The sequence below is a fragment of the Siphateles boraxobius genome, unplaced genomic scaffold (genome assembly GCF_051911475.1).
Source record: "Siphateles boraxobius isolate OS27281-9 unplaced genomic scaffold, OSU_SipBor_1 92, whole genome shotgun sequence".
Taxonomy (NCBI): Eukaryota; Metazoa; Chordata; class Actinopteri; order Cypriniformes; family Leuciscidae; genus Siphateles; species Siphateles boraxobius.
This window is the reverse complement of record NW_027509222.1, coordinates 2034293-2097500: the sequence shown is the minus strand read 5'-3', so window position 1 is coordinate 2097500 and position 63208 is coordinate 2034293. Positions and strand designations below refer to the sequence as shown.

Below are 63208 nucleotides of genomic sequence, written 5' to 3'. Positions count from 1 at the left end.
GTCCCCTTTAGTAATGGCATGGCGTGGTCGAGTCCTATCCACAGTAAATGTGTCTGATAGTGCAGTTTATTTCTGGTTTTGAAGTGTTCGTTGAGTGTTAATATCAGTCTGGATCCCTCTTTTGAATTGTTGCGCTCTTCTGTGAGAGCGAGGAATACAGAGAGAGATGAATGGATTGTGTGTGTGCCGATAAACCAGCCTGACGATTTTTAAGTTCAACATGGACCAGGTTCCCAGTCTCATTCTGTTTTGCTAATTATTATTTGTCGTTGTTATTTTAGGGATTTTATCGAGCAGCATTATGTGCCGTTAAAGAAGGCAAACCCTGAGTTTCCCATCCTGATCCGAGAGTGCTCTGGAGTTCAGCCCATGCTTTGGGGTCGATATGGTAAGAAAACACCCTAGAAAACATAACTAAAGCATATTCATACAGATGAGCATATATGCATAATGATGCATCATCTCTCTCTGCCTTAGGTTTTGGTAAAGAACACAGTGTTTCACTGGACAACATGAGCGTCGACCAAGTGGCCAAAGCACTTGAAACCGTAGTAAATGCAAAATCCTAAGTAAGCCTCATAATGTAAAATGTTGTAAATGTTAAGCGTGTCACAAATGGAAAATAAATGTATATTCTAAAATCCTTGGATTTTTTTTGTTCTTCTGATACCTTTGCCATGTGACTCTGCAGATAAAAGTGTGTGGATTTCGCATTGACCCAAAATAGATATTTCCAGTAATCATAAATGAGAATCCATTGTTCATGCTAGCGTGGTAACAATACAACTATATGCATAATGATATTTTAGAATCAAACTAGTAGCAAACTTTCATAGTCCTGTTCTCCAAACGATTGAATGTGACTACAGTCCCAAATACAGTGTAAGAAAGTAGTACCTATACGCCACCTGACATAAGTTATCATTAGTAGGTTTCATCCGAAAACATTTTTAAGGAGTGTGTTTCCCCTTTGTTTCTTTTGCATATTTCCTGTTAATCTGTCAACTCTGTCATATAGGCCCTGTTTACACGGTTTAGGTCGATCGGGTCACGAGTGGAGGGCATTCCCGTTCACACCTGGTGTTTTAATCCGTCTCTTTTGTCCACTGTCACCCACTTCTGTCCTGATTTCTTCGAGGGGAGAGTCTATGGGTGGGTAAATGTGTGGTGTTGTTGTTGTTTTTTCAGATCATTCGATCTAATGGACGAAATACGTTTGCGCAATTTGCATATGAACCGGCGATGATGGAAGAACACACGGAGAGCTTCAGCTTTAGTTTCTGCTCTGACAGACACAAGATCAGCCGAACGCTGTGAGTGTGTGTTAGAAATCAGGAATGCTGAGAGAACGTTGTGCTTGGTACATTTTCTCTTCAAACCAAACTTGTGTCTTCAGCCGGTAAAGTTTAAACCCGTCTGGCTCGATCTCTTCTCATAATGTTCACTCATCAGGTCAGTAGACGGAGAGAAGACGGTCTTTTAGTGGCTGTTTGAACATTCGATCACATGAGCGTTTACACTACGAAAGCAATCCGGTCGAATGTGTTTTCAACTCCCTCTGGAAGTGGTGGAAAGGGGACGAGCTCAAAACGTTTTAGACCCGTTTACACCTGTGTTTAGAGTCGTCCACTTGTGAGCCGATCCACCAAAACACATCTTAGCTGTAAACTGTTTTACATTTCCAGAATGAGCTCCACAGAGAATTAGTCATTGTGTGGGACAATCTATGATGAAGCGGCATTTTAAAAAAAACTCAATATTTGAAAGTGTACCATCCTCAAATAAACTGTCAACTGAACTCTATTTTCAATTAACAGTATTTGTGATATTACAATACTTCAACGGGAGTAGGAACACACAACTTTTTTTAATTTGTTGTCTGCCCAATTTTCATATTGTGCTATTTTAGCCACTGCATAAGCTAAAATTGTCATTTTACGGTCAGATAAAACATAATTTCTCTTTGGTGGGTCATGATTTGATTTAATTTTACTTAAGCCTTTTCCCATCTGAAAGGATTTTTTTTTAATTATATTGTCACTCAATTTTTTTGAGAGATTGTGGTTTATGTGTATTGACAGTTTAATTTGAGGGGCTACTGCCATTTTTATAATACTGGTTAAACTTTTTTATCATCTTTCACTTTTTAGATAAGTTTTATTACTTTAAGAGGTGACTGAATGATAAAATGTTGACGATGACTGTTTGTATAAGACAAATAGAAGTTTTATATGAGGCACAATCATAAAAGAACAGTTACATGACAATGACTAACAATATATTTTAATGCATTGCTTGGAGCAAATGTAAGGTGGCCTTGCAACATTTGTGTGAAGCAGGTTTTAATCATTTTATTATCAACAACAATGAACTATCACTGAACTTACTTAAGCTGGACTAAGATGTTATTTTCTTCTAGAAAGAAAATTTGTTGCATTATTTTCCTGTTATCTCTGTAAAGCTCCTTTGAAGAAAATCTGTATTGTAAAAAGCGCTATATAAATAAAGGTGACTTTACAGATTAATGCATGCAATGGAAAGAATTTAACATTATTTAGCTGTTACAAACATTACATCAGTTCGTCTCCTAATAACGTGATAGCCTAGTTTGAAATGTTAGGTATTAATCGTGGTCCAGGTTCACGAGCATCGTCTTTTTTGAGGACACACAATAAAAAGTTTACTTAAATGACTGTGTGACTGTGGCCTTTATTTCTGTTAAGCTGCTTTGAAACAATCTGTATTGTGAAAAGCGCTATAAATAAAGGTGACTTGAATTGACTTTATAAAGGCTTAAAAAAACATAGGCTAACCCCCCAAAAATGAAATCTGAACACACTTTCATAACCCCCTCTAGACAATCGACTATTTAGTCCTTACCGCCTTCGTCATGTTGGGGTTGGACTGAGAGAGGAAAAGGAGGGGTTGATATTAATGTCACAGAAAACTACTTTTCTTTGTCAGTCTAAGACGCTTTAAATCTCCCCGAGCGTGTAATGGCACGCAGTAAACAACTCTGGATTGAATATAAAAAACGTCGCGTTTAGCGATATTTTTGTGTCGGTAAATCGCACATTATGACCTATTTGGCGTTCCGTGGTCGATTGGACGGTCGGTGTGTTTGCTGTTGGTCAGTCGCTCGGCTGGTTTTTGGCTCTTGCTTTATGGAGGAACCCACGATATGTAACGCCACGTTGCACTGACATCAGCCAAACTCAAAGCAAAGCCCGGAGATTTTCTCTTCTTCTCTCTGACTCGATGAGTGCGCAGTTCGGGTTGCAACTCTTTTCGAAGTGGATGGCATTATGTTTGCTCTTCGGACTTTTCCTCGATCTCCAAACTTTTGCGTCTTGCAGTGGCTTGAGATCGAGCCGAGAAGACATCACTACAGCTTTCAGACCCAAACAACCTCCACACATCATCTTCATCCTGACAGATGACCAGGGTTTCAATGACATCGGGTATCACAGTCGGGACGTCCGAAGCCCGACGCTGGATAAACTGGCGTCCGAGGGAGTGCGACTGGAGAACTATTATGTGCAACCGCTGTGCACCCCGTCCCGCAGCCAGCTCATCACAGGCAGGTCATTCACACAATACTTTAATAATAACACACAGAAATTAAATGAAAGAGATTCAACTGAAATCAGAATCTAAAATCGGATTATAAAAACAAATAATTTTGTAAATATCCAAGTAAACGTTACAGATCTTTATTGGAAAGGGTTTGAGCAATGTTTTTCATGTTTGTTTAATGAACCATAAACAATTATTGCACATGCACCTGGACCAGTCCTGGCTACACACTGACAGTTAACAGGCTACGGTCGGTTACAATAACTTTAAAATCTAAAGAGACCTTTCTACTGACTGAAAAACTGCAAAAGATGCACCGGCAGCTCATTCACCTCATCACCTCTTTCACACAATACTTTCAGTAACACTTTACAATAAGGTTCATAAATTAACATTAGTTAACTATTAACATGAACTAAGAATTACCAATATTTCTTCAGCATTTATTAATCATAGTTCATATTAATTTCAATATTTAGCCTACTAATATGTTATTAAAATCAATGTATTTGTAAACATTAATGTGAACTACAGTTACATGAACAAACAATGACATGTTTAGAAGTTAGTTTTTATTATTTAATAATACATTATTATAAATTGATATTTTTGTAGACAAAGGTCTCAGCTAATGAACCATGTGATGTGAGGTTTGTTCTGAAAATGTTTTTTTCTAAAAAAGTACATTTATTCACTTCATAACGTAATTTGTGTCAACTCCGTCAGACAATTAAAAAGCATGCTATTGTAATTAAATACATCCAAGTCTTCAATTATGTAATAATGGTGTTCAGTAAAGGAGCTAAGTGGAAAAAATACATTCTCTAAAAAGTTAGAGTTATTATGAACAATCCAGTTCGTATAAACTCCTTAATTCTCTGCCCTATTTTTAATATTAAACATAAATAACCAATGTTCTTAGGTAAATCAGACATAATATCATGTAGTTCGGTTGATGTTTTAATATTTTAACACAATAAATGGAAAAAAGAATACAAAATATTTCTTTCAAAATTAACAGAAACCTTCATCTGACGGTCTTAAAAAATGTTTGACAGTTGACCATAATTGACGGAGTTGACAAAGGCCCATCTTTGGTTACAACAACGGACAAACTAAGACAGCAAACTAATTTTTAAGCTAATATTTAATTTAATACCACAATTCTCCACTGGTTTTAGCGGTACGGTACGTCTTATTCTGCAGTCTCCGGTCTCCAGTAGCTAACAGAATACAAGAATCATATGTTAGGTTCAGTTTAATGGTAATTGTGCCCGGTAGGCTAGAAGCAACAGAAATGTTCCAAATGTGAATCCAAAGATCTGTAGCCTCTCTTAAAACTGCATCAATTAGGTACATTTTATTTGTGCCTGACCTGTAATAAACTAAAATCATCTGAAATTACCATAACAGATTGTTTAGGCTTTACCACAGCTCTAGGATAAAGTTATTGCCCAGCTAAAGTCATTTTTGATTGATTCACTTCTGTTGCAAAGATCATTAGTTATTAACTTAGGGGCCGCTAACACGACACCGTTCTAACAGAAAAACCCTTAACGAGCTCTGGCCACCCATCCGCACAAAACAGTGCCTGGTGTCTCGAGAAACGAACTCCCTGAAATAGGTTTGAAGGTGCAAACGATTAATCGTTATCTCTGCGCAAACCTCAAAAACGCGAACTGGAATTATCCCGACAACTTTGATCAGTACAGAGGTAAAAGTAAGGAGGCCTTCACAGGGGAGAGACTAGTTGACACTTCAGGACTGCGTTGTCGTCGTGTCCAGGCGCTGGTCCTTCATCAGATCTGGATATGGCCTGGATTCGGCGGACTGCAGTAAACCTCGGGATAAACAGAGAGACTAAAATTAGTGTAGACGCCATCCTTCTTATGATGTACCAAGTACATCAGGATTAATGGGAAGTGTTCCCGGTTCCGGCTGATCTAAACTATGCAGCCTAACATTGAATTATAGAACTCTATTATGTGATATGTGTATGCTAAGCCAAAGACATGTGTTTTTAGTCTAGATTTGAACTGACAGACTGTGTTTGCTTCCCGGACAATGTTAGGAAGATTATTCCAAAATGTTGGTGCTAAATAGGAAAAGGATCTACCGCCAGCAGTCGATTTATATATTCTAGGTATTATCAACTGGCCAGAATTTTGAGATCGCAATAGACATGAAGGACCAAAATGCGTTATGACCTTGCTCAAGTACTGGGGAGCTAAACTGTTTAGTGCTTTGTAAGTAATCAGCAATATTTTAAAAGTTATACGATGTTAAATAGGGAGCCAATGCAGTGTTGACAGAACCAGGATAATATGGTTCCCTTTCGACAGGTCTCTCCTATTGCGTAAGTAGCTTACGCTATGGGGAAAAACTCCTTTTCTCGAGAATATTGAAGTCTTTATGTAAAACGCATTGCAGCTGCACAGCTGACAGCAATGAACGAAGGAAGCTCGGTCATTGGCTGTGCTGCGGCAACTTGCTCGAACCAATGACGGGGCGACTCTGAATGCGCGACCAATGAGCACGCTTCGCGCCCGCGCACGTCAGAGCCCGCCAAGATGGGCGTGGCCAAGAGCTATTTATTGGGCGCCCCGTCATGAGAGTTCTTTAGATTTAATCTCCTTCAGCGAACACCTTCTTCGCTGGATCCTCCGGATTATTGAAGCCTTCGCCGCCGTCGAAAAGCATACCAGCGGGATTGCTACGAGGACGTCGGCACCTTCAGCTGCCTTCGAACGCCATCCTACTGAGCCATCCGGCGTGCCACACACGCAAGTATCTTTACATCTGTTCGCCCCGCGACACTTGTAAAAGAGCAATTTTCTGAGGCGTTGTTTCAAATGCCTTCCTGCGCATCGTGCAGAGACCTTCTCCCGGACGGGGATCGTCACATCATCTGCGCTCGCTGCCTGGGCCGGGACCACGCAGAAGCTGCTTTGACCAAGGGCGGATGCCCGGAATGTGATGACCTGGGTCTCTCCGCACTGCGGGCTCGCCTCGCCGCTTTCGCCTTGAGTGAGCCCATCGCCGCCACCCCTCTGTTTGAGCCGCGCACTAAGAAAAAGCGCCGCTCACAGAGGCTTCCTGAACCGGAGCTCAGTGACGTCACGCCGAGCCAGTCTCCGCGTGCTTCACCGCCGCTCTTACCTTCCCCACCGCCGGTTCAGTTCACCCAGCCGGACCCACACCCCTCTAGCAGAGCGGTGGGCCTTGTGACTTTCGGCGAGTCCGAGGACGATGGGGGAATGGATGACAGCTTGTCCATCGACGCTGCATCGGACGACTGGCCGGGCTCCACTCTCGACCCCGCCCCGTCGACGCTAGCTAGCACGAGCGGGGGCTCCACCATGGATACGGAGATTATCCGCGTCCTCTCGAAGGCCGTAGAGGACCTCGGGCTCGATTGGTCTTCTCCCGAAGAACCAACCCGAAGCCAACTGGATGAGTGGTTTCTGCAGGGGCGCCAGCAGGCCCCTCGGCAAAGGCCTTCTCCCTTCTGTCACAGCGGCCCACCCCTAGCCTGTATTCAGCCCATATCTGTACACGCAGCGGCATGGGAAAACATTCCAGATATGCCGAAATGGGTATTGAATATAGTAAAGCACGGATACTCGCTCCAGTTCGCTCGCAGACCACCAGGTTTTACGACTGTGGTCGAGACGAAAGTGAGAAAGGAGTGTTCACAGGTTCTACGCACCGAGGTGCGCAAACTAATAGAAAAGGGCGCTGTGGAAACTGTTCCCCCCTCTATGAGCGAGGCAGGTTTTTACAGCCGCTATTTTCTCGTCCCGAAAAAGGATGGTGGTCTCCGCCCCATCCTAGATCTCAGACACCTGAACAAAGCACTAATGATTCGCTCGTTCAGAATGTTAACAACCAAGCATATCCTCGCGCAAGTACGCCCAGGAGATTGGTTTCTCTCAGTGGATCTGAAAGATGCTTACTTTCACATTCCAATAGCGCCTCATCACAGGCCGTTTCTGAGATTCGCTTTCGAGGGACAGTCTTACCAGTACACAGTACTTCCGTTCGGCCTGTCCCTGGCTCCCCGTACATTCACGAAATGTATGGACGCAGCACTTTCCCCCTTGAGACGAAGGGTAGTGCGAATACTGAATTATCTCGACGATTGGCTGGTCCTAGCACAATCAGAGAGTCAGTTAATAACACACAGATCTTGGATTATCAGCCATTTAGAATGCCTGGGTCTAAGAATCAATTTGGCAAAAAGCATACTATCTCCCAGCCAAAGGATTTCTTTCCTGGGAATAGTTCTAGACTCGATGCAAATGACAGCGCGTCTCTCATCAGAGCGTCTCTCATCTCATCTCTCACCCTCTCCAACGCTGGCTCAAGAGCCGCGTCCCTACTCATGCGTGGCGTTCGGGCCACTTTTTAATCAGAGCGAACCACGGCTGTATAAAAGCCCTGACGCACTGGAAAGCCGCCGACTGGTACCAGTCAGGCGTGAGTCTGGGTGTGAACACAAGGAGAAAGATGATAACGACAGATGCCTCCAAAATAGGTTGGGGGGCCCTTTACGAGGGCAGGCCTGTCTCCGGCTTTTGGTCAAACTGCGTTTTGGTACTGCGTTCTCCTTGGAGGCCTCCTTGGAGGCCTCCAAGGAGAACGCGCACTGCTCTCTTTTCTTCACGAAGAGCACGGACGCGCTCGCCCAGAGCTGGCCGAGCCGCCCCTTATATGCCTTTCCCCCGATCGCGATGCTGCCACAGGTCATCAGTCGGGTCAGAGAGGAGAAAAACGCAGTACTTCTGATAGCCCCACTCTGGAAGAACCAAACATGGTTTCCAGATCTGATGCAAATGCAATCTGCACCACGTCCGATTCCACTGAGGCCAGACCTCCTCAGTCAGGCCAGCGGGATGATATTTCATCCCCGCCCGATCTGTGGGCCCTTCATGCATGGCCCCTCAACGGGTTCCCAGGAACCTCACGAGCGGAGCGCTAAAAACCATCGCTGAGGCGCGGGCGCCCTCCACGAGACGCTTATATGCCCAGAAATGGAAAGTGTTCAGTGACTGGTGTAATGCCAAGGGCCTGAACCCTGAGACATGCGAGATTACGAACGTACTCGCTTTTCTACAAGGGCTTCTGGAGGCGGGCCGCACCCCCTCCACGCTCAAAGTATATGTGGCGGCCATCACAGCGTCACACAACCCCGTTATGGAACGTCCATTGGGAAGAAACGACCTAATTATTCGTTTCCTAAGGGGCGCTAGGAGGATGAACCCTTCACGCCCCCCCTCAGTGCCGATCTGGGACCTAGCTACTGTCCTAGACGCTCTTAAAGGGCCCCCGTTCGAACCACTCCGAACCGTGCACCTTAAACAGCTCTCGCTCAAGACTGCGCTCTTGCTGGCACTCGCCTCGGTCAAGAGAGTGGGCGACCTGCACGCGCTTTCGACAAGCGCTGCCTGCCTAGAATTCGGACCTAACGACTGCAGGGTCGTCCTTAGACCGAAACATGGGTATATTCCTAAAGTGCTCACCACTCCCTTCAGAGCACAGGTTATCTCCCTAACTGCGCTATCGTCTCCAGCAGACGAACACGACGCTAATCTACTCTGCCCCGTTAGGGCTCTCAGAGTGTATTTGGAGCGTTCTGCCCTATTCAGACAGACAGAACAACTGTTTGTATGCTTTGGCGGCCGTACGAAAGGTTCCGCCGTTTCAAAGCAGAGAATCTCTCACTGGATAGTTGAGGCTATAGCGCTGGCTTATGAAGCTAAGGGACTTCAATGCCCCTGGGGAGTCAAAGCACACTCCACCAGGAGTGTGGCTTCTTCCTGGGCATGGTCGAGCGGGATACCGATCGAGGATATTTGTGCGGCGGCAGGCTGGGCCTCACCGTCCACATTTATCAGGTTCTACAACCTACAGGTCCCGACATTGCATTCCAATGTACTATCAGCATGATACTAGTTGAACTACGAGTTCGTATCTAGATTATGTATGTGCTTATGTCACACTAAGCGCCTTCTAGCCGCTCTGTATTTTTCCCACATATAAAGCTCGCCTCTGCCGGCTAGTTGGATGATAACTTTGCTTTTCAGCTCAGGCACCTGCCTCTGGCTATCATAAGGCGAAGTTCAGCACGCACTGCGTTTTGCATGGTGTTCCCATAGCGTAAGCTACTTACGCAATAGGAGAGACCTCTCGAAAGGGAACGACTCGGTTACTAACGTAACCTCGGTTCCCTGAGAGGAGGGAACGAGTATTGCGTAAGCTGCCGTGCTTGTGCTTGATTAGTTCGCTTCAGTCGTTTTAACCTAAAGAACTCTCATGACGGGGCGCCCAATAAATAGCTCTTGGCCACGCCCATCCTGGCGGGCTCTGGTGCGCGCGGGCGCGAAGCGCGCTCATTGGTCGCGCATTCAGAGTCGCCCCGTCATTGGTTTGAGCAAGTTGCCGCAGCACAGCCAATGACCGAGCTTCCTTCCTTCATTGCTGTCAGCTGTGCAGCTGCAATGCGTTTTACATAAAGACTTCAATATTCTCGAGAAAAGGAGTTTTTCCCCATAGCATAAGCTACTTACGCAATACTCGTTCCCTCCTCTCAGGGAACCAAGGTTACGTTAGTAACCGAGTCGTTATACTTCCTGGTTCTGGTAAGAACTCTAGCGGTTGCATTTTGGACCAGCTGTAGTTTGTTTATTAAGCATGCAGGGAAAACACCCATTATAGCATTACAATAATCTAGCCTTGATGTCAACGCATGAACTATTTGTTCTGCATTTTTCATTGAGAGCATATAATGTAATTTAGATATATTTTTAAGATGAAAAAAATGCGGTTTTACAGATACTAGACATGTGACTTTCAAATGAAAGATTGGTATCAAAAAGCACACCCAGGTTCCGAACCGACGATAAGCATTATTTTGTGCTGCCCTGTAGAAGAAACAGAAATGCTGCCAATGTGAATCCTATTCTCTTAATGAGCAATGGGTGCGTTTTGGGTGTAACGTGAAATAAACCAATCAGAGTCTCATCTCTAATTCCCTTTAAAAGCCAGTTGCGCTCGCGTCATGGTAGATTTGCGATTTACATGGCGGAATTTGCAAGCGTTAAAAACTAAATGCTTCTCTAGCGCGGAAACGGATCTGCTCGTGCGCGAGGTTAAAGCTGTGTGTGTGTGTGTGTGTGTGCGCGTACGTGCGTGCGTGTGTGTTAGTGAGGTTAAAGCGCAAGCAGACCATCTACTTGACAAGCCGGATTCACCATATCTTTATTTACACAATAATAATCGTAAACCTTTTATTTTTAATATTTGGCATGCTTGTGTGCTGCTGCGCGTCCCTGTGTGTGTAATAAGCAGAGTGTACGTGCGTTGTGGACCCACCTAAAGGCACATTTTACTATTGCACCCTTTAAATAACAAAAAAAAATACTGAGCCATTGACTTTAGAGCAGGTTTTTGTTGGTCAATTGCTCAGTCTATTTCAGTTTCCTCAAAATAGCAATGCCTTAACAATGCGCCTGAACACACCTCGTTTTCAGACCAGCAGCCCATGGGCGCACAGATGGGCAAAAATACATTTGCTATTTAAACAACATGGTGCAGGACGTGAAAATTATAACTGCGTCGGACTGAAACTAGCAAAAGACACTTGCGCCGGGTGTATGACAGGACCCATAGAAAGTAGGGTCAGATTTAAGTTCATGTCAACTTTAAAACCGGGTGTAAAAAGCTTATTGTTTCAATTCTTGTTTTTTCTCTCTTTCTGAACATTAAGAATGTATTTATGCTTTCTTTTAGATATCAAATTCACACCGGCCTCCAGCATTCCATCATCAGACCTCGTCAACCCAACTGCCTCCCTCTAGATGCGGTCACACTCCCTCAACGCTTGCAGGAGGCTGGATACTCCACTCACATGGTGGGCAAGTGGCATTTGGGCTTCTATCGGAAAGATTGTTTGCCCACACGTCGTGGATTTCACACCTACTTCGGTTCATTGACTGGCAGTGTGGACTATTATACATATGGCTCATGTGACGGCAAGTCATTGTGTGGCTTTGACCTCCACGAAGGTGAGTCAGTGGCATGGGGGAGAGGGGGGAAGTACTCAACTCACCTCTACACCCAGAGAGTTCGCAAAATCTTAGCAACGCACGACTCAAGCAGTCAGCCTCTTTTTATCTTCCTTTCCCTTCAGGCAGTGCATACACCTCTAAACCCTCCCAAAGAATATGTCTATCCGTTTCGCCGCATGGGCAATGTTCCACGCAGGAAATACGCAGCCATGGTTTCTATCGTCGACGAGGCGGTCCGAAACATAACTTATGCGCTGCGCAAATATGGCTTCTACCGCAATAGCGTTGTCATCTTCTCCACTGATAATGGAGCCCAGCCGCTCACAGGGGGCAGTAACTGGCCCCTACGAGGGTGCAAAGGAACATATTGGGAAGGTGGTATTAGAGGAGTGGGTTTCGTGCACAGTCCCTTGATACGCCATCGAAGAAGGGTCAGCAGAGCCCTTATTCACATTACTGACTGGTATCCAACTCTTGTTGGACTTGCTGGGGGGAATGTGTCACAGTATCAGGGATTAGATGGGTTTGATGTTTGGCCTACCATTAGTGAAGGGAAGGAATCTCCACGACTGGAAATTCTTCACAACATCGACCCTCTCCACCGGCGCAGTCTGGGCTCATTTAAGGAGGGCCATGGACTATGGGACACAACCGTGCAAGCGGCCATTAGAGTCGGTGACTGGAAACTCTTGACGGGCGACCCTGGACATGGGGATTGGGTGCCACCCCAGGTTCTCACAAACTTTCCTAGCAGCTGGTGGAACCTGGAGCGACAGACTGGAGAAAAAAGGAAATCGGTTTGGCTTTTCAATGTTACAGGCGACCCTTGTGAACGCCATGACCTTGCAGTGCACAGGCCTGATGTTGTCAAGGAGCTACTGGCACGTCTAGTATTATACAATCATACAGCAATACCTGTTCGCTACCCGCCAGATGATACCCGTGCAAATCCTAGTCTGAATGGAGGTGCTTGGAGACCTTGGGTTGGTGAAGGTGAAGAGGAGGAAAACTGGGATGGGATTTATTACAAGAGAGGAAAGAATCGCAAAAGAAAATGTAAGCTCTGCAAGTTACAATCTTTCTTCAAGAAGTTTAATTTAAAGATCATGTCAAAACAGATATAAGATGCTTCTGTTATTTAACATCACTTACAATAACTTAATTTACACTGTTGTCACTTGCGAAAACCAAATGGCAGTGCTGTGGGTGGAAACCTGCAGATTAAGGGGCAGTAATATTATAATAAGATCCTCTTCCTATGTCAGAAGGGGAGCTACATCTGATTGGCTTATTTTTTGACATACTTGCAGAGAAAGGCTCACCAAAACAAAGTTACTGGGTTTCCCTTTTCACGTTTTCTGGGTTGGTAGTTGCACCAGGGACCCGATTATAGCACTTAAACACGGAAAAAGTCAGATTTTCATGATATGTCCCCCTCAACTTAACCGTTACTTAACCAAAATATATTAAACAAGATCTGTACATCACATTTTTGTTTAGGACATAAGCTGAGCTCATTAGGAAACTTATGACATGACTCAAGCCATGAGTGTTGTGTCTGCCTGAGAAATTTATTTCAATGGTTTATCAGTAGTTGTCAGATGTCAACTTGGTATTCAAGAACAAAGGCAAATTGCTCAATTTAATGCTAAGATAGATTCAGCTGTGTTGGAGGACTTTTCTATAGATTGGAAAGACAATGTAGTTGTTTTTTAGTGCACTCAGAGCTGATCCTTTGAGAATCTCACTTGTCTCCTTTGCACAGTTTTATTCTCTCACAGACACAATGGGTCTCTTTTGCAAGTTTAGTGCAGTTTCGGTCACAATATTGGTCTCTCCGTTTGCTCTGTCCCAACCCATGCAGAAACACCCACATTCACACAGTCTTATTCAGATTTACCTCACAAATACACACAGATGAGATTTATGTGATCTTTCTTACACTTGGGCATAAGCCTTAGAGTTGGGGTATTCGAATTTGGACTAGGACTCAAGTCCAATTTTGGATAAACTGGGTGAAGACTTGTCGGGTGAATTTGTACTCGGACTTGACACGGAATCGGACATTTTAGACTCTGAAAATGTCCCCAGTACAGTTGAATCCGGGCACTGGAAGACACAATATTATTCAAAAACAAAACTAAACTCCCTGTGTTGTTTCAGCATTGAGCATTGTAGCCAATCACAGACATGTATAAGCGCATGAACGCAGTGGCAAATCAGAGGCGTTTTAGATTCACCATGCGGAGAATTCACTCAAAATGTATGTTCAGAATCAGTACAAGCTTTATCCTTTGCAAATCCTCTCATAAAAACACCAAAGTTTAGACGCGATGTAAATAAGAGATTCACTGCACAGTGTGGACAACTTAAAGGTAGGGTAGACAATGTGTTTCTAAAACACTTTTTGCCAAATATGTTTAAACTGTGTTTATATACCAATACATATCTAAAATGTAAGTACTCTGAAAAGGAGTTTCAGATATAAAAATAGAGTGTCTGTAGTCCCCACAGGGCTGCAATAAACACAACTCATTATTCCATTCGGACCGAGTGCTCTGATTGACTGAGCGACTGTCACTATCTCTCGTTGCTATGACTACCAGCCCTTCTGCAACAGAAGCTGCCCACATGCGCGCACTCGGTTGACTCGGTCATTTCGGAAGAGGAGAGGAGTGTACCGACCGCAAGCCACGAAGTCTCACAAATATGGCAGAGTAAGAGCAGTCAAAAAGGTATTTTATTACCTGTTATTCTGACATGATGTCTCTCCATCGCACTGCGCTCCTCTCCGCTCACACTGGTAAACACGTCCTCCAGCTGAGCGGTTGGCATTGCCCGTTCATGTGTTTTTGGGGCATGGCTTTGGAAGGAGCCCAGAAGAAAGGGGGTGGGAGTTTCTCTGTTTGGAGACTTTCAAAATCCAGCAGTTTTCTACTAGTTTCTCAGACCTACCTACCCTGCCTTTAAGTGTTTATGACGAGAGTTCTAGTGAGAGTGCAGAACGTAAGTTCTGAACGTAAGTCTAATAATCATATGCGGTAAGCGCAATTGATCTAAATAATAGTTTTGTCTTTCATGTTTCTAGAGTTGTTACGTTCACACTGTAAATTATAAAGAAATCTGCTAAATATTAGTCCTGTGAGTCATGAAATTGCAATAATTGACATAGTAACCATAGCAACATGAGAACGTGATAATAGCAACATTTTGGCTTCTAATAATGTTATGATTTTTGTTACATTTACACTTTAGTCATAAGTTTACATACTCTTTGCAGAATCTCCATTTTAATAAGAAGGATCATAAAAACATTGTTTCTATTTAGTACTGCCCTGAAAAAAGCATTTTCACATAACAGATGTTTAATAATATAGTCCAGAAGACAAAATACAAACCCAAAATACAAGAAAAATTACATAGGCTTGATTTTTAATATTGTGTGTCATTCATTACCGGAAGTATCCACAACGGAGTTTTTTTGCATGTTTTTTTTTTTTTTTTGTAATGGTTTTATAATTCATGAGTTCCTTGTTTGTCCCGAACACTTAAACTGCCCAATAGTCTTCAGAAAAATCCTCCTGCACATTCTTTGCTTTTCCAGCATCTTCTGCATATTTGAGTCCTTTCTAGCAGTGATTATATGATTTTGAGATCAATCTTTTCACACTGGGACTCATACACAACTATTACAAACCCTCCAAATATTTAGTGATGCTCGAGGAAGCATCCGTTAAGAGCCAGGGGTTGTAAACTTTTGAACTGGATCATTTGTGTAAATTGTTCTTATTTTGTTTTACAATTCATTAATTAATTTAGTCCTGCCCTTCGGAGGCTAAATAAGATATTAGCATGTAAAACTAAATATGAAAATGTAAACATCACCATCATCCTGCTCAAAAGTCTTGCATCTTGCATCATGTTGCATTCTTGAGTATTACCTTGTAGATTCTGAAAGATGTACAGTAGGTAAAAGTATGACTGAAACTATACATTGCAATCCTTTTGTTAAGGTTAAAACATTACATTTAGAGCTCAGTGTTGAGACCTTTCACCGGAATTTGATTGAGAGTCGATCTGACCAATCATAATGCAGATATCCACCATTTTTTGTCTGACAAACAAACCAAACCAGTTGGTGCTAAATCATGCTAATGATCCAGTTCAAAAGTTTACACCCCCTGGCTCTTAACGGATGCTTCCTCGAGCATCACTAAATATTTGCTGGGTTTGTAATAGTTGTGTATGAGTCCCAGTAGATTAAAGTCAGTGGACTTGAACTTAAAAAATTCTGTGTATTGATTACTTTTTGCAGTTCTGGTGTTCATTCATGTTCAATTCGTGCTATAACTAGAAGAGATTATCAGTTCACATGCTGCTTGAACTGAGGCCTACACATTAAAGCACCACAAAACAGTATTTATTGTTTGAATTTTATAACAATTTCAAAATCCAACTCCGACTCGGATGTTGATGTTAAAAACTCCCCTTTTTAAAAACTTTTTTGTAAAAAAAAATGTCAGACTCAGCCCCCTTTGGACTTGGACTCTATTGATAAGGGCTCGGACTCGACAAAGGTGGACTCGGACCCAACACTAATACGCCTATTTTTATTGCAATCTTTTTAAAACATTCTTTTATTCAGTCAATCATCAAAATAATTGCCAGACACAAAGAGTCTGCTACACTCAGCTACCAAGTTAATCGATAACAACAACCCTAATGTAATGCAGGGTGAACTCAAGAAACAAAGGGAGAGCTGGATCCAAATGAAAAGTAGTTTAAAAAGAAAATAAACAAAACCATAACAGATTCCAGGGAACCGAGAACAGACTAACAGAAACACACCAAACGTTCATCCATGTAGGACAAGACCAGACAAAGAACATGAGAAACACTGGGGTATATACTGTATACACACAAGAGGAGATTGGAACATAAGACTACAAAACATGGCACAGAACAGGAAATAACAAAAGTCCACACAAGACAAGGGGAATGCAAAACAGGAATAATGACACCTGCACACCACAAAACAGAATATTGTTGTTGTCCTTTCATGGACTGAGTGTAATTGCAGATGTTATAATAAATGCAATGATAAAAGCAATACTGAGCAGTTCCTGCTATAGACATAGCTCAAAAGAGGCATTTATTTGGTCACGATTTCTTGTTTTTGTTTGTTTTTTCCCCCCAAATTGGCTTCAAGTTCTGTGGTAAAAGTGTCTAAAATATACATATTTCTCAATTCATGTGAGCTTATAAAAACTGCATGTATACTATTATACAAGAATTGTATAGACATATGCTGTTTACAAGAGTTATAGCTATAAAGCAACTTACTCCAATTACAGATTTTCTTTTAAATGTTTTGAGAAAATAAAAGCTCAAATAACTGCAATGTTAAATGCTTTGTATGAACAAACAGTAATTGCCCACATTATTGTCAACAAGATGACTTGATTGATGATGCATTAGAATATGTTAGCTCTGTGATGCAAGAGCTGGTAATGTTGCAATGTAGGTAAACTTCAAGTTACATTAATTTATACAGCACTTTATACAATACAGTATAAAGTATTGTACAGTATACAGTATAGAGTGTTTCAAAGCAGCTTCACTAAATAAACAGGAATATCTGTTGTCAGACTGGCTCGATTACCTAGGCCTTGAGTTACCTCAACAAAGTAGTCCTCTGGAGTAGTTTTAACTTCTTCTTTGTGTCATACTTTAATGCCAAATCCAAATGCCTTGAAGACCATGACAAGACATGTCTCTAAGAACTTGTTCTCGTTCCTGTCAGTGGAGATCTACATGGGTCTGGTAAAAGTATGGACAGTGACAGATTACTGAAATGGGTCCAGACTCTACAGTAGAGAACTTTCCACACAAGTGCAAGCTGTTAGATGTGCCCGACTCACATTATGCATATACAATTTTTCTTTCTCTCATACGCTATGAATACAAAGCCAAAAAAGCAATGGATTTAGCTACAAAGGAGTCATGGACCTCGTGGATTATAAGGTCTTGTGTTTGGCCCAATACCATTTTGGGACCTCCTTGAGTGGAACATCTAGGACTGTGGGACCATTTGAAGCTTTCCACAGCGCTATATAAATGCCTCATTCATTCAGTCATTCAATGGACAGAAATGACTGTTCCAATTCCTGCTACAGTTTGAGACTGCAACAAGTGAGTAGACTTTATTCTGTGGTGTTGTGTAGATGCATTTGAATATATGATTTTGAAATATGTCCCATTATTTTTCACACAGAAACATAGGAGTCGATGTATCCGATGGCCTCAGTGGGTATTTATTTTTCAGTGAACACAAACAGAAAGTGGTACTGCCCCTCATGAAAAACAATACAACATACTTTTAAAATGAGTTCAGAAATATCATACTTTAAAATAATATACTGTACTTCACTGAATGTAATGTTTCCAGACACTTATTGTTATTTACAATTAAATAAAAATGTATCATAGTTTACATTTATATTACACGCAATTGGTTGAACTTGGTGCTTTTTTGAAACACTTAAGTAGGACTTTCTTAAGGAGAAGTTTCTTGGAGTAAAGCAAACATTTTGCGACGAACGCAAAGTTTCTCGAGGGAATGCAAACATTTTACGCAAAGTTTCTCGGCGAACGCAAACATGTTGCGCAAAGTTTCTCGGGCAAACACAAACATTTTACGCAAAGTTTCTCGTGCGAATGCAAACATTTTACGTAAAGTTTCTCGGCGAACGCAAATATTTTACGCAAAGTTCCTCAGGGGAATGCAAACATTTTACGTAAAGTTTCTCGGGCTAACGCAAACATTTAATGCAAAGTTCCTCGAGGGAACGCAAACATTTTACGCAAAGTTCCTCGGGGGAATGCAAACATCTTACGCAAAGTTTCTCGGTCGAATGCAAACATTTTACGCAAAGTTCCTCGGGGGAACGCAAATATTTTACGCAAAGTTCCTTGGGGGAATGCAAACATTTTACGCACAGTTTCTCGGGCTAACGCAAACATTTGACGCAAAGTTTCTCTGGCGAACGCAAACATTTTCCGTAAAGATTCTCGGCGAACGCAAACACTTTACGCAAAGTTCCTCGGGGGAACGCAAAATTTTTGCGACAAATGCAAAGTTTTTGGGGGAATTTCAAATGTTCACGTAACCCAGGTTCCCTGAGATAATGTGTCAGTTTTAGCTGTTGCATAAGCGTAACATAAGCGTTCCCTTTCGATATGGTTCACTCACATTTCTTCAGTTTTAGCTGACGCTCATTGGGAACTGAATCCATTATCGTTGAACTACAAGTGCAGAATCGAAGCCGCTCTGCGAGCCGACAGCTAGGGTGCGCTCGATTGAAGGCCCTTAGACCAGCTAGGGGAAAGGCTCAGACCTACACAGTCCATAAGTGTCTCTAACTGACAACACCCGTGCTTGAAGAACAGGGATATCCAGGTTGTAAAATCTGATAAAGCTGGACAGCGAGGACCTGCTGGCCGCCGCACAGATATCTGGGATAGCGACTCCGCTGGACCACGCCCAAGAAGACGCCATACCTGTAGTCCAATGACTTGTCAGCCAGTGTTATCGCATCCACAATCCATTTGGAAAGTCTTTGCTTTGAAACCGGCAGCCCTTTATTGCGGCCTCAAAAGCTGACAAAAAGTTGCTCTGATTGCTGAAATTAGCCAGAGTGCTCAGTAGACACCTCGAGGCATCTGTCACAACCATTTTCCGCCTGGAAACTGAGCCCAGTGATACCGTGTTTGGTAAAAAATGGGTGACTTCCAAGGGACCAAGGCTCTGATGCAGCCGCAGGGCACCCTGAGAGTGTCAGCCTTGTGTGCTATGCATGGGGTAAAATGGGACCTTTAAACCAGAGCTGGAGTGGTTGCATGTGGAGCAGGCCCAGCTGGGTGACATAGCAAGCTGCCGCCATAAGGCCCAGTAGCTTCTGAAACCTCTTGAGGAGGTGAAAGGGCTCCACTTCGAATGTGGTCTCAATGCTCCTGATTTTCAAGGCTCGCTCTTGTGAGAGCCGAGCCTTTATTTGGGCTGAGTCAAAAACTGCTCCCAGGAATGAAATGCGTTGGCTGAGGAGCAGCGAGCTCTTGCCAAAGTTGACCCTGAAGCCCAGGTCCTCCAGATGGCTGAGGAGCTGGGATCTGTGGGTGCATAGCTCCTGTTCTGATTGGTCTATAAGCAGCCAATCTTTGAGATAGTTGAGTATGCGGATTCAGATCTGTCTCAGGGGGGAGAGTGCCTAGTCTATACACTTTGTAAAAGTACACAGAGCTAGAGAGAGTCAGAATGGAAGGACTGTATATTGGTATGCCACCCCTTTAAACGTGAATCTCAAGAACGGTCTATGATTGGGGGCTATCTGGATATGAAAGTAAGCGTCTTTCAGATCCACTGATATAATGCAATCCTTGGGCGAATTTGTGAAAGGATTTGTTTGATATTTCACATTCTGAAGGGCCTTCTCATGAGGGTGCGATTCAGACATCACAGATCGAGGATGGGCCTGAGGCCGCCATCCTTCTTGGGGATGAGGATGTAGTGGCTTTAAAAACCTGACTCTCTGCATTACGTGGGGACTTTCTCCACGGCGCCTTTTACCAGCAGAGACTGAACTTTGGCTCTGAGGACATGGGACATTCAATCATGCCCCTGAAGCGGGATGGTCTGCGAGCGAATTGGAGCTATTAACCTCATTCTATTATCCCCAAAATCCAGCTTGACACTCCGCAGATGGCTTGACTTGTCAAGTGGCAAATGGTTGAAGTACTACAGGCTGGGTCTCGCGCAGGCCCTTGATGCTTCGGATATGGGTAACGTTTGGCCGGGTGGAGGCATGGCTTGACTAGCTGGAACCGGGAACACTTCCCATAAATCCTGATGTACTTTGTCCATCATAAGAAGGATGGCGTCTACGCTAATATTAGTCTCTCTGTTTATCCCGAGGTTTGCCGCAGTCCGCCGGATCCAGGCCATATCCAGATCTGATGAAGGACCATCACATGGACACGACAACAACGCGTCCCTGAAGTGCCAGACAATCTGGGCCTCATCAGCCCTGTGAAGGCCTCATGGACAGCTCAACAGACTCGTCTCCATACCGGCGTGATGACTCCGACCCCAACCAGATGAACTGGATGATAAATATTGGGAAAGTTCTGATCCCATCTGCCTTCTGACCTATAATGCTGCCTAAATCATAAACAAACACTGTTCATCGTTGGCCAAAGGAGGACTGGCCCCCCGACTGAGCCTGGGTTCTCCCAAGGTATTTTTCTTCATTCTGTCACCTGATGGCACCCTGTCTGTCACCCTGTCGCCTTTCTTCGCCTTTGTCGCCATTGGCTTTTGGCTTGCTTAGTTGGGGACATTTAATTTTATATTTAACAATATTATTACAACATTATTTTCCTGTTATCTCTGTAAAGCTGCTATGAAACAATCTGTATTGTAAAAAGCGCTATATAAATAAAGGTGACGACTTCCGGCTCTACTTTTGGCTGGGGCTGGACGGGCGCTGAGGCTGGCCTTAGTGGCTGCTGAGTCGGCAGGGCCGTCTTGGAGCGACTGGAGGCAGTGGCGAAGCTGGTTCTTTTAGGCAAGAAGTGAAGCATAGTCTGCGATGACTTCTGGGCCTCGATGTAGCGTTACGCGAAGCCGTTCAGTCAGCTTGCTGTCAGAGCGTTGCTGAGTCAGTTTGCTTGCAGAGCATCTTTTTTCACTGCGAGGATCATTCGACGGCAAGAAGAGGCGAGAGAGAGGCTTCAGTCTTCTTTTGACCATTGAGATGATCTTTGCGCTTAAGGAGAAAGATTCTGGCGATTCTGCATTTCTGAGTGGCTTATATAGGCTGCCAACCCCGCCCCTTTTGGCGGGCTGAAATGCTATTTGTCTGTGAAAAGCACAGACGTGAACCAATCAGGCTTCAGGATTCGGAGAAAAAAATGTTTTTCCCATAAGCTTCAGCTAAAACTGACGCAAAGCGATTGCAGGAGAACGCAAAAGCATTGCCAAATCATTTTTCCTCCCATCTCATTTTTTTTATTCATCATGTCTCTTTAGAGGTTCCGGTTACATTAATATTTCTATTGTCTCTGAAATATTATTTTAGATAATTGTTTTTGAAATATGGTATATATAGTGTACTACCAAATGTACTTATAAGCATTTACGGTAAACTAAAATATAGCCTACTTTATTTATATTGCAATGTGCATGCCATGTATTGAAATATATTCATAATTACACATTTGTAATGACGAAGTTACTATTTAGTAGCCTACATTTAAAATATATTGACTTGTATTATACAATATAAATATATTGACACATTACACACTACAACTAAAATTAATATCAATTACTTTACATGTATTTTAGTTTATTCAATGCATCAAAATAATTACTTCTTTAAAGCAAACACAAAAGATGTAAATATACCTTAAAACAATAATTTGACATTATTACAAAGCACAACAATTTTTAAATGTACCCTGACATTGTTTTGAGAAATCTAGTCATGAAAGTGTAGTCTCTATGTACACTTAAGTTGTCTTTTATTTCATAATATTATATTATCTACAAGTACCTGTAATAGTTAAGCACACTTCTTCCAAAGAGCCTCTCTCTTTTTTATCATTTTTTATCATCATTTAATCAATGTCTTTGTGAACATTGCGGTGGTGAATGCGTTTATCCTCCTCCACCTGCCATTGGCTGCACTGCAAAACAAGAAGGCAAAAAAAAGTTTCGGGAAGCTTTAAGTTTGTTGATTGGACGCCTGCTCTTGCTCCTTCCACTTCTCACAAAAGGACACTCTTGTCATGCATGACACAAACCAAAGCCCATCGCACAATCCAGATCTGCATTCATAATGTTCATAATGTTATATGTATGTGTATAATATGTTTAATAAAAACAGATCTATGTGTTCTGGTGTCAGAACAAGTACAACCACTTCCTGTCCTTTAGGAATCACCAGTGGGGCCTGAAGATCTCTTTTGTTGGTACAGCAACTAGTCTTTATTTTCCTAACATTTTAAACCATATAAAAGCAAATGATTTATTGCAGTACATCGTTTTATTACACTGCTATAACTTAATTTAATTTACTTATTTTTCATAATTTCATTTAAAATAAACTTTTTTTTAAATATTACCTTAAATTCACATTTATTTGTATAGCGTTTTTCACAATACATATTGTTTCAAAGCAGTTTTACAGAAAATACATGTTTCTACATTACAATTTAGAGTGATCAAGTTATGTCCATATGAAATGTAGTTCTAAGATCATACACATCATGCAGTTAGCTAATATCATGTATTCATTTAAGCAGAAACAATGATCTCATTAAAGCAATTATTACAAGGTGTGATCATAATGATTTCAATATATGGAAAATTTGGCAGTGGTGCATGTTGATTCAGAGTTGGCGTCATCTGAATTCCTCGCAGGAGTTGGAGTCATCTCGAGTCGTCTCTTCACATCTGAAGTCTTCGTACTAGGCTGGATCCAAACTGGAGCTGACATAGTCTCTAGTTACCTCGGGATGGGCATCCTAAGATAAAACAGAAAAGCAAATGGAAAATAATTAGCACATCTGCTGTTCATAACATTTCAAGCAATACAGAGTCATGTGCATTTCATCTGATATAACTGGAGTATGAGGTTATGAGATGCATCATATGAATGCTTGGCTAAAGAGATGCGTCTTTAAACTGGGAGCGTGAGTCTGAGCCTCGAACATTATCAGGAAGGTTATTCCAGAGTTTAGGAGCCAAATGCAAAAACGCTTTCCATACTTCAGTGAACTTGGATATTCTAGGTACTATCAGAAGCCCAGAGTTTTGTGATCTTGAAGAGCGTGATGGATTGTAAAGTGATAGAAGATCAGTTAAATACACAGGAGCTAAACCATTTAGGGCTTTATAGATCAGTAACAATATTTAATAGGTAACCAGTGTAGAGATGATCAAATTGGTGTTATATGATCATATTTTTCTTGACCTAGTAAGAACTGTTGCAGCTGCATTTTGGATTAAATGTAGCTTGTTTATTGAGGATGCAGGACAGCCAGCTAGTAATGCATTACAGTAATCTAAAGGTCATAAATGCATGAACTAACTTTTCATTATCAGATAGTGATAGCATGTTCCGGAGCTTAGCAATGTTTCTGAGGTGGAAAAAGCTGTTTTTGTAACATATAAAATACATTTTTGAAAGACTAATATAACAGCAGGTCTTTAACTGTAGAGGAGGAAGTCACTGTACATTGCTCAAAATGCTAATTATATTCTAAGAGATTGTGTGTACAGGTTTTTTTTTGGTCTTATCCAAATTTAATTGAACAAAACTACTAGTCATCCAATATTTTATATCTTTAAAACACTCAATTATCAATTTAGATCATTTAGAGATCTGGTTATGGTGAAATATAACTGCATCATCAGCATAACAGTGCAACTAATTTAATTTTTTCTTATAATATTACCAAGAGGTAGCATATACATTGAAAATAGCAGAGGGCCTAACACAGAACCTTGTGGCACTCCATAATTTACTGGCGTTATCTTAGATATTTACCTGTTTAAATAGACAAAATGGTAACGGTATGATCTAAACCACTTTAATGCCTGTCCCTGAATACCAGTGTAATTTTTTTGTCGATCTAAGAGTGTTTTATGATCTATACTGTCGAACGCAGCACTAAGATCAGGTAAAACTATTATTGAGATGCAACCTTGGTCAGACACGAGAAATAAGCCATTTGTAATTTTAACAAGCATAATTTCTGTGCTATGATGGAGCCTGAATCCAGACTGAATTTTTTCAGATATCAATAGACCAAATTTTTGCCTATATATTCCAAAGCATTTTTAGAATACCAAGGTACTAAGAATATTGGTTGATAAAAAAAAATCGATCTTGATTAGACAAAAGGCCTGTGCTGTTGACCCCTCTGATAAGAGAGAAAACAAGAAAAGCCATTCTTTACGGTAGACTTAATTGTTTCATAACTTCAAGTAATGTTGTTTACCTCTGCAATGCACTGGCCAAATGGACATCTCCATACATGGATTAATAAATAACATTGTACGATTTTTCTATGGTGAAGGTTTAAGGTTGCAGACAAGAATAAACAACCAAGAAAGCTGATCCAGTTCATGAAATTGAGTTACAAAAACGTAATATTATTGATAATACCTATAATCCCCTGCATGACATACACATATTTAGTCACAGATTACAGCTGTACCACTGAACTTCTGTATCAACCCACCACCATCACCCATTGTTTCATTATTTATTTGTATTTGTTATACATTTATTAAGTAGCTTACTGTTTTAATTGACTACTAAAAGTAATTAATTTAATGTAAGTAAGTTAAGTACAATTACGAGTTTGACTGATATTATGTTATGTTTTGTGGCTTTACTATTTTGATATAACGCCACACTGCGTGTGAGTAAGCCTATATTAAGTGTAGGTGTAATTTCGCGGTTGTCCTGCAGGGGACTGCATGAGACTGTTTCTTTGGCACTGGATTCACATGGCAATAATCCAGAGCACTTTTCACCCGTTTAAGTAACGATGATTTTGTGAAGCATTTTTTGACCCGTACGATCGTTTCTACAGTATGATACGATATGCTTTTTGGAAACACGGTCCTGTTTAGTGCGTAGACTATTAATAAGCCGAAAAAAAAGAAAAAAAAATATAGCCACTAATTGTAGCCTTAAATAGCTAAAATAACACATTTCAAATGTGTTACACATTGGAATTAAGTCATTTCGTTACACAAAAGATTAGGTTATATATATATATATATATATATATATATATATATATATATATATATATATATATATATATATATACAGGCTATATACAATAAAAACAAGTAGGCTAGTGTTATCTACTGTATTTGTTATCTGCTAAATTATCTAGGCTAGGCTACTAAATGTAATAAAAGCAAGTCAATTGTATATTGAAAGCTTTAATTAAACTGCTATTTTTAAGATATATTTCTCCATGGTACCATGGTAAAGAGGAAAAAAACTATAACGTGGTTCTCATACCCACTTTGACAAGCTTCGTTTTTTATTTTATTTTATTTAATTGAGGTTATTGCCAAATATGGAAGCACGAATTGGTGCGTGGTCGAATGATCGAAGAAAAAGTGTGATGCCTTGTAAATGCAAGTAGCCTGCGAATTAAAATATTCTTTTTCACAGCTCGGTGTTAACAAGGGCAACGAGCTCTCTGCCGTGAGACATGTGATTTTTACCCGCATTGTTATCAACCCTCAGCGTTGGTTACACTCTTGTTTTTCTCTCCAAACTGACTAAATGTGTTTTAATCAACACTGAAATACTTTGTTAATAGGCCTATATATGTTTTTTATTTGTAATTCGAAAATCAGTTGTCAGTTGCTTTCAGGGTCAGCAAGTCGATGAAGATATTCTCACCCTTTTCGTCGAAAGCTCTTCCCATTTCAATCACAAGGAAGTCACACCTGGTTGTGAAACGTGTCCCACACATCTAAATCCTCTCAAATCGACTCCAAACCCTTTTCTCCTGCTGGACTGACAAAATCGTTTGCATTATCGTTTCCACAATGTCTTTTTTGGATGGGAGAAAAGTGCCTTATGGATTGAAAATATTTATGGTTTCTGTTTGTAGGTTTTCAAATGTGGACCTGCTTAGAGTTGAGTGACCATGTTAAATGTCAAGAGGAAAGGTATGAGTCATGAGAAATGACTAAATTCTGAAGAAATATATGTTAGATTAGATGAAATCCTGATAATTTGTGTAGCCTACATATTAACTCATTAAGTTTAAATAGGCCCATAGGGTTAGATACAAAAAATCTAATATCGAGCAGTCACTACCAAAGCAATCTTCATTTACAGTATTGTTGTCTTATCAATAGCTATAATTTTTCCAATCGAACTATGGAGTTAAATAAAGCTACACCGATTATATAATTATTTGGTCACAAACGCACTCAATGTCTGTCATATTATCTGCCTACACAATCATAAATATTAGTGATTAAGCAGCACTTATAACTTTAGCACAATCTGAAAAATCAGGCTGAGACGCATCGCAGATAAATATGTGCCCTACAATAAAAAAAGACTTTAAAAAAAATCACTACGAAATCGGCAGTAAATTTCTCAAGTGGCCCAATTAAAAACGGCTGAATTAAACGTGCAATTTTGAAGTAGCCTACAAAGACCGAAATAGTCTAGTATTTTCTTAGCTACTCCAATCATTTTTTTTAAACGATTCTGAACGATTCATGAAGACATTTTTGTAAAGCTCACGTTTGTTATATATTTATAAATCTTTTGATATCTTTCTTATAAATTCAGAAAGTTTCTTATATATTTTTTAAAAACTCCATCTTTTTTTTCTTTCTTTTTTTTTAAACAGGTCAAATTTATGGCCGTAGGATATGTTTTGGATGATATTGAGCCTTGATATAAAACATCCTGAAATATAATTTGCTATATTAGTTTTATCTCTGTCCACCGACACCGACGACGCTTTAAAAAGTGGGAGCTCAACATCGCAATCGGTATAGAAATATTCATTAGATTATACATGGCTGAAAATACAGAATTGTAGCATCAATGCCTGTTCACTGTCACTGATTAATTGAAAACACATTTCTATAATAAGTTGGATGGTTTACCTGTAAAAAACATGTAGGCACACTTTGGTAAAATCTGTTGAAAATCAGACATTTTGCCCTAACTAACAAATACATTAGCTCTGCTATATATTTTCAGTATTATATGTAGGCTAGCCTGGTATTTTAAAATTAAGCCTGTCTAAACTTTAATTTCGTCTAGCGCAGATTCTCTAGCGCGAGGGTTCGGAATGGAACACCTGCGCATTCCATGTGTTAATTCACCAGAACTCGAACAAGCCGAGGTTCGGAATCGAACTCTGAGGAAATCCCATTCCATGTGTAGCCTACTAATATAAGCATTGAAATAATCTTCCCATAACATCCAGTGTATTAAGAATATAAAATGTGTCTGCAAATGTGTCACATTTTAACGCACACCCCATAAAATCTAAAATGACATAAATGTAAATGATTATATTATGGCCATGATCTTTGCCTTCACACTGTTCCTTGTTTTAAATCCAATGATAATCAAATGTCTTGTGTGTGTGTGTGTGTGTGTGTGTGTGTGTGTGTGTGTGTGTGTGTGTGTGTGTGTGTGTGTGTGTGTGTGTGTGTGTGTGTGTGTGTGTGTGTGTGTGTGTGTGATTATAGGACAATTGTTTATTGTATATAACCAACTCTATGTAGGCTACAGGCCTATAGCTACACTGCAATAATTTTTTGTAAGAAATATGGTATAAACTGGTAGTTTTGTTTGGCAAAATCTTATTATTAAAATATTGACAAAGTTGTTTTACGGAATGTAATTTAATTAGGCCTATAAAATGTTTATTTACCAATATATCTATTTAAACTAATCTTTTTTTAATGTAAAATGATATTGGAAGGCCACATTATGACTTAAAATTTATAATTGTTGCCATGTTGCCGATAAAAACAAAGACTGTTTTTAAACTAAAAACAACACAAACAATATGAAAACAAGCATAAGAATAACTTTTTTAAAACAAAATCTGAACAAATAGCCTATTAGCCTATATTGATGCGAATTTCGTGAATGCTTCTTTCCCTATAAGTTTACCCTTTTACTTCTTAAAAAACATAATTTTAACAATAATGTATCTTACAAATATAGCGATACTTTCTTGTGAAATATAATTTTATCCGTAAATTATAAGATAAATCACATTTTACTTTTAAAAATGAATTGAGGCTAGCCTACATGTAGGCCTTTAAATGCAATAACATTTTTTACAGTAGGATTTTTACATTTTCCTAAAAATTAGCCTACTAACATGTTTAAAGTGGATAATTATATAATAAGTCACTGCATTCTTTCATGGGCCGCTGTGTTTCGATACTGTGGGAGGGTGATGATCGTGATCATAAACGTGACGTCAGCCTCGCAACCTTTAGCAGGCACCGAGGCTGAAGGGTTCAGAGAATCTGTCCAGGTTGACGAACCGTCAGGTTATAGGGAAACCTGGGTCTGAGGAGCCAAGATCAATCGTGCGGGTGCATATTATGCACTGGAGTCATCAGGCGGGAAAATGTATGTGAGTTACCTCTTAGAGAAGGACACCAGCATGTACCCAAATTCCGTGAGACACCCAAGCCTAAACCTGAACCCTCAGAATTTTGTAACCGCACCTCCACAGTATCCGGACTTCACTGGATACCATCACGTCCCTGGGATTACCAACGACCCTCACCACAGCCAAGCCGGAGCCTGGAACCCCGCGTACCCTCCTCCGAGAGAGGAATGGACACATTATGGCACAGGAACCGGACCTTCGGCTTCGGGAACCGGTCAGCTGGGCTTCAGTCCTCCGGAGTTTTCATCTGTCCAAGCGTCAGGCCTTCTTCCATCGTCCATAAACTCACCAGTCGGTCAGCTGTCGCCGAACTCGCAGAGACGGAACCCGTACGACTGGATGCGTCGGAGCGCGCCCCCGTCAAACTCAGGTGCACTTCAAATCTGAATGCAATTATTGCACTTTAAAAAGTACAAGTCAATGATTAGGCTATTATTATTATCCTTTAGAAACATGACCTATAGCACGAATTGTATTTAACGTGCAATTTATACACAAAAAATAAACTGGGGGGGGGTTGCGTATAAACTGCACGATAAATACAATTCGTAATATAGATACGCATTTTCATGAGATCATGTTGACATAACTATCGGGTTCGCAAAAAGCCACTTTAAATAAGTTCAATTACAGCCTACTATGCCATATGTAACGTCGAAACTGGTGAGCTCGGCGCCACGGCCACAGTTTTACAGCTGACACAACTCCTCTGCATTCACGCGTTTGTCATGCTAATAGAGATGTGTGTGTGTGAGAGTCCCTTTGCTTTGATGTCACTCTTTGTTCTTTTTTATGCCTGGATGCCGAGAAGTCTGTTGAATACACGGATGCGCACGTGTAATTAACAACTTTCTAAAATAGGGTTACACTTTATTTCACAGTGTCATTGTTACATTACATGCAGTTACTAGTAATAACTATAAATTATGTATAATTACATGAAACTAAACTAATCCCTAATCCTGACCGTATAGTAAGTGCATATAGTGGTTACTTAATATTACTCAGAACTTATAATTAAAGAGCAACAAAGACACCTTAAAATAAAGTGTAACCCTTTATTTTAAGTTGTCTGTGTTACAGTGTAATTATACATTTAAGTACTGAGTTATAATAATTAGCTACATGTACTTACTGGTTTGGTTTGGTTTTGGTTGCATGTAATTATGCATAATTTATTGTTATTACTACAGTAACTAAATGTAACATGTGTAACAATGAAACTGTAAAATAAAGTGTTACCTGAAATAGCAGTAAGGAAGATTTTTTAATAAACTGGAAAAAAGCAGTAAATAAAAATGTAGTCGTGTAATAATTAATAGGACGCTTAGATCAATTGCTTAAACTTAAATTCGGTGGATCTCACTGATTATAAAAAATGGAAAATGCAATATAAATTGAGAACATTTGATATGTGTACACGCACAGTTGGACCTAATATTTCCATCAGATGGGAAACGATGAGATTTGGAATTATCTCAGTTTTGCGGTTTAAAAAAGAACTTTGATATTTCAGCGTTTCTCGTTAATTAATTCCATGCCATGACATCATAGAAAAGCTGGGGAAAAGTCGTACATTTAGTTGGACATGTAACGTCCGTGTGAACATTATTTCACGTATGAAAAAAAGGATATGCCATAAAACTAGAATCTTGAGGCAATTCCTGGAGACAGTTCTTATAATTACTAAACATTAACATACATCTCAATAACCGAACTGTCAAAAGTCTGAAGCCAACCTAGCACAAATTAAGTATTATTAGCTCATTAACGCTCTCAATTTTATTTATCACAATGAAATAACTGTCTTTAAAATGGAGGATTGTAAGAGTTGCTCGGCTGAGTTAATGATAACTAGAGATTATGGTCTTTAGTGAGATTTTGGATGAAGATGCTATATGGTTGAGAAGCCTAATTATCTGGAGTTCCTCCCTGTGTGTCTGTTGCCCTAGACAGGCGGTGTCCTTCCCTTCGCCGTGTGTGTGTTTTAATATTTAACCTGCCGGCCACTTAAGTCCCCTCTTGCCACTGACAGGGTAAACTAAGTTTGAAATATAGAGACATGATTCCAAAGACCTTTATAACATGGACATCTTGGTGTTTTATATATGTGTGCTCTTAACGATTGGCTTGATTAAGGGAGCAAACACTGTGTTCCCATAGTTACTTTTTAATAGAGAAGGTAAACACATTACTGCGTTAACTCAAAAAGACCCTTTATTTTTATCACATTATCATTAATTATAGTCAATTTGATTTGTTTAGCATTTCTCACTTATTGTTTCAAATCATCCCTTAGTGCTCTTATGAGCGCCATGCGATGTTTAGGATGTATGAGATAAAAAGGGAGAAAAGCCTTGAAAGGAACCAGATTTCCATTGAGTTCTATGACATACAAAAATTATTCTTCTATTATGTGAAAAAAGATTCATCAGATGCTAGACGCAGTGAAAAGCAAAGGGACGTGTAAGTGAATTCTTAAATGGACTGATTGACAATTATGTGTTTACATTTTTACTTGATTATTAATTAATAATGAATTTGTTGTGGTGTTTTTCTTTTAGGAGGAAAGACCAGAACAAAAGACAAATACCGGGTGGTGTACACGGACCATCAGCGTCTGGAGTTGGAGAAAGAATTTCATTACAGTCGTTACATCACAATAAGAAGAAAAGCAGAGCTGGCGACAACACTCAGTCTGTCAGAGAGACAGGTTAGCTAATACAGTCTACAGAAATATGATATCATATTCTTAGCCTAATCATGCATACCTAACTAGTTTATGATTACTCAAATGCAGTGTTGGGGTAACGCATTACAAGTAATCAGATTACTTTTTCAAGTAACTAGAAAAGTAACATTTTTATACAACATTAAGTTATGCAAGTTACTTTGTTTTCCCGTGTATTGACTGACAGCTGTCCCGTCCCCATGTTGAGACTCATCTCACTTGCACAAAAACAGATTCAGTATTCTTCTAAATGAATAAAAAACTATATGAAATACAAGCGCTGATTATTATGTAAATCTTGAATAATTAAATGTTAAATAATACAAAAATAATTTATGTATTGAATCTCACTTTATTGACTAAAATATGAACATATTATTTATCTCACTTACGCAAAAACAGATTCGGTATTCTTTAAAATGAACAGATACATTGAAATGCAAACACTGAATATTACACTAATCTGGAAAAAATAAATGTTAAATAATACAAATATACTTTATGTATTTAATCTCACTTTATTGACTAAATATGAACAGATTATTATTAATCTCACTTGCACAAAAACAGATCCAGTATTCTTCAAAATTAATAAAAACAGCGAAATGCAAACACTGAATATTATGTGAATCTGGAAAAATTAAATGTTAACTAATACAAACATACAAATGTCTTTGCTGCTGACCTTCGATGATCCAATTCAACCATACTAATAAGCAAAAATTACTTTAGATGAACATCACGTTTGTGTTTCATGTTTGTTTTTATTGCTTAAGTAAGAGTGATGAACCTATCCTGTTCTTTTGCGATCCAGAATGGCCAACACAATCTCACAGCAATTCGTAACTATTTTACGTTTTGGCGAATTGGTGGTTACTTCGTACAGTCTTATTCGTAGGATTTCGTACAATCTGTTTAGACCCCAGTGACGGGTATATTTAGGGGCGGGGTTATGGGTGGTCCTGCATAATGACTTTTTAAAAACACCTAGTTAGAATTTATACAAAATCACCACCCCGTACAATACTTCTTTTTCCCTGTGAGATCGGGTTAAAATGGCAGCACAGCAGAAAGGTTAGTTTGAGCTGCACCCTCTACTGTAAAGCCCTGAATTTGCATTTCCTTCAACATGAGGCTTATTTATTTCACTTTTGTGAAAAGGCCTTTACATTTGCCAAACATAGAACTGTTGTTGTTGTTGTTTTTGTATTTGAAAAAACAAATAAGCAAACAAGCCCAGTCCAGGTGAGAAAAAAGTAATGCAAAAGTAACGTAACGCTTTACATTCCATGAAAAGCATCTAACGCAATTACTTTTTTAGGGATAAATTCAATACTGTAACGCATTACTTTTAAAGGAGACCTATTATGCCCCTTTTTACAAGATGTAATATAAGCCTCAGGTGTCCCCAAACTGTGTCTGTGTAGTTTCAGCTCAAAATACCCCACAAATCATTTATTTTACCATGCTGTAAATTCCCATTTTTGAGTAGAAGGAAAAACATGCTGTTTTCGTGCATGTGTCTTTAAATGCAAATGAGCTGCAGCCCCGCCCCATTACAGAAGAGGGCACAGCCTTTACAGTGACTCTAATACTCTGCCAAAAACTAAACAAACAAAACATCTCATAAGAAAAAACAATCCAAGGCACTCGAGTAATTTGTTGTGCCTCGAGTGCCTTGGATTGTTTTTTCTTATGAGCTGAACCATCCCTACACCCAAACAGCACAGAGATCCTGAATTTACACTCCGCGCAGCACTTTTTGCATTCCTTGTATTTAAAAACAAAACATCTGTTTGGTTTTGATTATCATCTCTATCGTGGTCATTCTCACCTGACATTGCAGTTCTTCCTCATCATGAAAGGTATTATTAGCGTTTTAAAACCATATCAGTTTAAACTAATATGTTTTTTGAATGTATAAATCCATCCGAAGCAGGCTGTCAGATGGCACGTCCCGTGAGTATTAAACTAATTTCTCTATTGCATTTAAACTGTTAAAAACACACAGAGTTCACATAAACACAGTTGGTTATGTCTATGAACGTAAACAGCAGCGAAAGAAATCACATGTGTATATTAGATCTGTGTATTAAAGAGTAAGCAGCGTAATATAGTTCCTACCGCTATATATGATGTTAATTTGACTCAAACAACAAAAGAAAAACAGAAAATCACTCACTGCTCTTGACTGAATAACTTTAGTAGCTTTAATAAGAATATATTTCTCACTTAAATAAACATGGCGGACTGTGTGCAGCTCGCTGAGGGGCGGAGCTATGCTAATAGGGCAGAGTCTGTCTGCAATCGTGGGCGGGGCCTGTTCTACATTTACATTTATTCATTTAGCTGACGCTTTTATCCAAAGCGACTTACAATTGCTATATTTCAGAGGTCGCACGCCTCTGGAGCAACTAGGGGTTAAGTGTCTTGCTCAGAGACTGTCTCACAGTGGATTCGAACCCGGGTCTCTCACACCAAAGGCATGTGTCTTATCCACTGCGCCATCACCACCACCACTGTTTTAATGTGCCGCCGTATTGAATCACATTCCTGAACGGCTCATTTTGAGTCACTGTTTTAGATTTATGGTAAAAAATAACTAACGTGAATTGTGAATGGATTTTTACCACAATAGGGTGGTTGTGTACACACACACTGCGGACACATACATATGTTCAAAAACAATATAAAATCAATTTTGGATAATAGGTCCCCTTTAAAAGTAATTTTCCCCAACACTACTAATATGTCAGATAAAGAACAAAACAACTTTTACCTCAATAACTCTCGAGGCAATTTTTTTTTCCAGTATGACTCATGGCATGTTGTTGACAGGTGAAGATCTGGTTCCAGAACCGGCGTGCTAAAGAGAGGAAAGTCAATAAAAAGAAGATGCAACAGCCTCAGCCAGCGTCCACAACCACACCAACCCCACCTGGATCATCTCTCCCAGGCAATGTGTCCATGGTCACCAGTAGCAGCGGAGGCCTGGTTTCACCACCTATGCCAATGAATATCAAAGAAGAGTACTGAAGGAGAAGGATGTGCAGACTTTGACTGTTAATATTTTTATACTGCCCTTTCACACTTAGACATACACATGGTACTTTAAAATCAACACATCCTTGTTGCGATGGAAAAGAAACTGTGACAAACGTGACAAAAGACTGTCTGCTGCATGGGGTTTTATTGAAAAATACAAATAAAAAGTCGTCAACTACCATTCCGAAGTAAAATGAAACAACATAAATCTGAAAGGTTGTGTAATATTTCTCCGGCCGTGTTGGTTTCTTTATTTTAGTACTTTATTACTGCTGTTGTTTTGTTCATCATTGTAAACTTTAAGATGTTTTGAGATTATGAAACGGAATTAAAATAATTGTGTATTTCTAAAGTAATTTGTATTAATAAAATAAATGTTTTATTGTGGCAAATCGATTCATTTCAGACTTGCCAAGGAGAGCAGCCATTCATTCTTTATACTATATCTAACATTATTAAATTGTGGCTGAACCGATATCTCACATATGAGCTAATCTACAGCCAAGTGCCAAATTTCACCCTGTATCGACACATACAGTGCTGTTGTTCGTATCAAGCACTGATTTGTCAGTTTTATTGAAGGTGTGTTTTTAATATTCTTTTAAAATCTCCTTCTTTTTGCAAGGACCACTGAGAAAATGTCAGATGTTTACGCACATTTAGAGAGAGAACACAGCTGGAGCAGCATCTTAGGCCCAGTTTACACCTGATATTAAGATGCATTTTGGTCGATCATATCACGTAGACGAGGGAGATACATTTCTGTTCACACGTGGTGTTTTAATCTGTCTCTTTTGTCCACTTTCACCCAGCAGCAACATAATGTCGGCCCAGCTCCGGCCCACATCTGGTACGTGTTGTATCCACATGTACCAGATGTGGCCCGGATCTGGGCCGACACTATGTTGCTGTCTGGGCAACCTTTTCTGTCCTGATTTCCTTCAAGGAGAAGGTCTATGGGCGGGTAAAGGTATGTGTTTTTTCAGATCTTTCAATCTAATGGGCCAAATAGCAAAAAGACAAAATAACAAAAAACTCATGCAATTTACATGTGAACGCGAATGGAGACGATGTAAAAACACACGGAGAGCATCAACTTTAGTTTCTGTGAGTGTGTGATAGAAATCAGGAATGGTGAGAGAACATTGTGTTTGGTAAGTTTTCTCTTCAAACAAAACTTGGATCTTCAGCTGATAAAGTTTAAATCCCGTCTGTCTATATCTCTTCTAATAATGTTTACGGATTAGGTCAGTAGAGGCCTCATTTTTTGCTCATATGTGATGTGACACAGATCGGATGTGTTCTATGACCGTGTAAACAGGAAAAAAACGCATGCATTTGGATATTTCGAGATATTTATATATTTATATATATATTTCCGTTTCAGGCCTGGGTCATATGGGGGAATAAATCAGATATCTGCCAATGCGACTGTCATGAACAGGCAGATCGGATTTTCTGAGGCATTAAAGCAGCACTATGCAGTTCCCTTTCAAGGGAACTCGAGCTGCGTTTGAGACGCGGCGGAGGGAACGCTCTGCGTGATTACGTCGTGAAGCACGTGTAAAATCAGTCCAATGGAAGCCCGCTACGACATAGGTGACGTCATAGACCAGGAAACTATAAATCTATTTATTGTTGTCTGTCAAGCCCCTTATATATATATATTTATATATATATATATCTCACTATGGCGAGCAAGCAAAGTTATAAGCGTTGTGTTGTTCCCTGCCCACGTTATATCACGGGTGGGGACACACATCGTATGTGTATTGCTTGTTTGGGAGTGGAGCATGCCCAGTCAGTCCTCGAGGGGGCTGACTGTGAGCATTGCATGAGTTTGTCTATGAAAACTCTCCGCTCTCGCCGGGCGTTCTTTGAGGAGGACGGTTCGGTTCGAGGTGCGGGTCCCCCTGCTGTCGAGGCACAGCGTCGGCTTTCCTCTTGGGGTTCGCAGATGGATCTAGTAGCGGGGTTTGAGACGGGCCCCGCCCTTTCTCAGCCCTTACCTGCTGGATCCGGTGTCTTTGCCCAGGAAGGAGCCCGCTCTGCGGCTTCTCCTTCCCAGGCTGAGGCACCAATATTACGGCTATCCAGTTCTGAGGATCTGGATGTCGTTGATATGGGGGATATTGAGTGTTCGCCAGCTCATACCCCTGCTGATGAGGAGCTTTTGGAGGTTTTATCTCGTGCTGTTACTAAATTAAATATTGAGTGGTCAGCCAATGATGTTGATGTTGAATCTAGAAAGAGTCTTTTAGATGAACGGTATCTACCATCTAGATCACGACCTCCTCGTCGGGAACTCCCGTTTTTTCCCGATCTCCACACAGAGGTGTCGAGATTGTGGATTAAACCGGCGTCTTTCAGAGTGTATAATTCGCAGACTATTAATTATAGTAAAATTCAAGGGATTGATCACTATGGTTATTTGACTATGCCTCGTGCTGAAGACACGCTAGCGAGCTATCTCTCCCCCGAGTCATCTTCTTCTCTGAAAGCCACGACGTTACCCACCAGACCTTTAAAAAATTAATCTTTGTTGGTGGGTAAAGCGTATTCGGCAGCAGGTCAGGCTGCGGCATGCTTACATACTATGTCGATTCTCCAAGCATACCAGGCTGACCTGCTGAGGGACATGGACGATTGTGAGGAAGTTAGTGCTGATGCAATTCGAGAATTGCGTCGCACGACAGATTTATCTATCCGGGTCACCAAGGAGACGGCCAAATCTGTGGGCCATTCTATGGCAGCCCTGGTGGCCACGGAACGTCATTTATGGTTAAATCTATCAGAGATTAAGGATAAAGATAGGTCTGTTCTTCTGGGCGCACCGGTTTCACCTACAAGTCTGTTCGGCAATGCTATAAATTGTGTTGTCGATAGGTTTCAGGAAAACAAAAAACAAGCGGATGCGTTTCAGAGGTTTCTTCCTCGCCGGTCCAGTGTCCCCGAGGCTGCTCGCAACATAAAGCCTGAGCAGTCTCGTCCGTCTACGAGCTCCACATATAGAAGTCAGCAAAAACAGAGCGTCGCCGCTCGGGCTCCTCCTCATTCTGGGGTTCCTGAGTGGCGGTCGCAGTCCAAGCCTGTTAGAGGTAGACAGGATCTGAGGACTGTCATCACTAAGAGAGCTTGGTCTAAGAAGAAGTCGTGACGCCAAGGCTATCAGGCTTCTGAGGGTGGTCCCCTCCAGGGAGGAACAATTTCGAGGAACCGTCCCTCCTTGGCACCCTCCGGGGGGCGATTCTCCGAGGAGAGTCGCAGCGTTGCCACTTCGATTGTTCCCTGCCGGTTCGCCGCTTCAGGGCGCCGAGGTGTCAGCGTCCCCATGCAATCCTCTGAGGAGGGTTGTAGAACGGTCAGTTCGGTTGTTCCATGCCGGTTCGCCGCGTCAGGGCGCCGAAATGATTGTTCAATCAAATCCAGAGGCCAGTCTCGAGAGACTGGTTCCCTTATCGGAATTTCTGGCAGCGTGGAAACTTCTGCCAAATATTTCTCTATGGGTCCTGCACATAATAGAAAAGGGTTACAGAATTCAGTTCAGTTCTCGTCCGCCCAGATTTCAAGGGGTCCTCCACACGGTGGTGGACTCACAGCAGGCTCTGGTTATGGAGCAAGAAGTACTGACACTTCTTCGAAAAGGAGCTAAAGAAAGGGTTTCTCCTCTCAGCAGTGAGTCAGGGTTTTACAGCCGTTACTTCATTGTTCCAAAGAAGGATGGAGGGTTGCGTCCTATTCTAGATCTGCGCCACATAAACAGAATAGTTCAGAAAATCAAGTTCAGAATGCTTACACTAAAACAGATTGTATCACAGATTCAGTCCGAGGACTGGTTCGTCACAATAGACTTGAAGGACGCGTATTTCCATGTATCTATCCATCCTCATCACAGGAGGTTCCTGAGGTTCGCTTTCGGGGGCGAAGCATACCAATATCGGGTTCTTCCATTTGGCCTAGGTTTATCTCCCCGCACTTTTACAAAATGCGTGGATGCAGCTCTGGCTCCGTTGAGACTCCAGGGCATCCGCGTATTAAATTACATCGACGATTGGTTGATTTTAGCTCAGTCAGATGCTGTTCTGTCCCACTTAAAGAGTTTGGGGTTGCGGCTCAACACCAAAAAGAGTGTGCTCCTTCCTGCTCAGAGGACCACTTTTCTAGGTGTAATTTGGGATTCGACCACAATGCAGGCACGCCTGTCTCCTGCTCGTATTTCTGCGATTCTCACAGCCGCAAAGAATGTGAAACTAGGCCAGTCACTCACTGTGAAACAGTTTCAGAGACTGTTGGGTCTCATGGCAGCTGCGTCCAACGTTATTACTTTTGGCCTTCTGTACATGAGACCCCTGCAGTGGTGGCTCGGGACCAAGGGGTTTTCTCAGAGGGGAAATCCGTTCCGCAAGATCAAGGTCACACGGCTATGCCTTCGTGCCTTGATCATGTGGAAGAAACCTTGGTTCCTCGCCCAGGGCCCAGTGCTGGGGGCTCCTTGTCGACGCGTCACGCTTTCGACGGATGCTTCCCTCACGGGATGGGGGGCGGTCATGAGTGGCCGCTCTGCGCAAGGTCTTTGGCAGGACCATCAAAGTTCCTGGCACATAAATCGTTTGGAGTTGATGGCGGTATTTCGAGCACTCAAATATTTCCTGCCATACCTGACAGGCCATCACTTCAGGACAACACTTCAGTGGTCTCCTAAATTCAACCATCAGGGGGGTCTGAGGTCATGTCATCTTTGCAAATTGGCCCATCAGATCCTCCTATAGGCCCAGGGGAAGTTATTGTCGCTCAAGGCGGTATATATTCCGGGGCGTCAGAATGTGGGAGCAGATATTCTGTCGAGACAAGGGCTGAGGCCCGGGGATTGGAGACTTCACACCGAAGTGGTGGAGCTCCTGTGGGAAGAGTTCGGTCGTGCTCAGGTAGACCTTTTCGCATCGTCAGATTCAACCCATTGTCCTAATTGGTTCTCTCTAACGTAACCAGCTCCTCTCGGCCTGGATGCGATGGTGCAGGTGTGGCCGAGGCTGCACCTGTACCCCTTTCCCCCGATATCTATGCTTCCGGGGGTTCTGGAGAGGGTTCACCGAGAAGGGGCTCGTCTGCTACTAGTAGCCCCTTATTGGCCGACCCGAGTTTGGTTCTCGGACTTGGTGTCTCTGCTGGACGGCTCCCCCTTGGAGATCCCACTCAGGGTGGACCTCCTTTCCCAGGCCGGGGGCACGATATTTCACCCTCGGCCGGAGTTGTGGAAACTGTGGGCCTGGCCTCTGAGGGGGCCAGGCTCAGGGAAACCGGTCTTTCGACCGATGTTGTAGAAACCATTCTTCAATCCAGAGCTCCTTCCACGAGAAGGCTGTATGCGCTAAAATGGAAACTGTTCACCACGTGGTGTGTTGAACATCAGTTAGATCCTGTTTACTGCCCTGTTGGTTCAGTTCTTGATTTTCTGCAAGACCGTTTCTCGGCCAGGTTATCTCCTTCCACCCTAAAGGTTTACGTAGCGGCTATATCTGCCTACCACACCCCTCTGGGGGGTACTTCTATCGGGAGAAACCCTTTAATTACCCGCTTTCTCCGTGGTACATTGAGGTTGAGACCTGCCCTGCACTCTAGAGCACCGGCTTGGGACTTGGCCATTGTACTCGAGGGTCTGGCTTTAGCTCCCTTCGAGCCCATCGAGGAGGTTTCAGAAAAATTCCTCACTCTTAAGACTTTATTTCTCCTTGCTACCTCATCCATCAAGAGAATTGGTGATTTACATGCTCTGTCGGTTGCTCCTTCATGTCTGGAATTTGCACCTGGTATGGTGAAGGCATTTCTCTACCCCAGGCCGGGTTATATTCCTAAGGTCCCACTGAATGTTGGGAGCCCAATAGTGCTGCAGGCCTTTTGTCTTCCACCCTTTAATACCCCTGACCAGGAACAGCTTAACCTGTTATGTCCAGTCCGGGCTTTAGATGCCTACGTTCACAGAGCTGCCCTGTGGCGTAAATCTGAGCAACTATTTGTCTGTTTTGGGTCACTCAAGAGAGGATGCCCTGCATCTAAGCAGGTTATGAGTAAATGGATAGTCGAGGCTATTTCATTGGCTTATGAAGCGGCCGGACAGCCTTCACCTATGGCTGTGCGGGCCCATTCTACTCGGAGTATGGCGGCCTCTATGGCCTTAATTTCGGGAGTTTCCCTTCTTGACGTGTGTAATGCGGCAGGATGGTCCTCTCCGCATGCATTTGTCAGGTTTTATGACCTTGACCTCTCCACTCCTGGGGCGAGGTTGCTTGCTTCTTAGAAGGCGCAGGACTTCACACAGAGCGGGCATTTGTCACTATGGCGTAGTGGGTATTGGGTTCCCACTGAGTCTCAAACGCAGCTCGAGACGCTGCGTTTGCCTGCTATACTTTCTGCATGCCCTGATCGACTTGCTTCAGGTTTTTCAGAAGCTATCGCGATCTGATTTCAGGGTTGCTTTATAGTTTCCTGGTCTATGACGTCACCTATGTCGTAGCGGGCTTCCATTGGACTGATTTTACAAGTGCTTCACGACATAATCACGCAGAGCGTACCCTCCGCCGCGTCTCAAACACAGCGTCTCGTTCCCTATCAGGGAACCAGGGTTACCTGAGACGTTTTTTTTAGCTTAACTGAACAGCTTCGTAGTTATTGGAATGGTTATATGACTCTTTTCGGGTTGAATGGTGGTCGTCTCGGAAGAGACGGAAGAGTCTAGAAAAAGGTAATGAGAATCTGACAGCGCGAGGAACCGGACAAGAGTCCCACTCGCTCAGGCTTTCATTGTTAAAGTTGATTCCTGCGATTATCATGAGAACAGTTGTCAATATCTCACGTAATTATCAGGACATAAATAAGCCTACACGTTGTAAATAGTGTAAATGAGCGCAAATTGCAAACTATTATGATAAATTGCATTAATCATGTCTAACAACATCATAACGGACATTGTTACGAAATAATGCGAGGTACATGATACACTTTATTGGTGTCATCTGGCATTTAGGCTCAGGTAAGCCTAACGCAGTAGGCTACTTTATTATTATGAAGTGCAGAGGCCGTGAGTGCAGATACGCTCTGCGTGAGTTGTATTTACGACAGTAACGTTAAATACAAGTACTCTACAGCGACTCTAGGGATCGCTGTTTGACAAAAACAGAAATCCTGCATAGTGCCGCTTTAAGTTAACTGACTAGGCCCACAGAGAATGAAATGAATAGTTGAAATAAAGTTGTTATTTTAGATAACAACTTTAAAAGGTACTCAACAACTCAAAAGGTATTCTCGTCACTTGATAAACTTAAGGTTGAGCCACTGTAGTCACTTGGACTATTTTAACGATGTCTTTAATAACTTTTCGGGGAACAAGTGACAATCCTTTTGAAGCCTATGGAGGAGTGATCCAGCTCTCAGATTTAATCAAAAATATCTTAATTCGTGTTCCGAAGATGAACGAAGGTCTTACGAGGTTGGAACAACATGAGGGAGAGTAATAACTGACAGAATTTTCATTTTTGGGTGAACTATCCCTTTAAAGCCCACAACGATCGCATGAAAATGCGTAGGCCTATCTACAGCACAAATTTTATTTCTCGTGCCATTTACGCCAAAATAGTTTTTGTGTGCATATGATACGGACTTTATGGCATGTAGGCTAATACGCACACACTCCACACCCCGTATCCTACCAAAGGGGTTTACAGTGCCTATCATGCAAGCAAAAACTATTTTTGGCGCATGGCACGAGAAATAAAATTTGTGCTATAGATACGCACTTTCATGATATCATGTTGTGATCCCACCGGTCCTGATATCTCTCTCGCATATGCGCAGGCTGCAATGATGGCCTTTTTCGTCCTCCACCACTTCAAAATCATGAGGATGTTTGGCGAACTTTGCATATCGCAAAGCGAATTTGAACAAGTGATTAAAAGGTGGCTAATTCGTACGACTTTGTACGACCTCACTCCTACAAATTTGTACATTTGTCTAAACCCACGTGATGGTTAGGTTTAGGGGCGGGATCAGAGGTAGGTCATTCGTACGAATTCATATGAATTGGGCATCTCGTAATATATGTACGATTTAGCAAAAATCTCTATTACGAATACTAATTCGTACGAGTGAGGTCGTATGAATTTGTACGAATTATCCACCTCGTAAAATTCGTACGAATTGCCGTGTCAAGTGTAAACACATTAATCAGATATGGGTCACAATTGAAAGAACGTGTAAACGGAGGGTAAAAAAAAATCGGATATAGCAACAAATCAGAATTGGGAATCAAGACCTGCTGTGTAAATGAGGCCATAAAGAAGACGGCTTAGTGGCTGTTTGAACACATTCGATGAGCGTTTAGGCCTACACAACGAAAGCAATCCGGTCTAAGGTGTTTTCAACTCCCTCTGGAAGTGGTGGAAAGTGGACGAGCTCAAAACGTTTTCGTTTACACTTGTATTTAGAGTCGTCCACTTGTGATCCGATCGACTAAACCACACATTAACACCAGGTGTAAACAGAGCCTGGGAAGAAGAGCTGTGTAGTCAGAGATTCACTAGTGAACAGACAGCACTCGAGCCGGAGCTCGCGCTGTTTGCTCAGTGTAACGGCATCGCTGGATAAGAGACGAGCGCACACCGAGAAACTGTGAGCTATTTCATTATCAAGCACACTCTGGACTCTCTTATCAATGGTGTGACAGAGAAGCTCAGCTTGACGGGCACTACATATCTCCTCCACGGCGTCGCTGAAACAGGACCTGTTTTATGACCACATTAACAAAGCCAGGGTGTGGCGTCCAAAGGCCAGCGAAAGCCACTGTTGAGCAAACAATATCATCTGCCTGCGTACATATCCATCAGCACAGTCCATATGCCCACACTCAACCTTCAAGACTATTATCACCATCTTTGTGCATTTCTAAACGAAACAAGACCTTTCACATTTTCATTGTGATCAATATCTTTCAGATCTCCATCTCTGAATCATCTCACAGGGGACCAAAACCAATATATTTTATCATTGAATTCTTATTAATATCCTGATTATACATGAATTGATACATATGAGAGAAATATAGTGATTCTAATGACACGTTGTTTTATTTAATAAAACTAATAAAGAGGTTTTAATGATTTGGTAAATCTATCTTGTTACCTTATATTGTTCCATTTTCTTTATCATTGCTCTATTTCTGGTAAGGGGAAAAGTGTATAAACAAGCCTGCTGATAGCTCTCTCATGTCATAAACTTTATTGGGGGCATGTTGTAAAAAATATTCTCATCACAGTAACAAAAATTTGTTGATATGTGTTCTACATGCAATTCTGGATGAAGTAGCTACAACTCTTTTTTGGTTACACTTTACAATAAGGTTCATTAGTTAACATTAGTTAATGTATTAACTAACATGAACTAAACATGAGCAATACATTTGCTGTATTTTTTAAAATCTTTGTTAATGTTAGATAATAAAAATACAGCGGTTCATTGTTTGTTCATGTTAGTTCACAGTGCATTAACTAATGTTAAGAAATACAACCTGATGATTTTAATAACAGTAAATGTTGAAATTAATATTAACTTTGATTAATGCTGTAGAAGTAGGCCTATTGGTCATTCTTAATTCATGTTAACTAAGGTAGTTAACTAATGTGAACCTTATTGTAAAGTGTTAGCCTACCACTTTTTTATATTAGGAAGTCCAAATCATTTTTTGATGCATTTATTAATAGAAACTGAACACGTGTCTAAATCAGTCAAATGGAAAAAAGATTAATTGTGATTAATTAAAAAAAAAAGTCAATGCCTTCACACAAAATGTGTTACCCAAGTATAATTTTTTATGTATGTATTTTTTTTATTGCATAATTATAATTCAGTACAAAACGGAATAACAGGCTGCAGAACAATGATCACGAACATGTGGGGATTCAGAGAAAGGGAAAAATTAATAGTAATAATAATAATAAAAAGAAGAAGAAAAATGACGATGACAAGATGTTTTCAAAGCTTTTTTATTGGAGTGGATTCTTTTTGAAGTGATGACAATAATAATTGTAAATCATAAGCAAATTACCCAAGTATCATGGAACTACTGATTTATCGCAAACGAAAAAGCCCTAATTTGAGGTTGAAGATAAATATGTGTATGTTTGTTTTCCCATCTTAAAACCTCTTTTCAAAACCTACAATTTAACAGGATTATCTATAAATAGTTAATTAGGGCAAATACTGTAAAAAAATAATAAAAGAAGAATACCCATGTCTATCATCACTTAAAAAGGCTAAACAAACTCATTACCCGTATAGTATTACTTATATAGCTTGTTTACGAGGCTATTGTATCATAAATTTTCAATTACAATAGTTATACCCACTAATAATCTCTATAATGGCGAGAATAATTCTACATAAACACTGGAGCTGTAAAGCAATGATTCTAGTGTCTCTCTATAAATAGCAGATATGGTTAAGTGCCTATGACACCTTTTCATTGAACCCAGCGGAATTTACTCACAGAAATACTTCTGTCATCATAAAAATAACTTATAATAATATTATTATCAAACAAAATACAAAAAGCAAGAAAGCAAGGCCCTGTTGTTTACCCTATTTGTGGAAGGTGCCTTATTAAAGTCAACATTATTCATATATATATATATATATATGTATATGAGAGAGAGAGAGAGAGAGAGAGAGAGAGAGAGAGAGAGAGAGAAAAAGGGATAGAATATTTATTATAATATATTGACATTGTTTTTGCACCATAGCTGTCAACAGTGATGACCAGCCAAGAGGAAGCATAAAATAGTTTACTAAATTGCATAATCGTGACATGCCTTGATATCAAACATCAGATTTTTGATAGTAGTACGAGTGCGTTTTCTCGGGTCTCTTTGAAAGCCTCATCCTTCACCTTGATAAGCAACCTTTGCCTTTGTTGATAATTTCGAGCATTTCAACATGACAATGTATCTATGTCAAAACAAGTTCATGTTTGGCAATCCAAGATAGACGTGCAAGAAACAAACCTCAGTTTCCGAGATGTGAAGTGTGAATGATTAACCCGCGCAGAATGCTCAGTAAACTTTAACATCAATAAAATAGCAGTATGACTTCAACTGTCATTCTGAAATTATTTTTTTACAGTAGTAAGATTTTGAAACTATTTTTAATCACCGTGGGAAATGCAGTACAAATTAAATAATAGCAATTGCAAAACCACAAGCTCAAATTAGAAATGGAGTACAAGTAAACGCACATCTTAAATGTCAAGGCACATAGAAAAGAGTAATATTTATATAACAGTAATATTATATATTATATATATATATATATATATATATATATATATGTATAGCTGCTCTATACTCCTTTTCAAATGCAGAGTTTTAATTGACAGATGTTTCTGCCTCACCGCTGATGTCAGAGGTCAGAGGTCAAAATGCTTATCATCATCCAGGACTAGGACCCTTTTCTTTGTACCTGGATTACTGAGTTATTTAGATTTCATTTGGTTTAGACATGATCTTCCGTTCTTCAAAACTCATGTCAGAGTCCGTAAATTTCCGTAAAAATCTCATCTCAAAGTCTGTGAATTTAAACTTGACTGAGAGCAGGTTTAGCTCAAGTAAACTATACTGTAGCTTTTTAAAGCATCCGTTAGGTTATTGGAAGTCTGAACCAGCTTCTGGAATAATAATAATATAATAATAATAATAATATGGGGTCTAATGATGATAATAATAATAGGCTAATAACAGTAATAGGTGTAAGTTGTGTACTTGCATGTTTTTACATTGTACTTATATTAAAAAAAAAACTGTTTGTAATTACAGGTGTAATTAATTTCTGTAATTGCATGTATAATTTCACTGTCGACCTTCCCTTACACCTTATACCCTTAAACATAACCACACTACCAAAGTCTCTAAACTAACCCGTATCCACCTCAATAGCATCTCAAAGGTTTTTCACCATTTACAATACAACATCAACACAATAAGAGTTAGTACATAGTTGATAATGACACCTAATATAAAGCGTGACCTAATAATAATATTTTTATTTGAATATATACTATAATAGTCACAGCCGAATTACTCACTGACACATTTTTGGAGAAAAAATTATAATTTTATTAGAGCCTTGCATTAGCTGTATGAGCTGGGCATTAATTTAAACAGAGACAGAGACAGATGATTTTGCTTTTTTGCTTTATACAGTGCATGAGAAGAAGAGAACATGATAGAGCGTACAGTGATGCGCCGTCAGAAAAGTGTCCTTGGTTTTTGCGGTTTCCAAGTTTTGTAAGAACGTGGGATTAATGCCATCAAGCAGTGCATCCCAATAAATTGCTTACAAACACTTGACATTAAGAGTGTTTACATAGGCTACTAGAAATCAAATATTTATGAATCCTATCGCAAACCGTTTAATTGATCGGTTGTAGGACCGGTTACATTTGGTGCCGTGACCCGGGGGAAGTGAGGATTAGGGGGGTGTGCTTATACGTTCCCCGAGAAACGCAAAGTAGGATCATATCCCTATAATATTTCTGCATTAATACCTAATCACCACTCGAGTGTGCAGTCACACGTTCTTCACTTCTCTTCCGTGAAGGGTTGAAGACTTTTCATGCTGTAAATCAAAGGTCTTCAACCCTGCTCCAATGACCCACTGTCCTGCAGAGTTTATTCCAACTTTTCTTTTGCTCACCTTGAGGTGTATTTTCAAGCATTCCTGAATATCTCGATTGACTGCTTCACATGTGTTTCATTGGGGTTGGAGCTCAACTCTGCTGGACAGTAGTTTCATCAATTGACAATTTGAGAATGTAAAGGTAAGACCGAAGACTGAAGACATTAAAGGTAACACAGCATTAAAAACTGCATGGTTGCATGCAAAAGCCTAAAGTGTCATCGCAGCTTACAAAAACTTCAAGCTTGGTCAACTTTTAGCTGTGAAATTGCATTGCGCAAAAGTTATTTGACCCTCTTTTTGGTGACTTTTGGATGAAAGACAAAATTTTAAAAACGTTTTCATGTTACAGGTCGACAAATTAGTATTATCACTGACACTGTATATTTATACTATTTACTAATCTATATGTCATCATCACCACCATTTCCTTGAGGAAACCTGACTTGTTTGTGAAGGGGACAGGAATATCCACAGGGAACTTGTGTATTATGCTTCAAGTTTGGTAAAACAGGGCCGCCCAGTGGACAAAACATATCAACATATTTAATTAATCTTATTTTAAAGTCACAACTTTGACATCTTTAAATTTGTTTGGCCATACAGAAAAAATTAAGCCTGGCATTTTTCCACAGCCAGTCATATTTCCTTTACAATGTATCGAGTTTTATAGAAGTAGGCCTACTTTTTATAACTTGTGGTGGACTGGTCCATCAGTCTCCTGCTTGAGGCTCAAGGCACCGAGACAATCTCCAGCATACCAGTGACCCTACATAGGACAAGCAGTTCGGAAAATGGATGTATGGATAGTTAACCCCCAAAATGGAAATTAGTAACCAGCTTGTCATATTATCTCTTCTATCTGCTCAAGAAGTTCATGCAGGGGAAGAGAAGGACTGATGAAGTGATGGAAAAAATTAGCATCTGTCAGATCATATAGGTCTGATTCACACCAAATCAAGTTCATTCTTGCATATTTATTTATTATTATATATATATTTTGGAGTCAGATCATATAGGTCTTATTCACACCAAATCAAGTTAATTCTTGCATATTTATTTATTATTATACATATATTTTTGGAGTTATTTGAAATTAAATTTGAAAATGATTTCATCTGCTGCTAGTAGCCTACATGACTGTTTCTGATTTTGCCCCTGGCTCTTGATAGTGGTTAAACATGAGATATAATTCATTTTGGGTAGGCTATATCAAACGGGCAATCTTTGGTCTTATTAATCTATTACATGTTCCAGAACCAATCAATTTGGGTTAAAGGAGAACTCCGGGCAATTTTTAAGTTAATCTTGATCGTTAGACCTTTGTGAGTACTGACTATAGAAAAAAAAACGAACCGGATTGGTGCTTTCTACGCGGAGCTGCGACCGCGAATGCCCAGAGCTCCCACCCAGCTAAAACGGCAGCTATGGGGGCATCGACATAAAGAGCGTTTTTGAGCCTCTTAACAGACACAAAATGCAATTAAAATGTCTGTCCAACATGAACAGGGACCCTACATGTGAACAATATGCGTTTAGCAACTTAGCCATTGTTTCAACTCACCTAAATAGTCTTTTAGACGGCAAGCTGTAGTCTCGCGCGGCAGTCTCGTGCTGTAGCCGGAAAAGGTAAACAATGTCCAGGTGGGAGGATCGTTGATCATGTGCGACGAGTTATGATCAGAGTTGCTTACAAGTGAAGAAGAAATGGTTCGTGTTTGTGCCTTTCCGAATTGTGACAACAGAATGCGAAAATATAAGAGCTTATATTTTCATCGTCTTCCTTTCCATGACCTCGAGATTCTGCAGTTTGTGGCTAGTTGTATTTCAACTTGATGTGCAAACTCCCGTAGAAGTACTACGCGCTAAAGATTACCGCATTTGCAGTGAACACTTTGACAAGGATGACTACACACACTCAACACAGCGGGGCAGTTTGAAGAAAAATGCCATTCATGTACGAAGACTCGTCGCACATGATCAACGCTCCTCCCACCTGGACATTGTTTACCTTTTCCGGCTACAGCACGGGACTGCAGCGCGAGACTACAGCTTGCCGTCTAAAAGACTATTTAGGTGAGTTGAAACAATGGCTAAGTTGCTAAACGCATATTGTTCACATGTAGGGTCCCTGTTCATGTTGGACAGACATTTTAATTGCATTTTGTGTCTGTTAAGAGGCTCAAAAACGCTCTTTATGTCGATGCCCCCATAGCTGCCGTTTTAGCTGGGTGGGAGCTCTGGGCATTCGCGGTCGCAGCTCCGCGTAGAAAGCACCAATCCGGTTCGTTTTTTTTCTATAGTCAGTACTCACAAAGGTCTAACGATCAAGATTAACTTAAAAATTGCCCGGAGTTCTCCTTTAAGGGGAAAATTAAGTTTCATAACTTTATATTTAGGCTTTTTAACCTAAATCCTGTAGCAGATTGCTACTTTTGTTTGTTTTGATTTCCTTGTGTTTATTGTCTTTTCTACAATGGCTATTGTTTTCAATTTAAATATTATTGTTTAATAAATATTTTAAATAAATAATATGCCGTATTTGGTATTGAGAAAGTATCCGTTAGTGATCGTGAGATGGACTTCAGTGAATGTTAGCCTACATGGCGGGAAAGACTGTGTTTATGATTGAGTCAGAACAAGGAAGTTTGTTTAAACGCTGTCATGTGAAGGATGAGAACGAACATATCGCTTTACTCAGCGGAATTCAAACTGAACTTTTGGATATAATAATATGGACATCGACCTGAAGAATGAAGACTATATCAGATGCAGGTAAAACACTCGTTTAGTCGATCTCTCTCTCATAATACCACAATAGGCTACTGTTCTCATTACATTAAGCTATAATGAAGCGACTCAACGTTCCTTCGTTACTAGTTCTAAAGTGACGTTTTAGAATTAGTAACGGAGGTTTGGCCTCAACTGTTAAACTCTCAACTTGAGATTTGAGGCAAAGAGTATAGAAGTAACAACAGGCGTAACAACCGCTAGATGGCGCAGCTGTCGCGCTGACGCCATTTTGGACTGAACCAACGGTTTTACCGTTAGCACAACTGTACAGCATTACGTCTGGAAATAATTGGAAACAAAGAAAACAGTGTTCTGCTATAAATTGCAACAACTAGCAGTGTACAACCAATCAACTAGCATTTCATAGATTCCCCAAAGATCCAGAGAGGTAAAGTAGAAAAGGTTTTCATTAACGTTAAAGTGAGCTGCGTACGTACATCTCCATACGTAAATAGAGGCATGGAGGTGTACAACAGTGAGTGCAGGGAAGTTGTGTGTGACAAGGAAAAGTGCAAAAACACTCTTGTATACATGGTGAAACTATTCAATAGATTCAGAATCCATCATATATTACGGGCCCAAAATCGACAACTCTCACAGCCCAAACAGAAGCGCAACAGAATTTTTTGTCATTCTGCTGTCATCTGTCAAGCTGTCATCTGTATATCTGTACATAAACTCTCTCTTTCTGTATCAAATGTAACATGTGTTGTACAAAGTGTTTTATCAGTCAAGATGAATTAAATTATAATAAAACTAAAGACTAAAACATATAGAACAGCTAATATAGTTACCATTGCCATTCTATTTGTAGTAAATGTGTGCACTTTACTTGCACAATGTTTGATTTGTTGTGTGTAATGCAGCCAGAAATGATGTGATCTGCTTACCATCACCAATTTTATTACTGTTCATTTTGTGATGATCTTCTATTACAATTAAATATTCTCTCTTGACTAATGTGTTGTCCCTTTCACCTAACTCACTTTTTCAATGAATTTATTAATCATTTCATGAGGAACATGGGCTGTTGTTACTGGTGTTGTAAAATTGTGCTGTATGAAAACGGGAGTTATCCCTAAAAGTTATTGGGGTAAATAAATAGCATATTTGACAGCTTCATGCTCTTTGACGAAATTGTTTAGTAAACCGATCCATAAGCATTATTTTGTACATTATTCAACACGCCGTTTTAGTTTAGACTATAGAGATATTAAAAACTAGACACTACTATTTAGTTCCCTTAACCGCTTTTGAATTGGAACTGGTATCGTTCAATTCTATGACAGCTGTGTTGCGTTCAGTCCAAGATGGCGGAACTGCAGATCTGCGCATGGGCGCGTATGTTCCAATGGAACGTTCAGGTGAGTTTCGCCTCTTTATTTGAGGTTTGAATCCGTGGCGGAAGGAAGTAGTTCTGCTCAAAAGAGGGTTTTCAAGACAGTCGTTGTCGTGTCTTATTTATTTACACACGTTTGGTGTCAAACTAAATGTAATAACACACTCGTGAGATATGGTATATCAGCACAGATGTGATAACCAAAAGCACTCAGCCTGAATCACAGCCGTGCTGATATACAGCCGTATCTCACTGCTACTGCTGTGATATCGCTCACATATCGTTTATGGTTTCCAGTGTGGATGATGCAAAAATGTGACCGCTTTATTTATTTTAATGAACAGAATTAGAGGCAAATAATTCTAACAAGCATCCTTGTTGAGTATCACAGATATTGGCTAAATTAGTGCCTTTATGCAAGTAATATTTCAAATGGCTGATAACCTGGCCAGAAGATATCTCTTCATAGTTCATGGATTAGCAAAGAAAATTATTAAATTGGGTGCAGTATGAGGATACAGCCACGAGATGGTGACGAGCATCTGGCCTCTAAAAGTACGCAAAACACACTTTGGTTTCTTCATTATCTGTATTTTCAATGTTTCCAGATGTTTGTGCTGCTTTAGTGTGTCAGTTGGTTTAGTATTAATTATTGTTTCTGGTTTATGAGAGAGAGAGAAACCTTTTTATCGCTGATGATCTGTTCCTCAGTTGTATTATCTGCAGAACAGAACAGAGATGTTTTTTATTTTTTTTGGTAGGTCAGTGTGTGGCTTAGCATGTTGTAAGGGGACAAAACAACCATCTGCAGAACTATCAGTGGTGTTGAATATTCTGTAGTCTGATACTCTACAAGGATTCAGAACAGCTGGTGTTATAGATTATAAGTGTATACTCATGTCAGAGTACAGGCAAGTGTTGTTAAGGTCTTATCAAAGGTCTTGAAACATGGAATGTGTACATTAGTTTTACACTCCAGGCACAACTTCACAACATGCATACAAAATATGTAATAAATATGCAATAAAAGGTTTGAATAAAGTGCGAAGAAGCCAATTTTTACTAGGCCAGACTACTTTACTTGAGTTTGCCCAAACTTCTATGCTATATACATTCATAGAAGTGTTGCAGAATGTTTTGCAGAATCTCCTAAAATAAACCTAGATATTTTAAAGGTTTTACAAGGTACAGTAGGCTACACTAATCTTCATTAAGCACGGAATAAGTTTAACTTTACACCAATTAAAAAATGCTGTTTTATATTATATTCACATAGTTTAATGACAGGGATGATTCTCTTTGTGGCACTCATTCATTTCTATGGTATCCACAAACAGTAATTGGCTGTCGCACAACTTTTGGAAATTGCTCGAGCATTTGTTCGGGCGGCTCGCCAATGTATTCGATTTCTCTTATTCATAAAATAAGTAGGCTTGTAAGTAAGTTCTGGTTAGGAGAAGAATTTCTTGAAGGTAGTAGTATAGCACAGTCCTTCAGCAGAGACATTAACGTGTCGGCCTTAAAAGAATCTGTGGGACAGAAATTTAGACATTAAGACAAAAGGGAACTGAAAATACACAATCTTTCAGAAATAAATGAAACAATCTGACTCAGTGCTGTGCGTTTACTGAAACACAATGGACTATATGCACGAAGCGTTCTTTAAAACTTCCATAAGCCAGCTAGAAAACCTCCGGTGAAATGTCACTTGCTGGTGTGTTGGTATCTTCAATGTCCTGAGGTATTTTAATACTTTTTTCAGTTTATAATCAGAATATAGTCTCTATATAGTCTCTATATAATAGTCAGACCTTGCATTAATTTAGTTATTCAAATGTAAGACGACATGAAAAAAACAAAATTCAATCATCATTCACACTTTCGTTTGAAAACAAAGCGTCAACAACACACTGTAAAAATGAAAGATTTAGTAGTATGTACTTTAGTAAGATTTATTGAAGAAAACTGGAGTTTTCACAAGTGTGCCGAAATCAGTGAGCTTCCTCTGCACTGACTGACAGTTATTGTTCTTCATGATATTTATTGGTATGTATTTATAGTTTTTGGTCATCACATTAAAAATAACATTTGAAGTGTCCTGTAATTACAGGCATCGCGTTTCTTACTCCGTTCACATTAGCTTCAAGTCTTTATTGCAATCAATAAAATGCTTTATTGGCAAATTAGGTAAGGGTGATAACGGCAGTAAAATATAAATACAACATTAAAAAGTCAACCATTGGTGAGTACAGAATGTTCACCGGAAATGCCCGAGCTGGCTTATCGAAAACCAGGAAGTAAGTACATATATGCAATACATATATGCGTCTTAGGCTACATATATTTAACATTTATGTGCATATACGGGAAAATATATGGCACTTAGCGTACATGAAAACGGCCATTTTTGCTATATTGTTTCATATACGTCTATGTGTTTTATATGAATTTTGCATATATTCTCATATATAGGCAGCAGACATACATGGGCACTGACATTAGGCTATATATGTAATTTACTTATATTGACATATATTACATTTCTGTATGGGTAATCCCCTGGATCATGCTACAAACATGATGATCTTATAGAACATGATGGACAGTGGCTGTGTTTTTTTGTTTACATAGTCTTGCTTTAACGGTCTGTGAAATAAACTGTTAAAAGGGATTTGATGATCAATAGTCTAGTGATTGTACGTTATTCTGTGTTTTCATCATTCAGTTTGGATTTGATCTTTAATGTAGGCTACTTTAAAAAAAAATAATTACAAAGCAGCTGATATTGCCATAGGGACAGCAAAAAGCTAGTGCATAGTGATGGGAAGTCCGGCTCTTTTCAAAGAATCGGCTTTTAGAGCGGCTCGTTCGCGAACGACACATCAACACTAGTGGACTGTCGAGGCGCTTTCACCCCAAAATGGCGGAAGCGTAACGTTAGCGCTGCTGCTAGCGCCGGTGTTGCCATGGAACGTTCTATTGAGTTACGCCTCTTGTTCTTTTATACTCTTTGATAATAGGGTGGAGCTAAAATATGCAGCTATAATCAGCCCACCAATTGTATGGTTCCATCTGTATGTTTTCCCACCATTTTAATTTTCTGATTAATTTACTCCCATTGACTGGATCTTCAACAAACTTGCTAGACCAATAGTTATCAAAAAAAAAAACTTTCATCCAATGAATTGCCTTGCAGATATGATTCGATTTATTTGTTGGGTGTTGCCTATTATGACTAAATAATGCATAAAAGTTCAAAGTTTTATAAGTAAGAGTACCGCAGATGCATTACAGAAAAATTGATTTCTCTGTAACATCAGCAGTTATTATAGAAAAGTCTTCCTCTCTAAAAAGCTGCTTAAAATATTTTTTGGCTAATTTAACACGAGTAAACACCATAAAACACAAAACTACCACACCTTATAAATGCAACAAGTTTTTTTGTAAAATGTTTTTTATTTGACTTCTAACAGGTTGTTATTATTATTATTATGTCCTGAAAGCATCTGGGCATCCCAATTCCCATCCCAAACTTGATAGGTTGGCCGTTACTCAACTGTGAATGACAAATGACAATATTATCCAATAATATATCAGCTAAATATCAATATTCTCCACTAGAGGGAGCCATAGGATACTAGGATGAAAAGTTTAAATTTGACACCAACACAACATTGACTACAGAATCTAGTATGGATAGTGAGATTTGGTCATGCTTTTGCTTCTGCTTGGCCCGGTGACAGTGGACATGGGAGGCGGGTGCGCTAACAAAGACGTGAAACCACCTGCCTAATATTGTGTAGGAACTGCTAAAACAGCTCTGATGAGCTGAGGCTAGGAGTTACATGACTGCTGATTCACTCCAGTTACTTGTCAAAACAATACCAGAGTTACTTTATGTTACCCTTCAAAAAATACACAATAATAGTTTGTGTCAAGTTCAACAAGCATTTTATTCGGCCTAATTCGCATCTCAATGTTTGCAGCAATTATGTCTCTTACATGTTAAAAGAAAAAAAATACAGCCCAAAATTTCACTCTGAGCAAGGACAAACAGGACAAAGCAATATTAATAGGTATAGATCAATACCTTTACGTTTAAATATAATAAATAACAACAAAAAAGGAGCTACTCCAAATACCTTTAATATTACTGTACTATAATATTAATATAAAATTCCTTCATGATAATATATTGATTTAATCAATCTTAAACCCATTGCGAATCAAAGACAGCTCAAGATTTGGCAACTGTTGTGTAGAAATACTACATTTTAACTGTTGCCATCTTTAATTTTTTGTGAATATGTGTGTCTGACTCTAAAGTGGATGGCTACTTTAATCCCCAAAGGAGACAAAAATAACATACAAAAACAAAAGTACTGCAAAGCAAATTATTAATCACAGAATGAATGCAACCTGGGAATTTACAGTCGAATGTCAAATGCAAGGTTTGTGTGTCTGTGACAGTGACTGGTTGCTATGATGCAGCTTGGGTGTAAGTGACTTGGTTGTCATGGAGACGACACTACATGTCAGAATGATGTGCATAATAGTGTGGGCATTATTTTTCATTTTGTTGAGAGTGAAGGGGTTTTCTGATGAAACATTACAGATGTGTTTGCAATAGCCAAATGGGAGAAATATCTTACGTTTAAGTCTCTTTGGATAAAAGTGTCTTCTAAATGAATGCCTTACAAAAAACAGTCAATAAAAGTAACATTGGAAATAATGACCTGTAACCATGCGCTCATGGTAATCACATCAGATACGGTAAATACATGCTGTTTAAATAAACAATTAATAGTCTTTAATCCATCTATGTATAATCAGACCTAATGTCAACGAGTTTATGTAGGTTTATGAATGATTCAGTAGGCGGAGATTTCTAAATTGAGAGGTGGGGCTACAATTTAGTGGTTTACAAAACTGTAGTTAAAGATTGTGAAATTGAAGACGCAGTTTACACATTTGGGAGTACAGATTACTAAATTGATGGTACTTGATTCAGACTCTGAAATTTTAGGATCAGATATAGAATTGGATTCTAGCTTCTGCCATCTGGGGCTTTGAAAAAACTTTTGAACATTTTGGTAATTGAGGAGGCATTTACAATTTCTCATGTAAAGATCTCTTCTCAGTTTTCTCTACCTTATGTTATTTTCATTACGTTTTAGTTGGGTTTTGTTTTTGTTTTCCTGTTACCACCAGTCTTTCTTACTTTCGATGGTTACTGATTATGTCATTGTTTGTTTCCATAGTTTCTGATTATGTTGCACACGTGTACTATTCTGTAGATTAGCCTCCTTGTTGTGTGTATTTAAGCCCTTAGTTTCTCTTTGTTCAGTGTTCGGTCTCGTCTATGATTATTGTTGTTGTAATATGTATTTCCTGAGTTTCTCAAAAGTGTAATCTATTGGATTTATGATTAAAGAATGTTTGTTTGTTTCTGTTACTCTCCACCATCATGCTATGACTATGACTAATGCTAACAAAATACCAAACCTAAAGATACGATTTTTGCGGCGTTTATTGGAGCAAGGAGACCACATGGTTTGATATATATATATATATATATATTTTTTTTTTTTATCCAAAAAAAACGCACACTCACAATGACAGAAAGGGAGGCCAATTTCATCTTTAGCGATCAAACAAACTTTTTATTAATTGAACAAATAATATGTTTTCGTTGTTTTTTTTACAAAGTAGGCTAATTGGAAGAAGAAAAAAACAATAAGCACGACGTAGCTACAGTCCGTTTTTGCATCGCCAAACCAGATGCTCGTTAGATCAAAAAATAATGTCATATGTCATAATGATTTTATGTGAACCTGCCTTTTCCGGCAATAGCCTCCTCCTTTTTAAACAAATTAGTTTTCAATCAATGTAAACTATTCGTGTGACTATGCCCCTGCGCAATACACACACATTACCGCGGGATGGCGGGTGTTCATTTCATAAACTGTACACAATGGTAACGTTAGCTTATTTAACCTGTTAACCTCTGCCAGTGCGCCGAGGAACTGAACAGATCATTCAGACTGATTCGCGAACCGATTTAGACAAATCTGCCAACTTGTTTGATTGAGTCTTTGAACAGAATCGACTCAAAAGAGTGATTCATTTGAAAATTGAGCATCGCTCATGCTCATACAAAGATACAGCGTGCTTGGAATAAACTCATTTAACAACATGTAATTGCATTTAAATAAAGTAACGAGAGGAATGTCGCCCAACGTAACGTGTAAAAGTATACACCTTGTGTCCCTGACATGAAAATACCCTGCTGCGCGATCTGTGACAGTAGGCGCGTGTCAAATATACTAGGCTACACATGTAATTGCGCGAAAATATAACGATATTCGGAAAAGCTATTTTATGATCCCAACCCAACTTTGAGAATAGATTAACGCCGATATTTTTTTTATCGCCCGATAAGAGTCTCACGTTAACGCAGCACGTTAACGCCGATAACGGCCCACCACTAATATATATATATATCTGGCATGCCTCACCCACTAGCCGGACCGCTCACTCTGCATATTTTTTCAAACAACCCTCAACGAATAGTCGAAGGCATGTCTGCCCGTGAACGGTCCTCAGGGGGAATTTCGCCACTTTCTTGGATCCCCATTCACCATCGGCCTCGTAGAGGAGGCCAATGCCAGCCCCACTCCGGACCAGAGCCCAGCCTGCCACCAACCAAGCCCCCAAAGGAAAGGACGCATGGGCCCACCCCAGACATTGAGCCTGAGACCACCGTGCGGCCAGAGCCGACGCCTGAGCCAATCCCAGAGCCGGAGCCCAACGAAAAGTCTGACAAGGAGCGTGAATATTATCCGTTCCTGTGGGTGTCCTCATGGAGTATGAAGGGATGGATTGGTGCCCCGCCCATACTCCCGCTACCAAGGGTGAACTTTGAGTTATTTGAAGAAGTAGAAGTACTCAGAGGTAGGAGGCTTTTACCCCAAAGCCTCCTGTCACCGCTGGTCCTGCCCAGCTCCAAGTCTCCTTCGTCTCTGATGGTTCCAGCTAGCCTCCCTCTCCCACATCCTCTATGAACAAATTAAACAAAAGTAATTGAAATAGCTCAACACTACAAATGTTTCAAGTGGTATCTCCAAATTCAACAGAAAATACAACTCTTAATGCCTTCACATTTTTTGATCTATTTCACCAACGAAAATAGTTCCAAACAAAGCAACAGGTTATTTGCGTCTCTGAGCATCGCATGATGGTGTTTCGTTACTGAATTAACGAATCGTTTGAATGAATGATTCAGTGACTCTGTAACGAGTAGAAATAAGGTGTGGCCCCTGTTGAACTGTCTGCACTGTATATACGCCTCGAGCACCCAATATATGCGGGTTATTTGTTTTCTGTTGCTTATTTCAAGTTATTTTGTTTCTTAAGTTTAAACGTTTATAGAACGTTTGTGATGGATAGTTGCACGAGCTACAGAGTTGCGCTGTATGGCACTCAAATTACTTCAGTCATAGACCTCTTGATGCGCGCCTATGAACTGCACTCTGCTTTTGGCCCTGCCAGCCGCAATGAACCAGTAGTGCAGAAAAGCAAGAACATGCGTGAACCTTACTGTTTCAAATGTTCTGCATCGGGTTTATATCTAGAAACTCTCCAAACTGCAACTTTGAGCAACAGACGGTGTCTTTTGAATGAGTCCAGTTTTGAATGAACCACAGAACACTAAAGAGGATGCTAAAGCCGCGACATTTGGAGATAGGGAGGAGCAAAAGCTAAATTCTGTTCAGGAGAAGGTAAACTTCAAAGGGGGGAGGACGTTTCACCGAGGCAATCCTTCCTCCAGAAGATAAATGCGCCTCATCCTTGTCTTATGTCCCCGCCTGAGTTGCTTGTCCTTGGACATATGGAGGACCGTACTTCTTCATTTTGGGATACACCATTTATTGTTACAGTTAATTTCTATCATAAGGCCATTGACGTAGGGCTGGACACCGTTGCCTCACTTTTGGTGGTTTGTACATTTCTGATGTCTTGCAACATTCTCAGAAGGTTCAACCTTGGACTTTTCCCTCAATTCAGCTTGCCAAAAGTGTTGCTTGCATGCCAACTGGTGTTGTCTGGCTGAACATTGGCCTCCAAGGCAAAATGTCTATCATCGGTATGTCTATCATTGGTACATTATCCCTGATCTTTCCTCTACACTCATCTTAGGGATGGATTTTATGCTACCAGCTTCGGTTAGCAATTCACATCAGGTGACCCTGGCCTGTAATCTACATCCCAAGAGGTTTTGAGTTACATCCCAATAGTTTATGCAGGAGGAAATGGTTGGGAAGACGAGGGGAGCAAGGATTGTGTGTTCTGCAAAGATAGTTGGGGGTGTTTGTGCTTTGTTTCTGTTTGATATAATTGTAATCATATCTATTAAAATACTGATATTCTGGTCTATAACTCCTCCCTGAACATCCCGCTGTACTGTTTCTTCCTCTCTCATCGCCGATGTAGTTTTCAGTCAGAACACTTTCACACAGCAGGATTTTGAATCGCCAACAGGTCCAGATATCGTCGGTGATTCTCTCATATCGCGTCTTTTATCATTCACACTGCGTGATTGTCACTCTCGTGAACGAGCACCGATTTGCCTATGATTTCGGGCATTTGTCGGCAATCTCACAAAACCTGTCGGCGAGCAAAAATTGGGCCTAAAATCGTTCAGTGTGAACTCGGCATAAGCTGGAGTTCAGCGATCTTCCTTTGAGATTTTCTACTTAAATTAAAGTGTCATTCAGTCGGTCTGTGTTCTGGCACGATCCGCTTGCGCTGTTTGTGTGACTAAATCTGCAATCAAAATGAAGGCTGATATCCAGCAGTGTTTTTAATGTTGATCATATTATACGAGCAAGAATGCAATGTTTCCCGAATATCCACACGAATTCAAATGTGACATTGATTTTATGCAACAGTTCAGCAAACAAAAGGGTAACATTAAGTGCTGTTCTACATTTAAAACAATTTATTTTATAAAGGTAAAAACTGGAAAAATCGCTTAAAGGGGCATATATTGTCCCTTAATGGAAAAGGTGTGACTGCAGTCTAAGTACGGCACTCTAAAAAATTGGAGAACCACTGAACTAAGGAAAAGGGATATGTAGAATTGGACAAGTGCTACTGCTGATTCTAATTTCTCATAAGCTTAGTTGAATTGGCTTAGAGAGAAAAATTATAATGACATTTTTAATAAAGACTACATATAAAATAGCTACCAAAATTATGAAAGACAAAATGACTAAAATATGACTAAGACCAACAAGCATTTTCATCTGAAGATGAAGAATAAGACTAAATCAAAAATTGCTGCCAAAATTAACACTGTTTCCTATGATACACCATCACTCAGGATGATATTTCTCCTGACCCGAAAAAGGGGGAAGCAGTCACAGATTTCAGAACGCAGACGGACGTTAAACAAGTGAGAGGATTTCTCGGCCTCACAAGCTATAACAGACGATTCATACCCAATGATGCATAAAAAGCAGAGCCACTTTTTAAACTCACCAGAAAGAAAACCCTGTTCAACTGGGACGACCGTTGTCAGGCTTCGATGGATTACTTGAAAAATCGCCTTGCGTCTGAATCCATTTTTTGCCTCCCAGATTTCACACGGCCATTCTTCATCCACACTGACGCTTGTGACTTGAGCCTTGATGCAGAAGGATGACATGGGGCGAGGTGTCGTTGTAGCTTTCGTCAGCAGAACATTGCACACAGCAGAAAGACTGTTCTCAACACCTGAGAAAGAGTGCTTGGGAGTGATTTTTTTGGCTCTGAAACATTTCTGGCCTTCACATGTAACCAATTATACTGACCACAACAGCCTGAGGTGGTCCCAACCCCTCTGGGCGACTAGCGAGATGGTCCTTGCACCTACAGGATTTTGACTACATAAAAAGTTACAAAATGGTGACCCAGTGGTTGGTGGTCTTCTTCGAAACCTTGAAGGGGGCGGTACAGACGAAGCACATGTCGTTAACGATGGTCCTAGACCTCAAGATAACCTGCACTCTCCACCCAATGAACTAGCTTAAGTTATATGTACAGTAATTCGACCCACTTTACTCAAATATTATCATGACCATCCTACAGCTGTCCACCTTCATTTTTAAAATCATTACAAATATAAATATTCAACTTTTTATGTTTAAAACATCAAAACATTACAGCATTTGTAGCTGCAGGTAAAATGCATTCATGTCCCTCTGAGCTGCATTAAACAGTCTGTGTAAATGAATCTAAACGCCTCTTCAGATGCAGCTTCTGTTTCCTCTGCATTGCAAAGATCAATTTTGTTGATGCTGATTTCATGTGATTCGTAACAGCCCTGTAGTGTCTTATTATTCTAATTGAATATATTAAATGTAAAAAATAACACAAAAGATTATGCAAATATTTATGTAGGTTATAAAAAATCTTTATAAAGGTAAAATGGCTATAAAACTTTTTGGAAAGGGTTATTTCTGTCACTGCTGGGAACTGACCACCGCACAGAATATGAAGAATAACACTTTGGGAGTCAGCTGTTCACGGCAGTGCTAAACCTGCCAAGGAACCAACACAATCAACACACTCAACAAAATATTGTCGAATTATCATTATCGAGAAAATCCCAGAAAATATCGAGATCTAATTTTTTGTTAAAATCGCACACCCCTAATTGACTCCAACACCTGCGAGGACTTCAAAATCTGAATCAACATGCACCAATGCAAAGATTTTCTATATATCCTAATATTTTTTAACAACATGTTTTCATCACTTTTATGAGCTCATTGTTTTTGCCTTAAATGAATACATTGTTAGCTTGATTTGTATATGTACATTTCTGAAATAGGCTACATAACTTGGACACCTCTAGTCACCTCTGATAACTCTAAATTGTAATGTAGACTCATGCATTTCTGTATATACAATACAAACAAATGTGAATTTAATTTAATTGAAACATTTATTATTTGGGACCACTGGCCTAGTCCCTAACCTGACCCTTTGAGCCACCTTGGGTAAATTGTGTATCTTTCTTCACTATTTTTCCCTCTATATCCTGTATCTCTTTAATATTTAGATGCCAGACATTGAATCTGCATGCAAGGGAATTTCTACAAATGAGTAATAAGGTGTCAAGGGCCCTAATAATAACATCTCGAATTAGTTAAAAGATATGCAGCAAAGGTTGCATTTGAATGAAGGGATTTCAACTGATTACAAAAATAAAGAAGTGAACTGTCCCCATCATTTTATCTGAGAGCCTTTAAAATAGCTATTTTGGACATCTATTCATACAGTATAAGCAGACTGCTGTGAAGTAACAGTGTGATGCACACTGAAGCTGTGTGGGTGTGTTTCACTGTCTGCATGGCTTCATGTGTGTGAGCATGTGAGGAGAGGAGGAGGAGGATGCGGCTGCCATGGTAACGAGGGCTGTGTATGGAGAAGAGCAGCCAGTCGCAGGCAGCCACAGAAAGATCTCTCTTTTTTTTTTCCTCATTCCACTTCCACTTTTCCGATATAGAAAACGATCTCCAGACCAGGCGTTTGATCGCGCTTCTGTTCCTCCTGCCTGACGACACTCTCATCAGACGCAGGAAACACACACACTTCCAGGATGGCAACCATCACCTGCACACG

At 40.1% G+C, this 63208-nt stretch overlaps 3 protein-coding genes across 7 annotated transcripts in view; all 3 read left to right on the top strand.

Moving 5' to 3' along the window:
• ndufa2 (NADH:ubiquinone oxidoreductase subunit A2) overlaps window positions 1–641 on the top strand; it is a 3779-nt gene extending 3138 nt beyond the window's left edge. Inside the window, exons 2-3 of the mRNA XM_077224860.1 lie at window positions 282–388; window positions 478–641. Coding sequence (XP_077080975.1) covers window positions 282–388; window positions 478–569 — 199 coding nt within the window. The 3' untranslated portion in view covers window positions 570–641. The remainder of the gene's footprint in view (window positions 1–281; window positions 389–477) is intronic.
• A 2259-nt stretch (window positions 642–2900) lies between these two features.
• On the top strand, window positions 2901–35076 carry cdx1b (caudal type homeobox 1 b). 4 transcript variants are annotated; one of them, XR_013201290.1, is made up of 4 exons: window positions 2901–3584; window positions 11368–12701; window positions 31478–31626; window positions 34483–35076. XR_013201290.1 is itself a non-coding variant. In XM_077224810.1 (3 exons), the coding sequence occupies exons 1-3, from the start codon at window positions 28869–28871 to the stop codon at window positions 34678–34680; spliced, it is 762 nt and encodes a 253-aa protein (XP_077080925.1). In that variant the 5' UTR covers window positions 28720–28868; the 3' UTR covers window positions 34681–35076. The 4 variants fall into 4 exon arrangements, 2 of the variants coding, with proteins under 2 accessions (XP_077080924.1, XP_077080925.1); XR_013201289.1 differs by lacking the exons at window positions 31478–31626; window positions 34483–35076 and adding an exon at window positions 17920–23043 and having other exon boundaries at window positions 11368–17837; XM_077224810.1 differs by lacking the exons at window positions 2901–3584; window positions 11368–12701 and adding an exon at window positions 28720–29283.
• A 14978-nt stretch (window positions 35077–50054) lies between these two features.
• Window positions 50055–63208, top strand: part of camk2a (calcium/calmodulin-dependent protein kinase II alpha) — an 84111-nt gene continuing 70957 nt past the window's right edge. The window contains exons 1-2 of one of the 2 annotated variants that reach the window (XM_077224828.1): window positions 50055–50181; window positions 63093–63208. The exon at window positions 63093–63208 is cut by the window's right edge and continues 39 nt beyond it. In XM_077224828.1, the coding sequence (XP_077080943.1) occupies window positions 63186–63208 (23 nt within the window). In that variant the 5' untranslated portion in view covers window positions 50055–50181; window positions 63093–63185. Of the gene's footprint in view, window positions 50182–62969 lie in introns of those variants that run through there. The other variant, XM_077224829.1, reaches the window with a different exon arrangement.

Coding starts and splice junctions, on each gene's coding strand:
- cdx1b (XM_077224809.1), top strand. CDS start 3,259: ATGAGTGCGCAGTTCGGGTTGCAACTCTTTTCGAAGTGGATGGCATTA. Junction 3,585..11,367: donor AGCCAGCTCATCACAGGCAG/GTCATTCACACA, acceptor GCTTTCTTTTAG/ATATCAAATTCACACCGGCC.